Source organism: Pelophylax lessonae (assembly GCF_965119305.1).
Source record: "Pelophylax lessonae genome assembly, chromosome: 6".
In the NCBI taxonomy this organism is placed as follows: Eukaryota; Metazoa; Chordata; class Amphibia; order Anura; family Ranidae; genus Pelophylax; species Pelophylax lessonae.
In genome coordinates, this window is record NC_138773.1 from 75,831,407 (window position 1) to 75,903,495 (window position 72,089).

Consider the following 72,089-nt stretch of genomic DNA (forward strand, 5'->3'; position numbering starts at 1 on the left):
GTCAGTTTTTATTAGGAAAGTGGAGGGACTCCAGGGATTTCAAACAAAGGAAGCAATTCAAAGAGAACAGGATACTTTTTTATACAAAAAATAAATACTTCTGTGCCGCACTCCACCCTTATACAACATACAAAATTTAAATCAAATCAAAATATTTTATGTCCAAAATAGTGTGCACTTTAAACCCAATAAGTACTGAAGTTGTATTTATATACATATACAATGGTGATCGAAAGTTTGGGCACCCCAGGTAAAAATTTGTATTAATGTGCATAAAGAAGCCAAGGAAAGATGGAAAAATCTCCAAAAGGCATCAAATTACAGATTAGACATTATTATAATATGTCAACAAAAGTTAGATTTTATTTCCATCACTGACACTTTCAAAATTACAGAAAACAAAAAAATGGCATCTGAAAAAGTTTGGGCACCCTGCAGAATTTATAGCATGCACTGCCCCCTTTGCAAGGCTGAGACCTGCCAGTGTCATGGATTGTTCTCAATCATCATCTGGGAAGACCAGGTGATGTCAATCTCAAAGGTTTTAAATGCCCGGACTCATCTGACCTTGCCCCAACAATCAGCACCATCGGATCTTCTAAGCAGTTGTCTAGAAAACTGAAACTGAAAATAGTTTACGCTCACAAAGCTGGAGAAGGCTATAAGAAGATAGCAAAGCATTTTCAGATGTCAATATCCTCTGTTCGGAATGTAATTAAGAAATGGCAGTTATCCATAACAGTGGAAGTTAAAGCAAGATCTGGAAGACCAAGAAAAATATCAGACAGAACAGCTCGCAGGATTGTGAGAAAAACAATTCAAAACCCACGTTTGACTGCACGATCCCTCCAGAAAGATCTGGCAGACACTGGAGTTGTGGTACACTATTCCACTATAAAGAGATACTTGTACAAATATGGTCTTCATGGAAGAGTCATCAGAAGAAAACCTCTTCTACGTCCTCAACTCAAAAATCAGCGTTTGAACTTTGCAAATGAACATATACACAAGCCTGATGCATTTTGGAAACAAGTTCCGTGGACCGATGAGGTTAAAATTGAACTTTTTGGCAGGAATGAGCAAAGGTACGTTTGGAGAAGAAGGGGCACAGAATTTAATGAAAAGAACCTCTGCCCAACTGTTAAGCATGGGGGTGGATCAATCATGCTTTGGGGTTGTATTGCAGCCAGTGGCACAGGGAACATCTCACGAGTAGAAGGAAAAATTGATTCAATAAAATTTCAGCAAATTTTGGATGGTAACTTGATGCCATCTGTGAAAAAGCTGAAGTTAAAGAGAGGATGGCTTCTACAAATGGATAATGATCCTAAACACACCTCGAAATCCACGGGGGGGATTACATCAGGAGGCGTAAACTGAAGGTTTTGCCATGGCCTTCACAATCTCCTGACCTCAACATAATTGAAAATCTATGGATAGACTTTAAAAGAGAACGAGTGACAGAAAGCCCAGAAATCTCATAGTTACATAGATAGTGAGGTTGAAAAAAGACATCAGTCCATCCAGTTCAATCTATGATGTGTGTGTGTGTTTGCTGCTAACCGTACATTGTATACCCCTGTATGTTGTGGTCTTTAAGGTGGCCATCTAATAGTTTTTTGAAACTATCGATGCTCCCTGCTGATACCATTGTTTGCGGAAGAGAATTCCACATCCTTACCGCTCTCACAGTAAAGAACCCCCTACGTATTTTAAGGTTAAACCGCCTTTCCTCTAGTTTTAGTGAGTGGCCACGTGTCTTATTGTATTCCCTTTCTCTGAATAGGTTTTTCCATATGCTAGGGTCGCCAGTACAGTATTTGTACATTGATATCATATCCCCCCTCAATCGTCTCTTCTCTAGAGAGAATAGGTCCAGTGCTTGTAGTCTTTCCTCATAGCTGATGTCCTCCATTCCCCTAATTATTTTTGTTGCCCTTCTCTGGACTTTCTCCAGTTCCAGCACATCCTTCCTGAGGACCGGTGCCCAGAACTGGACAGCATACTCCAGATGTGGCCGGACCAGAGTCTTGTAGAGCGGGAGAATAATCTCTTTATTTCTGGAGTCAATCCCCTTTTTTATACATGCCAGTATTCTGTTGGCTTTGCTTGCAGCGGCTTGGCATTGCATGCCACTGCCAAGCCTGTTGTCTACCAGTACCCCCAGGTCCTTTTCCATCCTAGACTCATCCAGAGGTTCCCCCCCTAGTGATTAGCTTGCTTTCTGGTTTCTGGCACCTAAGTGCATTACTTTACATTTTTCAACATTAAACCTCATCTGCCATGTAGTTGCCCACCCCATCTCAAAGAACTGGAAGAGTTTTGTAAGAAAGAATGGGCAAAGATACCTCAAACAAGAATTGAAAGACTCTTGGCTGGCTACAAAAAGCGTTTACTAGCTGTGATACTTGCCAAAGGGGGCAGTACAAGATATTAACTCTGCAGGGTGCCCAAACTTTTGCAGAGATCATTTTTTTGTTTTCTGTAATTTTGAAAGTGTAAATGATGGAAATAAAATCTAACTTTTGTTGACATATTATAAGAATGTCTAATCTGTAATTTGATGCCTTTTGGAGATTTTTTCATCTTTCCTTGGCTTCTTTATGCACATTAATACAAATTTTTACCTGGGGTGCCCAAACTTTCGATCACCACTGTATATATATATATATATATATATATATATATATATATATATATATATATGCGCTCCAAATCGCACCGTTCACCATCAAATGTAGGTATAAATCCTTTCTAGATGTCCTGTGATCAAATCACCGTTCAGTGCTTATGATCCTCTTATTATAAACCCAATATATTGCACAATCCACCATCAAATGGAGATACAAATCTTCTATTGATATCCTGTAATATCACCATTCAGTGCTTGATGGTGGACTGTATATATATATATATATATATATATATAGGGTTTAAAGTGCATATTATTTTGGACATATAATATTTTGATTTGATTTACATTTTTTTATATTGTACAAGGGTGGATCGTGGCACATTATTATTTTTCTAGCATACACAGATACTGTATATGGGAATGTGTTTAGTGCAAGCAGCTCACAAATAGAGTGTAGGTATATAGCAGTTCACACACATATTGGATACTTTTTCATATACTGTAAGTACATTGTACAGCAGGTACATATTAGGAATATAAAATGTTGGGGTAACATATTCATTAAAAAAAAAAAAATGAAGTGGTAAATAACACTACTTTTTTTTTTCAATCACTTTGACATAGAGACTGAATGGGAGGCTTTAACCTCCCTGGCGGTCTGATTATGTCCATATTTCAGTGCTAAAAGTGGTATATTCTTTTGCATGGAAATATGATGTTTTATATTTAAAAACTCACCTTCCCCTGCGATCCCCCGCCGTCCTCCCAGCCGATGTCGGCACCTGTCTTCTGGTTCCCTTCCCTGCGAGCGTTGCGACGCAGGAGGGTGGAACCGGGGGCAATTTAAAAAATGTAAATACATAGATACAAAGCTGTGATCCTAACGGATTACTCTGTATCATGCCGTTTCACCACAGGATGCGTTGCGACGCAGGGGGGGTGGAACCGGCGACAAATTCAAAAGTGTAAATACACTAAATGACATGATACAAAGTTGTTATCCTAACAAATCACACCGTATCATGTCATTTCATCACAGCCTGCCTGTGCTTTTCCAGGTCTTTGTGCCTGGAATATTGAGAACGACCATGGCGCCCAAAAAGCGTTCTTTATGCGCAACAGCGCTTTTAGCTGTCACTGTTTTCCAGTTCATCTAAAAGCGCTTTTGCGCAAAAAGAATGCTTTTTGGACGCCATGGTCGTTCGAAAGTTTCCAGGCACAAAGACCTGGAAAAGCACAGGCAGGGCACTGGGAAAGTCACCAGGTGCAATCCTGTGGTGAAATGACATGATATGGTGTGATCTGTTAGGATAAAACCTTTGTATCATGTCATTTAGTGTATTAACGCTTTTGAATTTACCGCCGGTTCCACCCCCCCTGCGTCGCAACGCTCACAGGGAAGGGAACCGGAAGGCAAGTGCCGGCAATTGACCGTGCACAGAGCGGGGAAAGAGTGTTAGAACGCCGGGGAGGAAGGCGGGGGATCGCAGGGAAGGTGAGTAACATTGCGGGGTAATCCGGAGTGTGGCCTCACCTGTCCCACGATCCAGCGATGCGGCCGGTGGGAGCCTCGGTTCTCTCCGTCTTCTCCCCATTGCGCCGGCATCACTAGTGTGAGCACCTGGCTTTGACTGCTTGCGGCTTCACAGCCGGATGCGTATTGCGCATGCGCGAGTCGCACTGCGTGTCCTGTGACGTGTCCCAGAAGATTGCAGGGAAGGAGGGGGAGAGGAGAACTTCCACTCGAGCCGCCTAGGCGTCCCGAGCGGAAGCGGCACCTGTCAAAACTAGGTACCCACCCCCCCCCCCCACCCAAAAAAAAAAATGTCAGGGGTCCTAAAAAAAAAAAAATGTCAGGGGTCCTAAAAAAAAAAAAAGCCCTACTTTTGGGTAGAACTCTGCTTTAAGAACTTAAACTTTACTGAACAAGGCTTGCAGTTTTTTCCCAGGTGTATCAAAGCTGAAAGTGACTGTGGACCTCATAGGTAGATAGACTCTTCCATTTTTAACCAGCACAGAAAAAATTACACTTTAAAATGTGAACACAACTCACAATTTATTTTCTTCCAAACATTTATTAAATGGAGCCCTGCCTTGAAAAATGAAAAATGGTGGGGTTCTTGCATTGCATCTTTTTTTCCAGTATTGTTACAGTCCATTTTTTATCCACAGTGTCAGCAATGTGTAGTAAATAAGAAAATATGGCTGAACATTTAATACATAAAAAGAAGAAAACTCAAATATCCCTCATATCACTATGCCTCCAGTCAGTTAACAGTGTATCTAGCTAGAAGGTTGTCTTCCATTTATTATGGGTTTACTTAACCCGGGATGTACACTTTTTACTTTTGCAAAACAAAAAAAAAAAACCTTTACTCTTCCAATGGCTTCTCCTCCCCACTGTAAGGGTAAAATACTCCTTGGGTATAATAAATGAGATAATATACAGTATCCTACTTATTCATCCCTCCCCTGGCAGTCAGCACTCCCCTCCACTGTCCAATGCTCCCAGAAGGGCACTCTGCTGGTCCTCATTCTACGGGATGACGTTAGAGAGCTGTGACTAGTCAGGCAGAGAAAGGAAAGAAGTAAAATTTTGGTGCAATGCACCTGTCCCCTGCGCTCTGAGTGGTGCAATCCTCTATCCACCTTGGCTACAAACTTGCAGATGTTTGAGAACTATTGACACGGCAAATCTGGAAAGCTTCGGCCTTGCAGCCCCTTTCAAGACCAGGGTAGTCTGGGACCACTAAAAACAACAAACAAACAAACACAAGGGTGCACCGGCCTAGTGCATTATCCTTAAAAAGTTTATTACAATAATGAAGTAAAAATACTCACAAACGAGTTCTTGATAAAGGCATATCAGACAAAATATAGAGTCCTCAGCATCAAGATCAAGATTGGATCGTCCCCCGAAGCTGTATAGGTATCGAGGTATCGCCTCTTTTTCAGAGCCTATGAAGAAGAGGCGATGCCTCGAAACGCGTAAGCCTATACAGCTTCGGGGGACAATCCAATCTTGATGCTGAGGACTCTATATTTTGTCTGATATGCCTTTATCAAGAACTTGTTTGTGAGTATTTTTATTCCATTATTTTAATAAACTTTTTAAGGATAATGCACTAGGCCGGTGCACCCTTGTGTTTGTTTGTTTGTCGTTTTTAGAGAAAGGAAAGAGGCTTTTGGGGACTGGTCACATAAACTAGAGGTAACCTGCAAGTGAGAGGAATAAGGTAAGTATATGACTTTATTCATCATTCCCTTGGTGAAATAAATAGTTAACCCTTGCAGTGAGAAGAGGACCTATTGCAGATATAAAGACTTTTTGTCCCTGGAGTTTAGCTTTAAAGATGTCAATGGGTAATTAATTCAAAATGAAAATTACTCCCCCGGCTCCTAAGTCTTGCAGTGATGTAGGAAGCTGATTGGAGGAACCACATTGTGCGGTGGTGGAACCAGACAGGCAAGTATGTACTTTCATCTTTTAGAGCAGGGATTCCCAAACTATGGCCCTCCAGCTGTTGCAGAACTACACATCCCATGAGGCATTGTAAAATTCTATGACTAGGCATGATGGCAATTGTAGTTTTTGAACAACTGGAGAACCGTAGTTTGGGAATCCCTGTTTTAGAGGATAGACTTATCTTTATTTTTTTTTAAAAAAAGGGCTCTAGTTTCATTATTTACCTTCAGTCTGATACTGTCCTCAAAGTACCTCTTCACCACAACATGTCCTCAGACATCCGGTTTGAAAAATACCCAGCATCAGTCAACCCACAGACTAAGGAAATACTGAGAGCAGTGGCGGCTGGTGCATTGGGGGCGCAGGGGCGCCACCCCCCCAACCATGCGTCCGGCCCCGTAATCTACATGCCGGGCACTGGACGCATGGAGTTCAATGAGGCTTTTTTTTTTTAACCATGTGATTAGAGCCAGAGCCTCTCACAGGCTAAAAAAAAGGGTGGGCTCGGGGCGCAGAGCTCACCCAGTTGTGTGACAATAGCGAATTAAAATTCACTATTGTCACACGGATCCTCCTCCTGGCCAATCCGGAAGCAGGTTTTGAGACCTGTGTCCCAATTGGCCCAAATAAGAAGCCATGCCATTGGGCATGGAGGAGGAGGGAGGAGACGCAGAAGAAAGGGAAGAAGCTGAAGCCGCCGCCGCCTGCTGCTGCATCCAAGCAGGGTGAATGAGGGGGGGTCCTGTCCTGTCTCGCTGTGGTCCAGGGGGGGTACTGTGTGCGGCGGCCTGGTGTGGTCCGGGGGGGGGGGGTATGGTGCGGTCCATCTGACGCCCCCTCCACACACAGGGAGAGATTTACTAAAACTGGAGAGTGCAAAATCTAGTGCAGCTCTGAATAGAAACCAATAAGCTTCCAGGATTTATTGTCAAAGCATACTTGAACAATCTGAAGTTATAAACTGATTGGCTACCATGCACAGCAGCACCAGATTCTGGGTGCACCAGTTTTAGTAACTCTCCCCCACTTTGTATGGATCCAGAGAGAAGAGCTAATGTCAGTCCTGCTATCTACATCATCCAGGACCACCGTCTGCTGGGAGAAGACCCAGGAGGAAGAGGACCCAGTGTACTTCATAACCAGCCACAATACATAGAAAAAGTTTAAAAATAATAATAATAAAAAAAAAAGTATAAAACACCAAAGGGTGGGTGGCCTTAAATTTGAAGTTTGGGCTATCGCTAACTAATTTCAAAATGGCTTCCATAACACCTATACTAACTAACCTGTAGAAGAAAGATGCATATACTTACCCATTTTTTACCCTGCTCCAGTCCAGTCACATGATCCCCCTGTGTCATCCAGCGCTGGCTACAGGGGAAAACAATCCGACAACGGCTGGAATGTCTAAGCAGGGACATCACCCATAGTCTTACTATGGCCCATCCATTATCAGCACTCCCTCCCCTGAAGCCAGGCCCTGGATGACAAAGGGAGCCAGGCATGTGACCAGACTGAACTGGCATGAATCTGGGTAAGTATATGCATTTTTCTTCTACAGGTTAGTTAGTAAAGGGGGTGGAAGCCTGGGCTTCTACTCTGAGGTGGGGTACTGGCGTGGAGCCTAGAATTTGGTATTAACATAATTGCCCCGTTTTTTTTTTCAGTTTGAGTAGGGAAGGATTAGAACCCCTGCAAGATTTATACTGCTATCCGAGGGTATATTAGAGAAATTTTCTCCCACATCTTTTAATGGTGACAAAGGTTACACAAAACAGGAAGTGAGGGTAAATCGCCAACAGCAATGCAGACATAAATAGAATGCTTTATTTTAGTAGCGTAGGGAAGGCTAGGTTTGTATCTTTGTTATAGAACCCTCCATTACCCATTACCACACAATGTAACCCAAACAACCAATCAGATTTCAGTTTATTACAGTCCAATTACTTGGGATGAAATCTGACTGGCTGTTAATGTGTATGTACAGTGCACCCGGAATGTATTCACAACACTTTTGTTATGTTACAGCCTTATTCCAAAATTGATTCAATTCATTATTTTACATAAAATTCTACAAACATTACCCCATAATAATAAAGTGAAAAAAGTTTGTTTGGAATCTTTGCAAATTTATTAAAAAATCGAAAAAATCCCATGTACATAAGTATTCAGAGTTTGCCAGGACATTCAAAATTTAGCTCAGGTGCATCCTGTTTCCACTGATCATCCTTAAGCTGTTTCTTCAACTTGAATGAAGTCCACCTGTGGTAAATTCAGTTGACTAGACATGATTTGGAAAGGCACACACCTGTCTATATAAGGTCCCACAGTTAACAGTGCATGTCAGAGCACAAACCAGGACATGAAGTCCAAGGAATTCTCTGTAGACCTCCAAGACAGGATTGTATTCAGACACAAATCTGGGGAAGAGTACAGAAAAATGTCTGCAGCATTGAAGGTCCCAATGAGCACCCTGGCCTCCATCATCCGTAAATGGAAGAAGTTTGGAACCACCAGGACACTTCCTAGAGCAGGCCGTACGGCCAAACTGAGCGATCGGTGGAGAGGGAGGTGACCAAGAACCCGATGGTTACTCTGACAGAGCTCCAGTGTCTCTCTGTGGAGAGAGGGAGTGGAGTTTGCCAAAAGGCACCTGAAGGACTTTCAGACCATGAAAAACAAAATTCTCTGGTCTGATGAAACAAAGATTCAACTCTTTGGCCTGAATGGCAAGCGTCCTATCTGGAAGAAACCAGCCACCACTCATCACCTGGCCAATACCATCCTTACAGTGAAACATGGTGGTGGCAGCATCATGTTGTGGGGATGTTTTTCAGCGGCAGGAACTGGGAGACTACTCAGGATTGAGGGAAAGATGAATGCAGCAATGTACAGGGACATCCTTGATGAAAACTTGCTCCAGAGCACTCTGGACCTGGACGGAGGTTCATCTTCCAACAGGACAACAACCCTAAGCACACAGCCAAGATAAGATAGGAGTGGTTACAGGACAACTCACGATGAGAGCACCAACACTCCCCATCCAACCTGATGGAGCTTGAGAGGTCCTGTAAAGAAGAATGGGAGAAACTGCCCAAAAATAGGTGTGCCAAGCTTGTAGCATCATACTCAAAAATATTTGAGGCTGTAACTGGTGCCAAAGGTGCTTCAACAAAGTATTGAGCAAAGGCTGTGAATACTTATGTACATGGGATTTTTTTTGTTTTTTATTTTTTAAAGATTTTCAAAGATTTTAAACAAACTTCTTTTGACCTTGTCATTATGGGGCATTGTTTGTAGAATTTTAAGGAAAATAATGAATTTAATAAATTTTGGAATAAGGCTGTAACATAACAATATGTGGAAAAGGTGAAGCGCTGTAAATACTTTCTGGATGCACTGTAAACCCTAATCATAATCTTCTATTATTTGCTTACTTTGAATATACAGGTCACATACAGTAGATCTTGGTTGAAAAGGAAACTTTTAAAAACTGGACATTGCCCATAGGCACTGCACTTTATGTGCCCAGATTAAACATTCAGTTGACACAATATGATTTAAAAATTACATTTTTTACAACAAATAAAAAAACGTATCCTTTTTTCCTCAATTGAGAACACATCTAATGACCAGCAACAGGACAAGAGAATATAAGAGATAGTAGAGTATGTATAAGTGCCTTAAGCCATAGCAAAATATAGACCTTGGCTTTCACTTTCTAAAAACTGTTGGAGAAGTGTTGAGGTTGTCATTTGATTTAGATTTGGAAACAAAGCATTGTGGGCTTCATGGGTAAAATAAAGTCCCTGAAATTAGTTTTCTAATTACAGTTAAAAAAAACTTGTCATTTTTGAGCTAGAAATAAAATAAAAAATAGTGTTTTTACCTAGAATAGTAGCTGTCATTATATCCACTAGATGAAGTCAATAAGCAACCCCCACTCACTTTGAAAAGACTTCCAGTGTGATATACTTAGAGCGGAACATTACCCATAACAACTTGATAAAAACGGAATTTTTGTAAAATCTTACCTGTAAAATTCCTTTCTCTGAGTCCTCCGACAGTCGCCGCCATCTTCATATTCGTTACGATGGGGTATTAGACTTTGCTCCGTAGGAGTAGCTAGGCAACAGAATATGTTAACATTAAAGCTTTTAACATATCCCACCCCCAGGGGGTGGTCCCCTCAGTCAATACCCTCCTACTTCCTGTATCCATATCTCAGTTTCAGTGGAATAGCAGTAGAGTATACAACCAAACCCCAAAAGAGGGGCGGGGGCGGCGACTGTCGGAGGACTCAGAGAAAGGAATTTTACAGGTAAGATTTTACAAAAATTCCGTTTTCTCTTACGTCCTCCGACAGTCGCCGCCATCTTCATATTCGTCACAATGGGGACGTCCCAAAGCAGTGCAAACATGAGGGGTGGGAAATGCAGCCGCGCCTAAAGGCAACGTAGTCTCCACATCAGAGAAAGGAACCTTACCAAAGGAAGGAACCCAGCTGGGCAACAGGCAAAAAAAAAGTGTGCTCAACAGGAGCAACGACCCAGGAAAACAAATAACCCAGGGATAAAAAACGCATCCCAAACAGCCAGGGGTCCAAAACAATGGACCCTAAGGAACAGCCGCACTAAGAACCTTACGGCCAAAGGAAGCATCTGCCGATGCCTGAACATCCACTCTGTAGATTTTGGTGAAAGTGTGCACGGTCGACCAGGTCGCCGCCTTACACACCTGGGCCACAGAAGCCCCATGACGACAGGCCCAAGACGTACTCAGAGATCTAGTGGAGTGCGCCTTCACAGGCATAGGGGGAACTTTCCCTTTTAAAGCATATGCCTGTTCAATGGTCTGTCTGATCCATTTGGCGATGGTAGAAGCCGACGCCGCCATGCCCTTCCGAGGACCCTCTGGAAGTACAAACAAAGAATCCGTCTTGCGAAAAGACTCAGTCGATTTAAGGTAAACCCTAATCGCCCAAACAACATCCAAAGAGTGTAACCTCACCTCCTTCGGATGTTTAGGCTTCGCGCAAAGCGAAGGTGTGACGGAAGTGTAGGTAAGACAGAACGCACATGGAGAGCAGGAGTGCCAACAAAGCCTTTTATTGAACGGTAGCGGGTATGTTCACAAAGAAAGGGCCAAACAAAGGTGCCCAGGGTCAGACCCAACGTGGGTATGACAGAGTTGCAGATAAACGGGTTAGTCCGTAACAGGGGGCTCCCAATAGAATGGGCAAAGTCCTGGCCAGCGAGGGATTGGGCCACACACGGATCAGGGCAAACAATGAGGTGACAAAGTTCAGGCAGAGTTCTGGTAGGCCCAGTGTTAATCCACTCACCAGCAGGCAGGTACAGGATGAATCCAAAATCCAGGTTGTAGGAAGGGACAGGGTAAATCCAAAATCCAGGTTGTAGGAAGGTTTGAAGAGGCCCGCAGGAACCAGTAGGGGATTCTGTGTTCTCTGGCCGCAGCTCAGAGCCACACAGTCTTCCAAACAGCAGAGATGAACTCCCCCCAGGAGAGACTCTCACTCAGCTAAATATGTTAGGACTTGTGTCCCAGCAGGTGGGCCAGGCAACTCCCAGCCTGGCGTCCAGTTGCCCCAGCAACCAGCCCCGCCCCCCTCTTTTTGAGCCCACACAAGGAATGTGTTCATTGTCCACAGTGAGCATGAAGGCGGAGAAGCAGACATTCAGGCACCTTGCTGGGGAGGGGAGAGGGACAGCACAGTGTGGGGGGGGGGGGGCAGGCAAAGAAGTGAGCAGCCAGGGGGGAGAAAAGAATCCCATGCTGGGGAAGATAGTAAAGTACTGGGGGTGCAGAAGAGAGGAAAAGAAGGGGGGGGAAGTAGGATCCATGACAGAAGGCAAGACAATGTCCTCATTGAGATGAAACTCCGGAACTCGCTTCGGAAGAAAAGAAGGATTAGGTCGCAAGACCACCTTATCCAAGTGAATGATCAGATACGGAGACTTGCAGGACAAGGCCGCCAGCTCCGACACTCTGCGAGCCGAAGTGATCGCCACCAAAAAGGCGACCTTCTTGGACAACATAGCCAACGAGATCTCCCTGAGCTGTTCAAAAGGAGCATGTTGTAACACGGATAGAACGAGATTCAAGTCCCAAGGAGGCAGAGGATCCCTCCTAGGAGGGACCAGATGTCGCACTCCTTGAACAAAAGTGCCAACCAAGGAGTTAGAAGCCACAGGACGTTGAAAAAGAACGGCCAGGGCAGACACCTGACCCTTGACCGTAGCCAGCGCCAAACGCTGGTCGACACCCGTTTGAAGGAAGGACAACACTCTAGAAACTGGACTATGTGCGAGGTGAAAACCCCCTGGACTCACACCAGGCAAAATAGGCCTTCCAAGTACGGTAATAGACCTTCCCCGAGGAAGACTTCCTCGCGTTGATCAAAGTGTGAATGACCTCAGGGGAGAGACCCCTATCCTTCAGGACCTCGGTCTCAACAGCCAGGCCGTCAAAGCCAGCGACTGTAAAGCAGGATGGAATATCGGCCCTTGAGACAGGAGATCGTCTCGAAGAGGCAGACGCCACGGGGCGTCGACTGCCAGATTCACGAGGTCTGCGTACCAGGACTGGCGAGGCCAGTCCGGCGCCACAAGAATCACCGTGCTGCGTTCCGAGTGCAACCTGCGAAGGAACCTGGACAGCAATTGAATCGGTGGAAACGCATACATCAGTCGGTACTGATGCCACGGAGCTACCAACGCGTCTGCCCGAGGATCGCGCGACCTTGCCACGAACCTTTTCACCTTGTTGTTCAGACGAGACGCGAACAGGTCCACATCTGGAAGACCCCACTTCGCGCACAACTTCTGAAAGACATCCGGGTGGAGAGACCATTCCCCCTGGTCCAGGGTCTGGCGGCTCAGATAATCCGCCTGCCAGTTCTCCACCGCCGGAATGTGAACTGCCGATATCGCCAGGACGTGAGTCTCGGCCCAAGACAGAATGTCGGCTACTTCCCGAGCCGCACGGGCACTCCTGGTGCCCCCTTGGTGGTTGATGTAGGCCACCGCCGTGGCATTGTCCGTCTGCACCCGAACCGGACAGCCCTGTAGTTTGTCCGTCCAGTGTTAAAGGCAGAGATTTATTGCACGCAATTCCAGAATGTTGATCGGAAGGGAGGACTCCCCCTCCGACCAAGTCCCCTGGGCGGACAGAACGCCCAGAACACCACCCCAGCCCGACAGGCTGGCATCAGTGGTGATCACCGTCCATGAAAGAGGACGAAAAGACTTGCCCCCCGACACCGTCGGGGACTGGAGCCACCACAGAAGACCCCTTCTGGTGCGACGGCTCAACGAAATCTGAAGATCCAGAGATTGTGGTCGCCCGTCCCACCTGGACAGGATCTCCGCTTGGAGACCCCACGTGTGAAACTGGGCGAAGGGAATCGCCTCGAAAGCCGAGACCATCAACCCCAGACATCTCATGCACGTCCGGAGTGACGAGCACGGAACGTCCTTGAGGGACCTGACTTCTTCCTGAAGAGTCCTGAATTTGTCGTCCGGCAGGAAGACCTTCGCCTGCACCGAGTCCAGGATCATTCCCAGGTTGGGAAGCCGAACCGACGGACCCAGCGTCGACTTCGGAAAATTTATCGTCCACCCAAACTCCTGTAGAGTTTGCAACGTGACGGACAGGTCCTTCTCCAGACCCTGGCTGGTCGTAGACCGAACCAGAATATCGTCCAGATACCCCAGGACAGAGATGCCCTGGGCTCTCAACAAGGCCTGAACCGGTGCAAGCACCTTGGTGAAAACCCGTGGAGCCGAAGCGAGACCAAAAGGTAACGCCACGAATTGGTAGTGATCCTCCGCAATGGCGAATCGAAGGTACCTCTGGTGACCCTCGAAAATCGGGATGTGAAGGTACGCATCCTTCAAGTCGATGGAAGCCATGAATTCCCCCGGAATCAGGGCCGCCACCACCGACCGCAGGGACTCCATGCGGAACTTGCGAACCCGCACAAAGCGGTTCAGAGCCTTTAAGTCCAGAATTGGACGTACCTTGCCCTCCTTCCTGGGCACGGTGAACAGATTGGAATAAAACCCCCGAAATCTGTCCCGATGAGGCACCGGAACCACCACTCCCTGAGCCCTCAGGTCCAGCACCGCCAGGTGCAGATCCCGCAAACGCTCTGGAGACAGTTGAAGATTTGAGGGAAAAAATCTGCTCTCCGGCCGAGAGAGAAACTCGATCTTGTAGCCAGATCGAACGATTTCCTGAACCCACCTGTCCCGAACACGAGTCAGCCATGGTTGAGGAACACCGAGCAAGCGTCCCCCCACCCCAGAACTGGGTGAGGGCGTCCCTTCAGGCCGCATTGTTGTGGGCAGCGGATCCGGACTGGCCGGACTTCTGCTTACCTGTCCACGGCTTCTTTTGGGAGCCCTGACCTTTGAACGGCTTGCCCTTATAGTGCGACCAAAAGGCACGAAAGGACCCCTGAGAGGGCCGAAAGGAAGCATGCTTCTTACCAGGAGCCGCCTTAGCCTTGTGGGATTGGGGCAAGAGCGTGCTCTTACCACCCGTGATCCCCTTTATCAGCGTATCCAAGGATTCGCCAAAAAGGCGAGAACCATCATAGGGCAGATTGGCTAAGGTCTTGCGCGAAGATTGGTCCACCGACCAACACTTCAACCAAACCAGGCGGCGAGACAACACCGCCACACCGTGTACACGTGTGACCAACGGAACCATATCCAAGTCTGCATCACACAAATACATGACACCCTGATGGATTTGATCCACCATATCCAATGTCGCCGGTGGGGCAGAATCAGCCACCAGAACGCGTCTAAGCACCTGCGTCCAACTCGCAACAGCCTGGGCCGCCATAAGCGAAGCAAAAAGAGCCTTCAGCATAGAACCCATAATAGAATAAGTATGACGGGCAAGAGACTCCAACCTCTTGTCCGTGGCATCCCGGAACACCGGGGTATCCTCTGCAGGAATCGCAGTGGACTTATTCAAAACCGCTATCGCGTGATCCACCGGAGGCGGTACACACCAACGCTCATCAGTAGCGGGTGTGAAAGGATAACGCAGCTTGAACCTACTTGGCACAGCAAAAGGCTTGTGTATATTACGCCATTGTTCTTTAACAGCGCGCTGAAAATCATCAGTGCAGGGAAAAACCTGCGATGTCTTGCGTCTTTTCTGCGTCCCATAGGCTGCCAATGCAGCAGGAGGACACGGCTCATCCTGTAATCGCAGTGTTTGCTTAATAGAAGCAACCAATTCATCCATGAGTGCAAGCTCTTCAGACGAGCCCGGGGGAGAATTATCAACCCCTTCAACCTCAGCCTCCACCTCGGACCCTACAAGATCCAGGGAGGAACGGGACCCCGACAAGGAGAACCCAGCCACAGCAGCCCCATCACCATCACCCTCTGAATCAGAGGAAATTGAAACTCTGGGCCTTTTAGTGGATTGAGCAGCCACAAGCATTTGCACCTGAGCAGCAAGGTTAGCCACAACCGCAGCCAAATCCCCCCCTGGGGAGGAAACAGCAGTCCCCTGACTTCCCACCAAAGTGGCAGGAAATTTGCTTTCCTGAGAATCCATGCCCCAAAGTATGCGGAAGAATAAAGGGTTAACTGTCCCTTTAAAAAGCGCGGCGAGCGCAGCCCACCGCACACACACACAAGTACAATGAGACCCCCACAGGGATAAAACTTAACTCAGGCAAGGATATAGGAAGCAGAGAGGATAAAAACCTGGAGAGACCACTGCTGCTGCTGCCGCCTCGATCGGTGCGCCCAGGGAAAAGGAAGTGATGAAACTCAGGGCGCTCTAATAAAGCCTATGGAAGGCTACAAGAAAACGGACGCCCGCAGTGTAAACATGCGGCCGGAGCGAGCGCAGCCAAAATGGCGCCGAAAACGCCGCTCCTCCACTACAGTGAGGACCGCCAGCATAGTAAAAAAACATGGCGGACTGCCGCAGCGATCGCTGTATGTGCCCAAACATGAAACATCATGCCCCACAGCACACAGCCTTTTCACACATCCACAGGCTGACACAGACAGTGCAGCACAGCCCCCCCCCCCCCTTGCAGCCCACAGCATGCAGCCAGAGAGATAGGGAGCTTAACAGTGTGAATAGAGGCAGGTTACACAGTCCCAGACTGACACCCCCCACACAGACAGGTCCCCACACAGAAACACTTACCTCCTAGATGGCGTGGGGAACCCGCACAGGCGAACAAGCCACTGCACATGTGACAGGGAGAGTCGCATTCAGGACGCAGAAAAACTGGGGTTGAGAAACCGCACAGCGTCCAGTGAGGTAGCCACCTCACCATAGCATCCCTGCACCGAACAGGGATGGGTCGTTCAATGTGTCAGGAGCGTTACCTGACTGAACGCTCAATGGCAGACTGGGAAGCCACTGACCCACAACCTGCGACCAGGGGGATCAGCCCGAGACCCAGCCCGCACGAATCCTCTTCATCAGAAGAACTAACTAATGCTGACAAAAAGAACAGCTAAGTAAAGAGAGAGAAAAAACTCAAACAAAAATCAAAAAAGAAGAGAAAGGCTGAGACAAAATGCCCCAGCATAGAGACATCCAGCTACTCCTGACAAGCTAGACATTGAAACTGAGATATGGATACAGGAAGTAGGAGGGTATTGACTGAGGGGACCACCCCCTGGGGGTGGGATATGTTAAAAGCTTTAATGTTAACATATTCTGTTGCCTAGCTACTCCTACGGAGCAAAGTCTAATACCCCATTGTGACGAATATGAAGATGGCGGCGACTGTCGGAGGACGTAAGAGAAAAATATTTTTCTTTAGAAAGGAACTTACATTCTACAATAATAATTATGCTAACTAAATTAGTGTGTGCTGTAAATTCCTTCCAGCATTGCTACAGTTTCTTCTTGCCAGAGGCTGTCATTTTGCTGAAGCCTAGAGCCCCTTAACGGCACTAAATTATAAAGGTAACTAAACTCATCGATTTAACGGTTTAAAAAAAATAAAAATACATTCCTGGAATGCTGGGATTGCAAACTGTCACATTTGCTTGTGTCCTCAACCAAACTGTCAAACAATTAAATGGCTGGTGTCATAACTGATCACATGTGAAATGTGCAATGTATATGTAAAGTGCTGCGTAAATTGACAGCGCTATATAAGTACCTGAAATAAAATAAAATAAATAAAATAATGTGCAGCAACATAGCAGTTGCAGATCAAACAAAAGCAGCTTCTTTGGCTGTTAAAGCGGTGTTCCAGCCTCCCCTCTCCCCTGTCGCCGCCATTGCTGGTGAGGGAACCGGGCAGTGAAGCCTTGCGGCTTCACCGGCGGGACCCTAATGCGCATGTGCGAAGCGCGCTGCACATTTGGATTGGCTTGGTGGCAGGGGAAGGAGGAGGGAGCCAAACTTCTGAGGGACATCGCTGCGGCGCCGTCTCCCAGAAATGGGGAAGGGTACCTGTCAAAAACAGGTATCCGTTCCACCCATCCCCCCTGAAAGGTGCCACTGGAGGGGAGGAGAAAGCAAATGAGAGGAAGTTCTACTTTTAGGTGGAACTCCGCTTTAAGGATAGGAGGGTTTAATTCTACTTTAAGGCTGTTAGCAGATCGGCCTCTAGATATTCAGCAGTGCCTAAAATTGGAGAGCAACTGAGCATGTGCAGAGCAGGGTGAGACAGTGTATTACTGGATTTTACACAGTATAGGCACTTATTTTTTATGTTTTACATACATCAGCTATACCTGCAAAAGGGACAAGTCTGAAGTGATCTAGCAGGACTTTATTTTATGACTAAAGTTACACTTTAAAGCAGAACTAAATCGTCCTTTCTTTTCAGCCAAGGAAGCTGCTATCTTAGCCTCTGTTTGATCTGTAACAGCCATGTTGCTGCACATGTGATCAGTTATGACATCAGCCATTTGATGGTTTGACAGTTTGGTTGAGAGCACTAGCAAATGTGAGTTAATTTTCCTGGCATGCTGGGAATGTAACAGTTTTTTAAATCGTTAGGTTTAGTTCTGCTTTACAGAGATTCTGTCCACAACTTGCAGGTAAAAACTTAAGGCCCCTTTCACATAGGCGGACTGTTCAGATCCGCCTGTCCGTTTTTTTGGCAGATCTGAACGGATGCTCCATGCATCTCAGAGACATGTCTGCTGACATCCGATCCGATGCGATCCATCAAATCTGGATGGATGGAAACCCTATTTTCCATCCGTCCAGCAAATTGGATGAGAATGGACAGACGGTTTGTTCCCATCCGATTCCCCCATAGAGAACAGTGGGACCTGATTGCTCTGTCTCTGCCTCCGCACACAGCGCGGAGACAGAGCTGCCATCCGCCTGCTCAGCGGGGGATTGACGGAGTCCGCGGATGGACTACAGTGTGTGAAAGGGGCCTAAAAGATCAAGTGCTTATTTGCAATGTTTTTTCTTTCCATAAACATTTTTTTAATGAATTGCAAAGTTCCTTTGGATTTCCTAAAGAATTGACGCTGCAGAAAGTGTCAGTTCCCCAGCACAGCCCCCTCCTTCCTTACATTTCATAATACTCCCCTCTAATTGCTGTCTGTGCTGGTCCAGCTCCTCCACCCCCCTTCCCCCTTAACACCCCATATAACCTCTTATGTAGCTGCCAGGCAAAAGGCAAAGAGGAATACCATAGAGTTCCATTTGAGTGACAGCTCCAAGTCAACTGGGTCTGCTAACATCACATCTAAGATGGCAGCACCCAGCAGTAGTCTCAGGGCTTTTGGAGGCCTACACAACAGAGGCTTTTACCAGGAAATAACATGCATAAAATACAATAAATGCACATATAATCTTATAGGTAGAATGTTGTTGAAGAAATGAATGGTCTGATAACAGGGTCTCTCCAAAGGTCAAGTTCAACAGTCAGTAAAAAAAAAAAAAAAGCCCAGCTTTCCTTCCCAAGCACTCTAAACCATATTGACCTGAAATCCCAAGCCATGTGGTTACCTACCATCTCCAACAGGAAAAGCCTCCTGCATTTTGTTAACATCTTGGCTGGCAATATCTAGTGAAGCGTTAACATCCTTTAAGGTGGGTTCACATTGAATTCGGATGCGGCTCAAAGGAGGGTTCCGGTGTATCCCTGTTCTTCGTTTCAGGGATTCATTAGGCCCAAATTTTTGCCTGAATTCTGACCTGAAACAGAGGAAAAGACGCACAGGACCCTTGTGCAATCTGCTCCTCGGCAGCCCCGGAGATGTGTGAACCGGCTCCATTGAGAACCGGTCACACTCTCCGGTCATGTGAATTGGATGGATGCAGAGAAACCTACATACAGCTTGCACAAGTGTGAACCCAGCCTTAGACTTTAATGGATTGCATGTACTGTTTGCCGTTCCATTCAAGTCTCTATGCAGTTCCATTAAAGGTTACTATGCAGACCTGGGAAGTCGCATACTAGATATAGCCGGAGAGGATGTAAACAAAGTAGGAGGTCGCCACCATTGGAGAAGGTAGATAAACACCTGGGTGGGGTTGTCATCTTATGATAATTTAAAGGATAAGAAATGGGAGGGCTGGGAGTGTTTACCTAGAGGCAATCTCGTCCTTTTAAAATAAAAAACCTTTACTATGGACAGAGTAGACAAAGTAACATAGTCTGTTTTGGTAATACTTTCACAACTTTCACAGTACCACCACCACAGTTCACCACTGATGCCCCTCAAAGACGCAGGTATAGGGATCATAGGAACAAGAAAACTAACTCCAGCCAAAACTTTTTGAAAAACCAGTTAAACTACACACTTATAAACCTGGGAAGATTTGAAACTTCCAGTAAGTTTTAGCTTCTGTCTGCCACCCTGCAGGGAAAATTTCACCTCACTTCCTGTTTCTGTGATAGCAGGACAAGAAATCCGATGAGAGGTTATCACTGGGACAGGAATTCACAGATAGGAACAATAACCTGAGATTATAAGTCTACATTCACCCTGCGAATTGTAGCGGCAGGAATCCTCTGATTTCTGTTGCAGCTCCAAGGGTTTCACTGTAATGACAGATTGCTGGTGGCCGCAGGAATTCACGGCTCTCTGCACAGCCAGCGATCACCTCATGTAAATTGCTGGCTGTGCAGAGAGCCGTGAATACCTGCGGCCAACCTGTTATCATAGTGAAAAGGGCTGGTGGCTGCACCTAGCGCCTCAGAGCTGCAGCAGGAATCATAAGATTCCTGCCGCTACATTTCGCACCGGCCTAAATTGCCAAAGGCTTTCAGATCCTGTTGATAACAACTATTTTGATTCAGTCCATGTCACCAGTAGAGAGATTTCTTATCACATCAACCCAATGGGGACACAGACAATAAATACAAAATCAAAATAATAAAAAAGACAGGGTTTCTCTCTTCCCCACTCTGTCAAAAAAAATAAAAAATGGCTAAAGTTGGGCTTTACCTATTCTGGGCAACATCATTTCAAGTAGAATTCCTGCCTACCTACTGTATCATACATGTCATGGTAATCCAATGTGTTACACCGGGCATATTATGGAAAATGGGTGGGGCTTAGTAGAAATAGGTGGAGTTTCATGTCAAATGTGATAAGCAGCACAGTTTCACCATGACCGCTCTTGGCTACTGTAGTGCAGAAGTGCAGGGTGACCCTCTGTAGTGGAAGTGCTGGTTGGAAGACCCAACGTATTCATGAATCTGCCCCTAATTCTTTTCCAGTTTTAAAAGATAAGCCCCCGCGTATTCCAGTTAGGAGGTTAAAGTATGATATTGTATAAACACAGTGTCTCCCATCAGGGGTTGGTTTCATTGTCTGTTTTCAGTTGCAGGAAGCAATGCTCAGCTTGGCTTTAGCTCAGTGATCGTCCCCTTACAGCTCCAATTTGAAATGTCCCAGATCAGGAAGAGAGGCCTCCAGCTCTTGGCTGCCAGTGACTGAGGCACAGTTCTGAGTAATCTTTGCTCCCAGTGTTGCTCCAAGTTGCTGGATTTGGGACAACACCTCCTGGTGGTGACATTGTCTTTGCCTCATTTGTTCTTGTTCCCAACGATTCTGCCTGTCAATCAGAGATTGCATGACTTGTGTCAGTCTGTGGATCTCTCCTCTTATAGAGTCCAGCTGTTCTGTACTGACTTCTGTCCTGGGTGGGGGGAAGGAAGCTGTCTGTGTGGTGGCATCCTTCACCTGAAGAATAGAAATATCCACAATGATTAACCACTTGAAGACCAGGCCTATTGTGACACTTTTTTGTTTAAAGTAAAAAAAAATAGCATTTTCTTGCTGAAAATTACTTCGAACTAGGGATAGACCGATATGGTTTTTTCAGGGCCGATACCGATATTTTGGTCATAATGGATCGGTATCGGCCGATATGGGCTGATATTTTGTATTTAAAGTTTTGAAAAATAGACAATTTTTGACACAAATCTGGTACTGAACATGCTAATTTTTGTTTAATGCTTAATGGCTGGCTTGCTGGCACCCTTTGGTGGGTGGCTGGCTGGCACACTGTGGTGGGTGGCTGGCTGTCTGGCACCCTGTGGTGGGTGGCTGGCACCCTGTGGTGGATGGCTGGCTGGCACCCTGTGGAGGGTGGCTGGCTGGCTGGCACCCTGTGGTAGGTGGCTGGCTGGCACAGGGGCTGTGGGTGGCTGGCACAGGGCCTGTGGGTGGCTGGATGGTACAGGGCTTGTGGGTGGCTGGCTGTCTGGCACCCTGTGGTGGATGGGTGGGTGGGTGGCTGGCACAGGGGCTGTGGGTGGCTGGCTGGTACAGGACCTGTGGGTGGCTGGCTGGTACAGTGCCTGTGGCTGGCAGGTACAGGGCCTGTGGGTGGCTGGCTGGTACAGGACCTGTGGGTGGCTGGCTGGCTCGCTGGTACAGTGCCTGTGGCTGGCTGGCTGGTACAGGGCCTGTGGATGTGGGTGGCTGGCTGGCACCGGGCTGCTGTGGGTGGGTGTATGCCTGTCATACACTCCCGCAAGACTAGTCCCGACTTCAGACGAGGCTGTCCAAGGCGAGGGAGGCGGCCTTAGAAGGTAGAATGACGTCACAAAAATATCGGCAATATCGGGGAAAGTGCATATCTGCCTTGCCGAAAATCGGTCTATCCCTACTTAGAATCCTCGAATATTTTTTTTCAGCAGAGGTCCTGAAAAATAAAATGGTGGTTGTTGCAAATTTTTATGTCACATGGTATTTGCGCAGTGGTTTTTCAAATGCATTTTTTAGGAAAAAATACACTTTAATTTTTAATGCATAAAAACACAATATAGAACCCTATTTTTTGGTCAATTATAAAAGATGATGTTGCGCCGAGTAAATAGATACTTAACTTTTCACCATTCCACAAGTGTAAACTACGATACCTAAAATTTCAAAACTTTTACAGGTTACTAGTTTAGAGCTACAGAGGAAGTCTAGCACTAGAAGTATTGCTCTCACTAAAACATTTGCGGAGATACCTCACATGTATGGTGCGAACACCATTTACATATGTGTGCGCAACCTATTTATTTTAAATTTAAAGATATATATATTTTTACACTGTCCCTTTCATTTTATTTTGGTCATTTTTATTCCTATCACAAGAAATGTAAACATCCCTTGTGATAGAAATAGGGCATGATAGGTCCTCTATAAGGCCACAGCCCACAGAACTCTCCTCTACCCTGGAATGAATGAGATCCCAAAAAAAAAAAAATACATAAAAAAAAAAAAAAAAATGATCTCATGCTGTCCAAAAGAAAAAAAAAAAGGCATCTGACCTAACCGGAAGTGACGTAATGACGTTGCTTCCGCCCTCTTAGACCATTGAGATGGCCGGGGACCTTCCGGTCTCCAGTCAGCTCTCTATGATAACCCGATGACACCACTGGATTCAATACCAACGTCCCCTTCTCCTGCTTGTAAAAGCAATCTAATGCCTAATCAGCCACTAGAATAGCCTTTAGATGAAAGAGCATTGCTGTCTGAAAAAAATAAAATAAATACCAGTGTTATGGCATTCAGCTGATGCCATCACCCTGGTAAAACCACTTAAACACAATCACGTACATGTACATAATTCTGTGGCAAGTGGAGACAATGAACCTGTTGCTGCAAAAAGAAAAATAATAATAAAGCTGAAGTTTAGATACTGTATCACTTTTTTTTTGCATAGTTGCCTTTGACCAATGCAAGAATGCATGTGCAATATCTGTGGAAGCTAGAGTAGCGCTACTACAGTGACCCCTGCTATATTCTGGGTTCTTTGCCAAGCAGGTGCCCCGCTGCTTAGGGTACACAGGAGGTCACTCATGTGGCGCAGGCACCATTCAGAGAACACTGCATTTTCTCAATGAATACAAAGCATTCTCTAACTGGAGAAGGTGTGATAGCAGGGTGGTAACATCCTATAGCAAGGCTGGGAAACATACAACCCCGGTCCTATTGCTCCGCTCACAGCTAATAGGAGCAGTAAACTACCATATTCTTCATGTTCAGTTTCACATTGCCCACCTGGTGGCACATACAATTTGTACTGGGCCTGCTGACCACATGATGTAGAGGCAGTGTTCTGTACCTGAGGATTAGGTGGAGCCTCTGGTCTCAGAGCCTGCTGGTTGGTGGCTGATGCAGTAAGTGGATAGTTTCCTCCATGAATTAAGAGCTGAAGTCCATTTTGGAAGATGACCTGATGAAAACAACCACCATTAGGAGCAAATATCACAAGCTGAGCCACATCATATTTTACTATTTAAGACAGAGGGACTGACAGCAAAACCCAATGTATACCTTCTTCTGTAAGTTGATGGCTCTGTCCACGATCTTCTTGGTGACAAGCAGTGCTGGGTTCTTAAGTGCAGGCAGAGGTGTCCTGGCTCTTCCATTCAGAGGATGGTGAGGTGCTGGTTGAGAAGGGTTGGGTCTGGGTCCATTCACAATGGGATTCTGTGCAGAACGGACAGGGCAGGGTTCTAATTCAGAGAAAAAAAGAAGTGAAAGGCTGAACAAATATCAGAGCCAGACAGCCATTGTCAGACTACAGCTCCTAACATTGCGGATCCTTCTTTTTTTAAAAGAAACTATAATGGCTTTGCATCAATTTGATTTTTTATGTGTATCTCTGCCTGGACTGTGACAAAAAAAAAAAATATAGGCCCAGGCACTTTAGACTGAGCAGCTAATTAGGTTAGGGGTTAGAGGGTGGAACAGTGGGTGACGAGATATTCATGGAGTTAGTCCTCCACATTGTATTGTAAAGGGGCACTGTGATATTAAAGAGGAAGTAAACCCTCCTCTACAACTTGTACCTATAGGTAAGCCTATGATAAGGCTTACCTATAGGTACTGTAAATATCTCCTAAACATGTACCGTTTAGGAGATATTTACCTTACATGCAGCCAGTGACGTCACTGGCGCATGCGCTCTGAAGGATGGGCCGCTCGTGCCGTTCCTTCAGAGTCCCGTGCCGTGACTGTCGGCTCTCGTGCGCGAGAGTGACGTCACCGCGGCTCCGGCCAATCAGATGGCCGGATGCCGCGATCCCGGAAGACGGGCGACTGGACATGTCGCCTGTCATAGAGGTGAGTGAGCAGCACGGCGGGGGCTCGTTCTAAGGTAAGTATTGCATAATGAGCTAGTATGCGATGCATACTAGCTCATTATGTCTTTCTCTTGCAGGGTGAAAAAAAAACAAAAAAAACGAGTTTACAACCTCTTTAAGGAGACTGCACTGTAATGATTACAGAGCTGTCCCCTTTATATCATAGTGCCACTTTACATTACAGTGCCCATAGCAGTCATGCCCTGCCCACCCCCTATGGCCTCTCCAGGGTCTCCTGCCCCGCCAATGATGTTATCCTGTCAGCAGGGCAGGGGGGGGCGGGAGGAGCTGCAGGTCTGGATCATATTAACAAGCAGGTGATTACCTGCTTGTTGACATATGAAAAGACTCCCACTCTCTGTGCAGATCTCCAGCTCTTGATGCCCCCTCGTCTGCTGATAGGAAGACATTGTTGGCTGGTGGGAGAATTGGGAGAGGAGACACAGGTATGGCTGCATAACAGGAGATGAGTGGTGACCGCGGTCTGCGGTAGCCCTGTGTAGACCGCTGTCACCAATTACCCCCCATTATGCAGCCCGGTCATCAACAGGCTGCTGTTAGGACATGCGGGCGCGGCACAACTGGGCAAATGCCTGGTGTGCCCTATAGCCAGTCCAGGCCTGTCTTTAGCCAAAATCCTTTACTTTATGTAGAATAGGACAGCCTTTTTCAACCGGTTTAACAAAGGAAGAACCCTTGCCAATTAGTACCATTTCTACAGCTGACAGGACATTACATTTTTTTAAATCCTGCAAGGTATAGCCATAATGTGCTGGTATGCATTGCATACTAGCACATTATGTGAAACTTACCTTATAAGGAAGGCCTCCAGCAGTGTGCTGTCACCACTTAAGGAGCTTCCATCTTCACGCGGTCTTCCTTCCAGGTTTGTGGAATTCGGCTGTTTGAGTGGCCAGAGCTGCGATGACGTCACTCCCGCGCAGGTATGGGGGAGCTGCCGTTCACAGCACAAGCCTCTGAAGCAACAACACGGTATGCCGTTTCTTTAGAGAGCATGCCCTGGTGACGTCACCGGCTGCATTAAAAGTATCTCCTAAACAGGACACGTTGAGGAGATATTAACTGGACCTATAGGTAAGCCTTAGTATAGGCTTACCTATAGGTAAAGGTCATGCATGGGAGTTTACTCCCACTTTAACAGGATGGTCAGTGAGAAGAATGCTCCCCACATTTGTAGTCAGTGAGAAGAATCCCCTCTTTACACATAGCTAAAAAGATCATTGTCAGTGGTTACCCATCTTCGATGCAGAAACTGCAGATGGCTCAAGGAACCCCTGGCAACCTCTACAGGAACTGTAGGTTCCCGCAGAACTATAGTAGGGAATGGTTAGAAACTCTGTCAGGTTTTTTTTTGTTGTGTCCCATTGGGGCTATTTTGCCCTACTTCCGGTCCAGTAGACACAAAATGTCTACAAAGAGAGATTTAGACATCAAGACAGGTTACACAAAGGAAGATTTCTCTTCCCCTTCCATGACAACAAAAAGTTCTAGTTTCCCATCACTTACTGCCCAAGCAGCAATAGTCACCAGTGCAAATGGAGAGGATAAACCTCCACCACAGGGGACACAGACAGCAATAAAAACCTGTGTCAGCCAAATAGAATTTCCTTTTTTTCTAAATTGCTCTAAAAATAACAGCAATTCAACTGACTGATGAAATGCTTTCAAATTCCATCATCTTTTATCCATGATATTATGACCACTGAGAGCTAAGCAGATATGCATGGAAGGCTTTGCTAATTTCCTAACAAAATTTCACATAGTTCTCGAATTAGACAACTAGGGCTAAAAAAGCCCTTTTCCCAAAGGAACTTACGTGTCTCCTGCACAGTCTGTGGTTGGGGGATACTTCTCAAAGTGCTGACTGGTGGAGCAAGTGACTGGTTTACACTGGAGAGAGACGTCACGTTCACAATTTTGATCTCTGTTTCTTGGCTCTCTTCCTTCACATCACTTGCTGTCTTTCTCTCCTTGGCCACCTGAGGACCTCCCTCCTTTTTCTGCCCACTGCTTTCCTGTAATAAACTGCAGAGCTGAGCCTGTTCCCAGCCCTGTGCTTTCGTAGCGGGGTTCTGAGAGGAACTGGATGACTTTTCTGGTTCAATCTTCTTACGCTTCAAGAACAGGTAGATTGCCTGTGGTGTCACCTTGATATTGTCTAATTCGAGGACCTTCTTGATCTTCCGAAAACTGAGACCAGCTTTCCTCAGTACTACTATCCTGTGCTTTGCGTGGTCATCCAGCCGACCCATCCCTCTAGGAAGTTAGGACTTCGTGTGCTCCTTTTAGAGGAGAGTAAAGGAATATCAGTACATATACACTAAGGCAAATAAATATGTATAAAGCAAGACAAACACAATGGTGTTGACTTTCTAAAACTGGAGAGTGAAAAATCTGGTTCAGCTGTGCATGGTAGTCAATCAGCTTCAAAACTTAAGCTTGTTTAATTAAGGTTTAACAAAAAAAAAAAAAAAAAAACCTGGAAGCTGATTGGTTTCTATGCAGAGCTGCGCCAGATTTTGCACACTCCTGTTTTAGTAAATCAACCCCAATGACTTAGTGGGTAGCACTTTGGCCTTAAAGTAGGAGTAAACTCCCATGCATGACTGGTCCTCTTTATGGAGAGATCTGGGGTAAAAAAAAATCTATTTAAAACAAAAGATTTACTTTTAGCCTGGACTGGAAGTACCGTCATGACATCGCTCTGCTCCTCCAAGGCCATAGAAACTATCAAAGAGTATATACTCTTTGATTGCCTATGGGAGAAGCCAGCCACACCGTCGGATCTTTTCTCGGGTGAACCGGTGGAAACAGTAAGCCCAAGAAACACCGGCTCATGAGCTCCTCAGGCCGCTTTCATTAAAAAGCCAGCCGCAGAAAATTATACCAGGTTTATGGTCGATATCTTTAGCCATAGTCGAGGTAAACCACTAGCAAACTGCAACATAAAAAAAACGTATTGCGGTCAGAAAGTGGTTAATAATAATGTAGGTGAGCGAAGTTTTTAGTATAGGATGTGTGCTACATACATATAATGGGTAGTTGTACCTATGTCCTATAATCTCGAATACAAGACAGAACATTGGGTTGAGGCACTTAGGACTTTCATGGTAAGGTATGAACAACACAATACTTCTGTATTTTTTAAACATATGTTTATTATAATTTCATTAGATTAAAATTCACCTTTACAGATGGAAGACACAGATTAAAAGAATAAATCAAACACATAGATAGCCCACAAGGGCATAACACAATTCTCGCAGAACCTCACTTCCTCTAATATAGATTGAATGATGTTTCCTCAAAACATGGGGGGGGGGGGGGCCTCAATCTATAAAATTCCAATCTCACACTCTACATTTTTCGCTGGGTGCCCGCTTTTTCAGGAGTGGTATTTGTGAGGGATGTGATTTTTGGTAAAATATGAATATGTTATATATATTATTACATTTGTTCAGTTGTGCTCATAAGTTTACATACCCTGGCAGAATTTATGATTTCTTGGCCATTTTTCCAAGAATATGAATGATAACACAAACACTTTTCTTTCACTCATGGTTCGTGTTTGGCTGAAGCCATTTATTATCAATCAACTGTGTTTACTCTTTTTAAATCATAATGACAACAGAAACTACCCAAATGACCCTGATCAAAAGTTTACATACCCTGGTGATTTTGGCCTGATAACATGCACACAAGTTGACACAAAGGGCTTTGAATAGCTATTAAAGGTAACCATCCTCACCTGTGATCTGTTTGCTAGTAATTAGTGTGTGTGTATAAAAGGTCAATGAGTTTCTGGACTCCTGACAGACCCTTGCACCTTTCATCCAGTGCTGCACTGACGTTTCTGGATTCTGAATCATGAGGAAAGCAAAAGGATTGTCAAAGGATCTGTGGGAAAAGGTAGTTGAACTGTATAAAACAGGAAAGGGATATAAAAAGATATCCAAGGAATTGAGAATGCCAATCAGCAGTGTTCAAACTCTAATTAAGAAGTGGACAATGAAGGGTTCTGTTGAAACCAAACCACAGTCAGGTAGACCAACTAAAGTTTCAGCCACAACTGCCAGGAAAATTGTTCAGGTTGCAAAGAAAAACCCCACAAATCACTTCAGGTGAAATACAGGACTCTCTAAAAACATGTGGTCTGGCTGTTTTAGGATGCACAATAAGAAAGCACTTGAAGAAAGATGGGCTGTATGGTCGAGTCGCCAGAAGAAAGCCATTACTACGCAAATGCCACAAAGCATCCCGCTTACAATACGCCAAACAGAACAGAGATAAGCATCAAACCTTCTGACACAAAGTTATTTGGAGTGATGAGACAAAAGTTGAGCTTTCTGTCCACAACCATAAACGCTACATTTGGAGAGGAGTTAACAAGGCCTATGATGAAAGGTACACCATTCCTACTGTGAAACACGGAGGTGGATCGCTGATGTTTTGTTGATGTGTGAGCTACAAATGCACAGGTAATTTGGTCAGAATTGATGGTAAGATGAATGCAGTATGGTTTCAGAAAATACTGGAGGAAAATTTGCATTCATCAGCCCGGAAGCTGCGCATGGGACGTACTTGGACATTCCAAAATGACAATGATCCTAAACACAAGGCCAAGTCGACCTGTCATTGGCTACAGCAGAATAAAGTGAAGGTTCTGGAGTGGCCATCTCAGTCTCCTGACCTCAATATCATTGAGCCACTCTGGAGAGATCTCAAACGTGCGGTTCATGCAAGACAACCCAAGAATTTACAGGAACTGGAGGCTTTTTGCCAGGAAGAATGGGCAGCTTTACCATCTGAGAAGATAAAGAGCCGCATTCACAAATACCACAAAAGACTTCAAGCTGTCATTGATGTTAAAGGAGGCAATATACGGTATTAAGACATGGGGTATGTACATTTTTGATCAGGATCATTTGGGTAGGTTCAGTTGTCATTATGATTTAAAAAGATAAAACACAGTTGATTGATAATAAATGGCTTCAGTCAAACACTAACCATGAGTGAAAGAAAAGTTTTTGTGTTATCATTCATATTCTTGGAAAAATAGCCAAGAAATCATAAATTCTGCCAGGGTATGCAAACTTATGAGCACAACTGTATTATAAGGAGTTTCCTTACAGTATAATACAATATTATGTATCTCTTACCCTTACCAGTACTTACCATTGCTGATTGTTCACCTGGTACCCGCACTGGCCAGGGAGACTGCCATTTGGCGTCGCGGTTCCATCTGTTGTGGATGTGGGCCCTTTGATGAGTATTGCTTTGCCAGTTCCATATGGTGCCTCGGCACAGTTTGAGAATTCCCTAGGGCAGTGATGGGGAACCTTGGACCCCCAGATGTTTTGGAACTACATTTCCCATGATGCTCAGCTATACTGCAGAGTGCATGAGCATCATGGGAAATTTAGTTCCAAATCATCTGAGGTGCCAAGGTTTGCCATCACTGCCCTAGGGTCTATCTTTGCATTTCTGGCTGCTTTTCAGTGATGCGCCAATAGTTTATATGTATGAGTTTTTTGCACTTACAGTCAGGTCCATAAATATTGGGACATCAACACAATTCTAATCTTTTTGGCTCTATACACCACCACTATGGATTTGGAATGAAACAAACAAGATGTGTTTTAACTGCAGAGTTTCAGCTTTAATTTGAGGGTATTTACATCCAAATCAGGTGAAAGGTGTAGGAATTACAACAGTTTGTATATGTGCCTCCCACTTTTTAAGGGACCAAAAGTAATGGGACAACTGGCTGCTCAGCTGTTCCATGGCCAGGTGTGTTTTATTCCCTCATTATCCCATTTACAAGGAGCAGATGAAAGGTCCAGAGTTAATTTCAAGTGTGCTATTTGCATTTGGAATCTGTTGCTGTCAACTCTCAATATGAAGTCCAAAGAGCTGTCACTATCAGTGAAGCAAGCCATCATTAGGCTGAAAAAACAAACCCATCAGAGAGATAGCAAAAACATTAGGTGTGGCCAAATGAACTGTTTGGAACACCCTTAAAAATAAAGAACGCACCGGTGAGCTCAGCAACACCAAAAGACCCGGAAGACCACGGAAAACAACTGTGGTGGATGACCGAAGAATTCTTTCCCTGGTGAAGAAAACACCCTTCACAACAGTTGGCCAGATCAAGAACACTCTCCAGGAGGTAGGTGTATGTGTGTCAAAGTCAACAATCAAGAGAAGACTTCACCAGAGTGAATACAGAGGGTTCACCACAAGATGTAAACCATTGGTGAGCCTCAAAAACAGGAAGGCCAGATTAGAGTTTGCAAAACATCTAAAAAAGCCTTCACAGTTCTGGAACAACATCCTATGGACAGATGAGACCAAGATCAACTAGTACCAGAGTGATGGGAAGAGAAGAGTATGGAGAAGGAAAGCAACTGCTCATGATCCAAAGCATACCACCTCATCAGTGAAGTATGGGGGTAGTAGTGTCATGGCGTGGGCATGTATGGCTGCCAATGGAACTGGTTCTCTTGTATTTATTGATGATGTGACTGCTGACAAAAGCTGCAGGAAAAATTCTGAAGTGTTTCGGGTAGGGCTGAACGATAGTCGATGTGATATCAACTATCGTTCTGCAGGCACGGGCGATATTCATATCGCCGAAGCCACGATATTCAGGCATTAGGCAGAGCGGGAGAAGTCGGGACTGGGGGGGGAGGAGGAGGACTTACAGTGACTGCGTCCGTCCCACACTTCCCTCCCAGCTCTGCCTCTAGTATCCAGCCGACCATTACTCCGCCCTGCTCCGCCCATTGTCTCTCCTGGCTGCATCGGGGGCGGGATCAGGCTGTAATGTTTTTCAATGGAGAGAAAATGGGCGGAGCAGGGCGGAGTAATGGTCGGCTGTTGACTAAGAGGGAGGGCTGGAGTACGGGGCGGATTGCATGGCGGCGGAACAGTGTTTGCAACAGGAGAGGGGGGGAGACGTCCGGAGCATGGCGGAGGAGCACTGCGGGACAAAGGCTGCTACCGACAGCCCGCTTCCTCTACACTCTGGCTCCGACAGAAGGCTCGGGCGGAACAAGTTCTAGGAGTGTGGTGGATCCCCTGGCAGAAAGCTGAGCTCTGCTAACTGATCCCTCCTCCGGAGACTGTCTGGAGAAATATTGCGATATATATCGTTAAAAACAAAATATCGCAATATACTTTTTTGCCCAATATCGCGCAGCCCTAGTTTCGGGGCAATATTATCTGCTCATATTCAGCCAAATGCTTCAGAACTCATTGGACGGCGCTTCACAGTGCAGCTGGACAATGACCCGAAGCATACTGCAAAAGCAACCAAAGAGTTTTTTAAGGGAAAGAAATGGAATGTTATGGAATTGCCAAGTCAAGTCGATTGAGCATGCATTTCACTTGCTGAAGACAAAACTGAAGGGAAAATGCCCCAAGAACAAGCAGGAACTGAAGACAGTTGCAGTAGAGGCCTGGCAGAGCATCACCAGGGATGAAACCCAGCATCTGGTGATGTCTATGCATTCCAGACTTCAGGCTGTAATTGACTGCAAAGGATTTTCAACCAAGTATTTAAAAGTGAAAGTTTGATTTATGATTGTTAATCTGTCCCATTACTTTTGGTCCCTTAAAAAGTGGGAGGCACATATACAAACTGTTGTAATTCCTACACCGTTCACCTGATTTGGATGTAAATACCCTCAAGTTAAAGCTGAAAGTCTGCAGTTAAAGCACATCTTGTTTATTTCATTTCAAAATCCATTGTGGTGGAGTATAGAGCCAAAAAGATTAGAATTGTGTCGATGTCCCAATATTTATGGACCTGACTGTATGTATGACCTTAACATGTTTTTGTTGTCTTTTGTATATTATTGTTGTTTTTATATATTTCCATATCACATTCCTCTGGAATACTACTCCTGAAGAAGCGGGCACCCCACGAATCATGTAGAGTGTGAGATTGGAATTTTATTGATTGAGGCTCCAATGTTTTAGAAGATAACTCATTCATTGCCCAATCTATATTAGAGGAAGTGAGGTTCTGCTAGAATTGTGTTATGCCCTTGTGGGCTATCAATGGGTTTGATCTATTCTTTTAACCACTTCAATACCGGGCACTTTCACCCCCTTCCTGCCCAGGCCAATTTTCAGCTTTTAGCACTGTTGCATTTTGAATGACAATTGCGCGGTTATGCAACACTGTACCTAAACCAAATGTATCTCATTTTTTCCCCACAAATAGAGCTTTCTTTTGGTGGTATTTGATCACTGCAAGTTTTTTTTCTTTTTTGCTAAACAAATAAAAAACATACTGAAAAGTTTGAAAAAAAAAAAAAAGTTTTTTTGTTTAGGTTATAAAATTTTGTAAATAAATATGTTTTTTCCTGCACTGACGAGCACTAATGAGGCAAAACGGACAGGCACTGATGAGGAGACACTGATGGGGTGGCACTAATATGCAGCACTGATATGCAGAACTGATGGGCACGGATATGCAGCATTGACGGGCACTGATGGGCAGCACTGATGAGGAGGGCACTGACAGGCTCCCTGAGCACTGATTGGCATCCCTGGTGGCATGGGTGGGCATCCCTGGTCCATGTGACATGCATAAACACACGGAAAGCAAGCCCACCCTCTGTTCTGCCTGTATGGTGTTAATAATTAGCCGGAATTTGCCAAATTGGTACATAGTGCTCGGGGGAAGGTATATGGAATTGAACGTATGTCTCAGATTTTCAGGGATGGACCCCTTTTGTCTTTTGACCCCCTGAAGCCCCGAATACTTGTTACCTGCTCATATGCAGTTTTATTATCTACAACTAATGGCACTTTTCCACTGCAAGTACAGGCTCGGCTCTACTCGGCCCTGCTTGGCCCGGTTTGCTTTTCCACTGCTGGTACCGCATGGTACGGTGTTGGAACGGTTCGGTACGGTACGGTATAGGTTTGCTTTTCCACTAAAGTAGTACTAAAGTTAAATGGGTGGGATAACAACGGGGTGGGTGGGATTCTCTGACCAATCAGTGGCTAGTAGTGACTGCATGCAAAGGATTGTGGGATATGGTACCGGGTATGGTACCTCTTGGAACCACAATTGAGGTGGTACTGTTTTTGAGAGCCGTACCGTTCGGTTCCATGCAGTGGAAAAGTGCCGCCGTACCGTACCAAACCGTTCCTACACCGTACCACGCGGTGGAAAAGCACAAAAGCGAGCCAAACCGTTCGGTTCCATGCAGTGGAAAAGCGCCATAAGGCATGCAGTCAGAGCACAAGGGAACTCTCAGAAACGGCATCTATCTCCCACCCCTATTTTCAACCTTATACAAATAGCTGAAATCTCGAAAGGTTTTATCCCCCAATGTTATACCATGTTACTCTCTGAATTTCATAAAGGCCACCCTAATAGGGCACCTGAGCTGGGAGAGAGATCTGGGGGCAGATGTCAGGTGACCAATAGGAGCAGGCATATCAGGCTGTGGCTGCTTGCTCTTTAAAGTGATTGTTATTTTTTTTTTTAAAACGAGACTTTACAAACATGTTATATTTACCTGCTTTGTTGCAGTGGATTTGCTCAGGACAGCCCAGATCCTCCTCTTCTCGGCTCCCTCTTTGCAGCTCCTGGCTCCTCCCCTCAGCTGAGTGCCCCCACAGCAAGCAGTGGCCTATGGGGGCACCTGAACCAAGCTGGAGCTTCATCTGTCCATTCAGACACGGAGCTGCCATTTGGGCCCGCCCCCTCTCTCTCCCGATTGGCTGACTGACTTTGATAGACAGCCGCAGAAGCCAATGGCGCTGCAGCTGTGTCTCAGCCATCCAAGAAAGGTTTTGGCTTTTTATATATATTTAAATTATAACTAAAGCAAAACAATTGTTTTTAGTTTTGGATAGTGAAGAAGGGTTAGAACACCTGTCAGGTGTTTTTTGCAGTCTGTGTCTGCATTAGGGAGATTCATCCTCCATATTTCTCCTGCCATCAGTGAAAGAAAATCCTGAATTTTGGGTCGTTACCAGAACTAGAATAGAGGGGAAATCTTCCAACGGGGGACACTAGTTCTGGTGACAACCAGGGATTCAAAACGTTTTCTCCTGCACTTGAATGGTATGTAAGGAGGGGAGTGGTCTTTGTTGACACCACCTAAGGTCTTGCCACCCCCTCAGGACTAAGGGTATCCAAATACACTAAAAAACAACAACATGAGACGGGCGCACCGACCTCGTGCATTAGTTAGCACTAAAAAGATTTATTTACAATTCAAAAACGCAACATGCATTGTATTCACAAACATATGATAGTTGCTCGCATGCAATGACAATGTAACCAATCATCTCCAAGACAGCCAGGATACTCCTACCGTGCTGGGTGACGTAATGGTATCCACATATACCTGGCTGACGCGTTTCGAGGAAGGACCCTCTTCCTCACTGCCAAAAAAATGTATTTTAAATAAACCTTTTAGTGGTAATGCATGCGGTCGGTGTGCCCTTCTCTTGTTGTTGTTTGACAACCAGGGATTCCCTGACTTTGGAGGAATTTCCTCTCACTTCCTGTTTTAGCTACAGGACAGGAAGTGAAAGCAAATCTCCGCAATGGGACACAGGTGGAAAAAAATACAAGTTGACAGAGAAAATAACCCTACCCCCCCCCCCCCTCCTGTATCCCAAATGAAGAAAAAATGTTTTGCTTTTAGTTCTACTTCAAAATAATAATGTAAAATCTTAAAAAAAAAAAAAAAAAGTATAAACCCTAACAGCTGATCCCTGATCATCTAACCTCGTCCATCCTGGTCCTTCTCCAGGGACCTCTCAGTGATGATGACAATGTGAACTCAGGGACATTTAAAGGGACATTCCAATTTAATCAAACATTAAAGGGCCAGTCAAATCTTTACAGTGGGGGACTGCTCCTGGAGACTGGGGGGGGGGTTATCTCACATGTCCCTAGGCTCCCCCAGCAGCCGAGCAGCTCAGTAATGACATTCCAGCATACAGGCAGATTTCCATATCACAGCTCCATAACAATCGCCCATACCTGTGTGATCCCAGCTGTCCTGCCCCCCGCAGCCATGAATCTGTCTTTGTTTGTTTACAGAGGAACAAGGAACCAGCGGAGACTTCTGGGAGAAACTTTCCCAAAGGGCGGAGCCTCTGCAGCTCTTAACCCTTCCTGTACCCATGTTCTCTACCCCGCCATGTGCTGCTGAGGTGCTCTGTCTCTTTAAGGCTGTATAAAGCGCCCTAAACCACGCCCCGTCACCCTGGTGACGTCAACCGCGGGGCGACCGGAGGTTTTCTAGGCGGCAGGATGGCGGCCTCGCGTCACAGCGAACGCGACGGATTGTCTGACCTGAGGAAAGAGAAGCAGAGAAAGGCCGGGAAAATGTAAGTCACCCTCTCCGCCATCCGCCTCCATCCCGAGCGCCGCACCCAGCTGTGTGCCCCGGAGTGGCCGGGCTCTGCGGGCTGGGCGCTGAGGGTTCTTAGGCTGGGGATATTGGGCAGGGACGGCCCGGGAGGGGGCGGTTATGACGGGCTGAACCTGGCTGCGGGCTTCACTAGGCCGCAATCCTCTGTACGTCTACGGGGGCTTGTATAGGGGGACCGGGGGCCTGGCAGTGAGGAGTTCTCGTTCACAGGGCCCCCGCTGAGCCACCCTCTTTACAGAGCCACACTGAGCTGTGTGCATCCACCGGGGGAGAGCAGAGCCCAGTGTGTGCGGGGATCCTCACCTCCCTCTATACATATGGAGGAGATCACTGTGTGTATATAGAGAGAGCTATGGCTGCATGTGTATCCCTGTCCTCTCTACCCTATACACACTATATTACCAAAAGTATTGGGACGCCTGCCTTTACACACACATCATCTTTTCATTGCATCCCAGTCGAAGGTTGTTTCCTTTAGACTTACTGAACATTATAAAATGGGTCAAAACTAAACCGCTTCCAATAGTATCCAGTCAGGCCCTTGCACTACATAGCTTAATGCAGAGATTCCCAAACTACGGCCCTGCAGCTGTTGCAGAACTACACATCCCATGAGGCATTGTAAAACTCTGACATTCACAGACGTCACTAGGCATGATGGGAATTGTAGTTCCTGAACTGGAGGGCTGTAGTTTGGGAATCCCTGGATCTAAAGGAAAATTGAACCTGCATGGCCAACTTTAGTCCATAGGGTTCAATATTGAGTTGGCCCACACTTTGCAGCTATAACAGCTTCAACTCTTCTGGGAAGGCTGTCCACAAGCTTTAGGAGTGTCTATGGGAATGTTTCACCATTCTTCCAGACATGTGAGGTCAGGCACTGATGATTTGTCTATATTCCTATTGCACACGTTCCTGGAATACAAGGCTCATCAATGTAGGGTGCTGTAGCCATTACCAGCTGGAAACCTCAAGCAAGTGTATGTATTTGCCAGCCCACCAAGGATCTACAATCATCGTCTAAAGGTTTTTATTGCAGAGAGATCACATCACAAGGACAAGTGCAACATTCTGGAGTTGTGCAGGACACCTTCGTCAGGCGTGTGATGTTGGATGAGAAGGTCTGGCTCACGGTCTCTGCTCTAATTCATCCCGAAGGTGTTCTGTCAGGTTGAGGTCAGGACTCTGTGCAGGCCAGTCACGTTCCTCCACCCCAAACTCACTTATCCATGTCTTTATGGACCTTGCTTTGAGCACTGGTGTGCAGTCATGTTAGAACAGGAAGGGGTCAACCCCCAACTGTTCCTACAAAGTTGGCAGCATGAAATTGTCCAAAATGTCTTGGTATGCTGACGCCATAGGAGTTCCTGCCACTGGAACTAAGGGGCCAAGCCCAACCCCTGTAAAAAAAAAAAAAAAAACACAACCTAATCCCCCCTCCACCAAATGATTTGGACCAGTGCACAAAGCAAGGTCCATAAAGACATGGATGAGCGAGTTTGGGGTGGAGGAACTTGACTGGCCTGCACAGAATCCTGACCTCAACCCGATAGAACACCTTTGGGATGAATTAGAGCGGATGCGCGCAAGCCAGGCCTTCTCATCCAACATTATCGCCTGATCTCACAAACTTGCTTCTGGAAGAATGGTCAAACATTCCCATAGACACACTCTGAAACCTTGTGGACAGCCTTCCCAGAAGAGTTGAAACTGTTATAGCTGCACAGGGTGGGCCAACTCAATATAGAACCCTACGGACTAAGACTGGAATGCCATTAAAGTTCATGTGTGTAAAGGCAGGTGTCCCAATACTTTTGGTTATAGTGTCTCCTATAGGTAACAAATGAGATAGTTAAATACTTATTTTCCATATATAAAGGGAGACAGTGGTGGCTAAATATATATCTCCAGCTCCCCTTGCTTGTGCACTCTCTATATTTATATTTTTATATATATATATATATATATATATATATATATATATATATATATATAATATATATATATTATACAAAGAGGTTACCATACATGTTACAATCTGACCATACAATCACCTTTTAGATTTACCAAAACTATGCAATATTAGGACCTACCTCATCTATTTAATTTGTATCCAATCATGACCCTGTACTACATAGTAATTGGTAGATCTAAAGGAGGTTGTACAATGAGATTTTAATGTGTGGCTAACCTAAAATTATATATATATTAGCAATCAACCGATTATCGGAGGCCGATATTCAAATTTTTTTTTTTTTAAAAGTATCTATCGGCCACAAACTTGCCGATAGGGCAGATATTGCTTCAAGTGGTTGTACCACCAGATGTAAAAAAAAAATGGCAGTACTCAAAACAGCCAAACTTGGCATTTGGAATGCTTTTATGTCCAGAGGAGAAGGGGTTTGGGGTCTTACAGACTCCTGATCCCTCCATAAAGAGTACCTTACTGTCACAAGGGATGATTACATTGCTTGTGACAGCAATAAAAGTGATCAAAAAAATTAAAAGGACAGTGAAAAAATAAAAACTTTAAATTTGTAGAACATCGGCACCTAATCTATTGGTTTGAAGGGTGGCCTGAAAATCTGTATCAGCCCTGAAAAAGCTATATTGGTCAATTTATTTATACACACACACACAGTGTGCTAGAAATATATCCCTACCCTTGTCCCCCCCTTCTCTCATGTATGTATAAATATACAGGGGAGGGTGACAAACAAGGATAGGGATGCATATCTAGCCATCTATATATATATATATATATATATATATATATATATATATATATATATATATATATATATGATGGATATGTGTACACAAAAAATGGCTAGATCTATCCATATCCTCCCCGTCTCTCTATAATAAAACTATATATATATATATATATTTAAGATAAGATTACTCTATTTCCATATCCTCGTCCCTCCCATCTCTCTCTATGTATATAATCACCAGGCACTCACAGGACATGAAGAAAGTCATTGTTCAGATGTGTACTTTCATTGGGGGGGTCCCATGTTTCTGTGGGGCGCTGCCCACTTTTCTAATGATAATGAATACATTTGCATGATTACTCGCTTCCACTCCTAGGAGCGGCTGCTTTTACTGCATCAGAGTATTGGAAACATCTAAAGCAGCAACCAGGCTTTTCTGTCTGTTATTGTGCAAGTACCATCCCTACATTTTTTGTCTTTAGCCACCTCCTTCCCAAGCTTATTCTGACACTTCACACCTACATGTAAAAATCTTTTTTTTTTTTTTTTTTGATAGAAAATTACCCCGAAACATTATTTATATATATATATATATATATATATATATATATATATATATATATATATATAGCAGAGACCTATATAGAATAACATTTGTGTGTTGCACAATTGTCGCACATTATTTGCGCAGCGGTTTTTCAAATGCAATTTTTTAGGGAAAAATAAACAATGAATTGGAGAGAAAAAAAACAGTAAAGTTAGCCCAGTTTTTTTTTTTTTGTATAATGTGAAAGATGATGTTACACAGAGTAAATGGGTACCTAACATTGGAATGCGCAGCTCAGTTGACAGTCTGGGGATTACTGTGAGCAGACAGGAAGGTGTAGTTTATGCAGAAGCAATGTTGCATGTCTCTTCTGCAATAAAAGGCCTGCCTGGTCACAGTATATAACATGCACTGCAGGCAAAGTTATGTCCTTTGGCACAGCACTCAAAAATGCAGCCATATAGCAGGTGCGTGGCATTCCAAAACACATGGTAACAATTTACCACGCATTTTGGTGTGGCATCATTATTTTAACGTTCTGTTTATTTAGTATTTCAGTGCAAGTACAGAAAACAACAAAAACAAAACTAAAGCCCTGTACACACGTACCGATTGTCGGCCGTAAATATTCGGCCGATGACCGATCGGCCGATTGTAGGATTGTTACAGCGCATTTTCAGCCGAACAGAATCTGTCCTGCAGGCATTAAAATTTTTGTTGGCCAACACCAGAACGGCCGATTGTTCGCCAGTCAGTACAGATTTCGGCCGACAGCAGATTTGCAAGACTGGGCATGCTCAGAAAAGAAAAAAGACAAGGAAAGTTAACCATCACATGACATCACTTCTGCAGTCGGCTGTTGTTGGCCGACAAAATTCGTGTGCAGTCTTTTGCACTTTTCAGCGGATAGGACATCCCTGGACAAAAGACGGCCAATCGGTCGGCCGACGATCGGTACGTGTGTACGAGGCATAAGATGAACAAGATGCCACCCATGCAGGGGAGTAAGGCGGGCCATTTTTCAGAGACATAATACAACAGCCCAGGCACAATAACGATAACATAGCAGTATAGCCTTTTGAAAGTTGTATGGAGCTGCATGCAACACAATAATCCATCATTGAAAAAAAAAAAAGCTGCAAAAAAGACCCAGTCAAAGGCAGGTACTTAGGTAAACACACAATCAGGAGCATTACAGAAGACCAGGATAACTATTAGGGGTGCAATGATCTGACTTTTTCAGTCCCGATACCGATGCCTGGGCTTTGTGTATCTGTGGATACCCGATACTGATCCGATACTATTGTTGAATTCATGATAAACTGTATACCTTCCACCTTTTATCTTCCTTGAAGAGACTAAAGGCACCAGACTTTACTAACTAAATAAAACTAAGACAAAATAACAGATGTATGTAATGTATTGAGTTCTTATTTATTTAAAAAACAATTGTGCATTCAAATCGAAAATATAATGTAATCAGGCTTCTTTAAATAAATGTCAAATAAATAAAATATAGCAGTAGAAACAAAACGGTTTATTGGTCAAATAGTGGTCTGACAGTTACCAAACAATGTAAACATGTAAACCTGGATCGGCCCGTGGATTGGGTCCGATCCCCAATCCAGCTATTTTGTTAGTATCGAGGCCGATACCCGATCCTAATATCGGATCGGTGCATCCCTAATAACTATGCAGTGGATGGTTCTTTCAACCATCTTGACCAAACTCGTCCTATTTGGCAGGACAACCCTTGTATAGTGGCATGTTGTTAATGATCAATTGCTTGAAATATTGGGGGGGGCGGGGCTGTTTTTCCCATTGTAGCGTTATGGCCTTCCTGGCATAAAATAAGACTGGCTAAAGTTTTCTCCACTTCTCTTGGAATGAAATGTTCCACTAGACCAAGTAGGATGTGGCATAGTTTTTAAAAAAGGTCAGGAATTTCTTTTGCAATTTACTCATGCAGGGAAGCCCATTGAATTGAGTGAACTGCCCTTTACTTAACACCATGCACAAAAACATGCACCCTCGTACATAGTGTGGACAGAGCCTTAGAGATTCACTCTCTATTTATCATCTGTTGCTACCAAGAGTAAAATAAAACCCGCAAAATCTTCCAATAAGAACACTAGTTATGGTGACTCTGGCAGCAACCAGGGATTCCCTCACATTGAAGGGATTTTCTATTACTTTTTGTTTGGACTATGGAACAGGAAGTAACGTGATCTTTACAGGTACCCGCTCTCATTCCCGCTCTGATCACCTAGGCCAGGAATTCCCAAACTACGGCCCTGCAGCTGTTGCAGAACTACACATCCCATGAGGCATTGTAAAACTCTGACATTCACATACATGACTAGGCATGATGGGAATTGTAGTTCCTGAACTGGAGGGCCGTAGTTTGGGAATCCCTGACCTAGGCGATTGGAAGCTGAAGTTCTCCTCCCCTCCCTCAAGAAGTCTTCTGGGATACATGACCGGTCCCAGAAGACTGCGGGACCAGTCACAAAGCGCAGCCCTGCTTCGGCATGCGCAGTGGGCACCCGGCTGTGAAGCCGCAACCTGTCACAGCCAGGTGGGCATAGTAAAGATGACGGCAAGGAAAGACACAGAGAAAACGGCTGGCGTGGGCACACTGCTGAATCGTTGGACAAGTGAGTGACTGTTTATTAAACATCAGCAACTTCAGTTTTTGTAGCTGCTGGCTGTTTTCATTTAAGAGACTAGAGCTCCTTTTTAACATTCTCTTCAGTGTTGATTGTTTAGAGCAGCCTTTCTCAACCAAATACATTTCTGGAACCCCTGCTAAAAATGAAAAATCTACAACTCATGACACATTAGTGTGACAGTCAGAGGGAAGAATGCCCCTTACAGATGGCTAAAAGGAACAATGGTGTCATTGGGAACTTACCTGAGAGGCAGACATTGCCCATTGCTCAAGGAACCCCCAGCAACCTCAGGAGGAACCCTAGTTGAGAAACCCTGGTTTAGAGGCAAGGGGAGACATGATAATTCTTCCTCAAAACAAGCTCAGCCAGAGTGTTTTGAGCAAAGCTTAGTTATACAAAATTTTGTAAGTAATTGGCCAATCAGGAAAACTATTCTGGCTTGTTCACACTATGTGCGGGACTTGTTTTTTTTCTGTACTTGGAAAAATGCTGGTCCTTGCAAGGGAGCACCAAAAACCCTGCCCTGCGCACACTGCGATGGAGTTTAGAGGTAGGGGAAAATGCAGCATGTGCCCATTTTTCTGCATCACACCAGTGCTCTTATGAAATGTCTGTCCATGCGTCAGGTACATGTGATGGAAAAGAGTTCTTTATACAGGATCTCCCTCCTTCAAAAGAAACCTTGTATTTGGTTTCTAATGAAGGTACAGACAGATCATGACATCTGTCCACCCCAGCCACCAGAAGTATACCTTGTGTGTGCATTGAAAAAAGGCTGTTCCTGAATGACGGGAGATACTGTATAATCAACTCTTTGCTGTTGCTCATCCCCAGCAGCCAGTCCATTCTGCCTTGAATCAAGAGTTGAATTCTGGTTTGAAGTTCACCTCCAAGCAAACATCTGTAAATTCAGATGAAATGCATATATAAGCTGTTTTACCTGCCAGGTATGTGCAATTCTGTCCATCAGTCCTGGGATTTTTTAAACGTCTAATACAGGGCTTGACAAATTTTCCTGAAATCTAGGAGCCAGCTAAAAAAGTTAGGAGCCAGTTTTTTTTTTTTTTAAACTAACAACCAAGCTTTATTTAATAAAACGGATACTAAATTTACACATAAATACGACTAGAACCCCACTCTATAGCACAATTGGATGAAAACAGACTGTCTGTCTCTTTCCATCCGATGCCATCTGATCCGATCCACGGGATGGATAGAAAATAGAACCACCTTCAGTCTGCTTTTGGTGGACAGGATCAGATGGCGGCAGATTACTGCTTCATAGAGGAGAATCAAGGGTCTGATCAGGTCTGCCTGAAAAACTGACAGGCGGACCTGATCAGACAGCCCGTGTGAAAGGGGCCTTCGGCTGTGGCATGGCGATGAGGGAAAAAAAAGGAGATAGATAGATATAGATAGATAGATATATATTTATATATATATATTTTTTTTTAATAATTAAAAAAAAAAAGAAAAAAATATTATTTATTTATTTTTTTACATTTAAAAAATAAATTAAATAATAATAACCACACTCCCTGTCAAAGGTAACTAACTGGACAGGGAGATGGTAATGAATGAATTGAGAACAAAAAGGCAGTGGAAACAGTCATTACAACAGTCATTACTCCCGGCCTCCACAAGAGGGCGCCAGTTCCCCATTGGAAGCCTCTCATCTTAAGTAGGCCGAAAAGACGGTGTTCCGTGAGAATTACCTACCCGTGAGAAAAACCTACCCCTCGTCACTTCCGGTACTCCGCACTGTATGTAACGCAGCGGTTACATTAAAACAGCTGTGCTGAAATACGAGTGATCTCCGCTCCTGTCCCTGTCACTTCCCTGATCTCGGATAGTAAATATAAAAGCGGCGGCGGGTCTATGAAAACATAAATCACTGAGCCGAAAGCCGCTTTTATATTTACTTGCCGAGAGCAGGGAAGTGACCGGGACAGGAGCGGGGATGACTCGTATGTCAGCACAGCTGTTTTAGGTAAGTGCCGCGTCGGTAGGTTTTTTTCACGGTACACCGTGATCGTTTTATACTAGTGCGCATGCGCACTAGTAAGCTCCTCTGTTCTGCCATTAGGTATCCGGCGCTCTGAGCATGCGCACTGCTGCGCTGCTCAGATGCTTCTGGCCGGAAGTGACGAGGGGTAGGTAATTCTCACAGGGTAGGTAATTCTCACGGAACACCGGGGCCTCAATTTTCGGACGGCCCGGAAGTCCGTGCACTCCGTGCGCGGAAGTCCGGGCAAAAATGACAGGACACCTTCTGCAGGGCACCCCCAGGCGCCAGGTCGCTAATTCTAGTCGCAAATGCGACCTGGCGCCCGGGGATTGTCGAGCCCTGGATTAGATATCAAAGACTGGTTGGTTACCTAATATTTCTCTGCCACAGTTAGTGACCCTTTGAGGAGGGTAAAACAATTGCAGAAAGCAGTGTTCTACTTGTCTGTTTAGTTTGCAGAGTTGTCACTCCGTAGCAGAGCTCCAGGTGCCGACCCTGCTCCACACTCCACAGGTGTGTGCACAAGCTTGTCCCCTACTAGCCAATGACCCCTACATCACCATTGTGTCCTGCAGTGATTAGGGGTCAGCAGCAGCAGGAACCACAGTGTGTATGACTCGTTATTCGATCAGCCCGAGGGGTAGAATAGGATCTGCATTGGGGGCTCTGCTGCAGAGCAATCTTTCTGAAAATGGACCCATTGGAAAGGTAAGTATGAAATGTTTTATTCACAGGGTAATGCTTTTGCTATTTTTCGAACCCCCTGACAAGGTCAATTTAAGCTTTATGGCCTGGTCATCTTGCTACCCTCGGCTAGCTAATTGTGCGATGAAACAGACTTATGAAGACATCCATTGGGTTACTCTGCTCTCACTTGTTTCTTGTCAGAAAATGTACATGCAGCTCACCTGATTGGCTCCCAGTGCTGCCTCTCCCAGTCTGGGTGTTCTTCTACTGGGGGATTACAAAAGCCTGATACAAAGTCCTATCCAGGTCCTTGCCCTCCCTAACCTTTTAAAAATGCATTTAATTGACTTTCTAATGACTACATGCTGTACTATTTGGAGCTTTATATATCTGCTTGTAGTTGAAGAACGACACGTTATTTGGCCCTTAAAGGGTCACTGTACCCGATACTTTTAGGGCCGGGTTCACACTAGTACATCGAGCTGTGTTTTCACTGTCCCTTTCACACTGTAGGGTAAAGGGGTGTGGAAAACTACAAAATGTCTGCATTTTTCCTCACCACTTCACAGCAGTCTGTTCTATGCATGGCAGATGAGCTGAAAAAAAGGGAGAAACAGTGCCTTGGGTTGTAAAAATACAAGACATCCTCCCCCAGCTGTAATACCTGCAGAGAAAAAATGTGGTCTGAACTGCGCATGTATGGCTCCGATCACATTACCGGCTGACAGGTGAGGGATTTATGACAGAGGGAGGTCTCTTCTGCTCTCAAAATTCTGCCTGTCAGCAGATTTTGTATTGCCTCAGTTTACTTTAAGTTAGGGGGACTGCAACAGTGAGCACCAATAATGGAGACAAGCCAATCTCTAGCAGACATATCTCATCACTGATGCTCCCCAAAAAATAAGCAAGTGGGTGAATCATCTTGTCTGTCAGAATCTATCCATTATCAAATGAAGGGCGAGTTAACACTTCCCACATAGAAAAACTCTTCTGTTAAAACTGCTCTGCATGCCACAGCGATGTGACTCCCGTGCACATGTGCAGACGGACTGTGGAAATTTAGCATTTCATTTGGAAATCAGAGTCTGGAAGAAGAGTGAAGAGGCACAGAATCCAAGTTGCATGAGGTTCCAGTGTCAGGTTTCCACAGTCAGTGATGATTTGGGGAGCCATGTCACCTGCTGCTGATGGCCCACTGTGTTTTATTAAGTCCAAAGTCAGTACAGCCCTCTACCAGGAAATTCTAGAGCACTTCATGCTTCCCTCTGCTGACCAGCTTTATGGAGATGCTGATTTCATTTTCCAGCAGGACTTGGCACTTGTCCACACTGCCAAAACTACCAATACCTGATTTAATGGTAACACTGCTTGATTGACCCTATAGAGAATCTGTGGGGTATTGTGAAGAGGAAGGTGAGACACCAGACCCAACAATGCAGAACAGTTGAAGGCTGCTATCAAATCAACCTGGGCTTCCATAATACCTCAGCAATGCCACAGGCTGATCGCCTCCATGCTATACCGCATTGATGCAGTGAATCATGCAAAAGGAGCCCGACCATGTTTTCAGTGCATACTATACTGTACATGGACATACCTTTCAGCCAACATTAAAAATCCTTTTTTTTTTTTTGGTCTTATGTAATATTCTAGTTTTCTGATATACACATAATTTTGGGTTTTCACTAGCTGTAAGCCATAATCATTAAAATTAAAAGCAAGAAATGCTTTAAATATATCGCTCTGTGTGTAATGCTTCTATGTAAATTATATGTTTCACTTTTTGATCTAATTTTGAGATGCACCTGTACGTACTGGAGCATACAACTTCAGGATCATGGCAGATTCGGTGTATCTGTCCTGACATCTTCCCTTTCATAAAAGAATCAAGAGCCATCTGAGAGCAGATGGATCCTTGGAAAATATATATATATATGATGTATTAACCTGCATATATCTATGCATACCTGATTATTTAATATTATACTACTGGCTTAAATTTTGATTGAAGTTTTTGATCAGCAAGCAAATCATTTCAGGAAAACAATGCAGTTTGTTTCCAAACTCTGACATTATTTGAACTGATAGTCAATATAATAGAAGTGTATGTAGGCTTTATTTGTAGAATGTAATTCCATTCAAAACTTGCGGGGACCCTGAAGCAGTCAGAGGTACCTCTAGCATACTTATCACATTACCAGAATGATTTACTAAAAAGGATGGCTCAGTCCATGGAGGTGATGCGAAATCCAAAATGTTTGTTTTGTTTAGAACAAGGCTTGAGGAAATCTTCCATGGGGGGGCGCGACACTTGTCTAACAGACGCCAAAAAATTATAATTTTAATGAATGTCTATTCTTTCCAAATTGAAATATATAACTATTGGTCAAAGAATAACTTTATTAGCCAAATCTAATTTCCTTGAAAGGATAAATCCAATCAAAAACTAACGCTAAACCTGCTCTTTGCCGCATTCTAAGACTTTTCTATCTAACCCTGTAATGCTAAAAACACTGTACTTACCTTTTCTACACCCGGTCCGGTCTTCAGCTGCGGAAAGTCTGTGCAGGAGAGGACAGACAACTGCTGTGAAATTAATGGGAAGTGACGTCACTCATAGACTTGCTATGGGACTTCCGTTGTCAAGTGCGTCTCCTGCACCCGCCTCCACGCTGAAGCCGCTGCTGACAGTTCAGTGTAGGTCCGGATCGGGTGTAGAAAAGGTAAGTAAAGTGATTTTTGCTTTACAGGGTTAGATGGAAAAGTCTTAGAATGTGGCAAGCGCAGGTTTAGAGTTTGTTTTTGACTGGACTTATCCTTTAATGTGCTAGTTCAAAATGTGTGCATATTGCATAACATTTGCTTTGTAGTGTATGAGGCTACATAATAGCTCTGGACTTTTCTCTTTTGTAGGGCTCCCTCTCCTAGCAAGCGTAAGGAGCGGTCAGAGGACAGGTCTAAGGATCGGACTAAAGAAAAGGCTCCAGGAAAAGAAACGGCAGAGAAAGATCGCGGACGAGACAAGACAAGAAAGAGACGAAGCGCCTCCAGTGGCAGTAGTAGTAGCAGGTACGTGGCATGGCAGACAGTTAAAAAAAAAAAAAAAAAACATACACCAATGGCAAAGCTGCTTTCTACTCTTGCTGCTGCACCCTGAACATTAGTTGGTATAAAGCTAAATTTGCAGGCTTTAAAACAAGTTGTGTTCTGCCAGTCTCCTAGGTTAATTAGCTGATGTTGATTAACCTCAAAAGCATGTACATATTGTGTGTGTACCAACAATTCACTGACTACAACATGCAGCTAATCAGAAATAGTCAAAACAAAGTATTCCTGACAATCGTCACAGGAGCTCAAGGCAAATGCAACAAACAAGCATAATAAAATACATACCTATTGCCAGTATGCATGTACCATAGAGTATGGCAGCAGTGCACTCAATCATGTGGGGATAATGACTCATTCTTTCCTAATCGGACACCTTCTATGCTCAAACCTTAGTTCTGCTTTGACCAGCTGCTAGTTCTACTTGGTTTATTGATGAATACGCTAACTCCTTTGTTCCAGAAGCTCCCGCTCCAGTTCCTCATCAAGTTCATCATCCGGGTCTAGCTCAGGATCTAGTTCAGGCTCCAGCTCCTCATCTGCATCCAGCCGCTCCGGAAGTTCCAGCTCATCCCGCAGCTCAAGCTCTAGCAGCTCGTCTGGTTCTCCCAGTCCTTCTCGCCGTAGACATGACAACCGAAGGCGCTCACGTTCCAAGTATGTTACCTTTTTTTAAAAATCTAGAAGGCTCTTGCCTTTAGATAGTAAGAAGAAATCGTAAGAAGGTATATAGTTTAAGCTATAGAGATCCTTAGGTTGTTTAAAAAAAGAAAAATAAATGCATTTTTGTCTTCTGGCAGCATGTTACATTACTATGTAGTACGTAAACTAGGAGGTATGCTATTTTAGTTCATCAAGTAGAGCATTTGTGGCACATTTTTAACTTGCTTGCCACTGGCTTCGTGTTCCATAGTAAATTTTTTCATTTGACATTGTTCCTTTATTAGCTTCTTAACCCCTTGCCGACCAGCTGGATTGCTGTTGTAAACCCAGCAGACCGTTGTTCTCTCAGGACTCAATACAGAGCTCCAGTGTTCCTCCTATTTAGGAACACAAGTCTGTGTTGATTCCATAATAAGCCCATCCCTTTGATCACCCCTTCCCTGCCAGTGTCATTATTGCAGTAACAGTGCATATTTTTTAGCACTGATCACATTAGTAATGTCACCGGTCCCCCCAAAAGTGTCAAAAATGTCAGGGGTCCGATCTGTCCGCCGCGATGTTGCAGTCTCGCTAAAAATTGCTGATTGCCGCCATTACTATTAAAAAAAATAAAAAAACGACCTAAATCTTTCCCCTAGTTTGTAGACGCAAAAAACGTTTGCGCAAACCAATCAAAATATACTTTTGGTATTTTTTTTACCAAAAATATGTAGCAGAATACAAATTGGCCTAAAAGGATGAAAACAATTTGATTTTTAATTTTTTTTATTTATTTTATTTTTTATTGGGAATGTTATATAGCCGAAAGTGAAAATAATTGTTTTTTTTTCTTTCCCCCAGAATTGTCGCTTTTTTTTTTTTTTTGTCTATAGCGCAAAAAAAGGTAACATCAGTGAAAGTAATGCAGTGCTGTGTATTGCAAAAAATGGCCTGGTCATTTAGGGGGGAAATCTTCTGGTCCAGAAGTGGTTAATATAGGCCAATCTGAGCTACAGCAGTATGTATTGAATGAGGAGTGGTAAATACTTTAAACCTGTTATGAGATGAATGTGCAGGCTGCCATTGCTGACCTCTTCTTTTGAAAATGCCAGTTGTCTGGCCTTCATGCCTACCCTATTGCATACTTGTTTGGAGTTATTGACTCATGTTGGCTAGAAAGAAGTTATCAGCAATTTCAGCCCCTGTATTTCTCTAATAGGTTTACATGAAACAGTTTTAATACAGCCTTTCTGATTAAGAGCCCACATGACAACTGCTGTTTGTATAGCACTGCTAGTACTTTAAAGATTTCTATATGCATGCCATATCAGTAGAGTAACACTTTTTTCATTTCTTGCAGATCCAAACAGCCAAAACGTGATGAGAAGGAGAGAAAAAGGCGAAGTCCAAGCCCGCAGCCCACTAAAGTTCACGTTGGGAGGCTGACACGAAATGTTACCAAGGTTAGCTTTGTTTTATAATGTTCTGGCCATTAGGCTTGAGTTGTTGAACACCTTCAGTAAGGCTGAACAAACCTGTCGTAAATACAGAAACCGATTTACGTAGATTTGCTGAGTGTTGCATCAATGAAACTTTTGCCTCATGGGGAAAAAAGCTTTATTTGGTTCATTGGTCCTTTAACCAGTTCCAAACCGGCCTATAGCAGGATGATGGCCAGGCGAGGCTTTCATCCATCCAAGTGTACATCATATTATGTTGTCCTGGATTGCGCTGTGTGCTTGGCCGCTGAGCCGTGCTGCGGCGCGATCTGTCTCTGGCTGTGTCCATTGGAAACAGCCGATGAACAGTGTAGCAGCCCGCTTCCAGTACCATGTGACCAATGACAGCAGATCAGATGACCATTGCAAATAATATATGGCTTCCTTTCATGCCATCCATTGTATACAATTGTGTTGCTAGCTGTTATTTGGTCACAGTGATCACATGGTACAGACAGGGCCAATCACATCCCATCTGTACAATGTCATTACCTGGGGCTAATGACAACAAAACACACTGAATGAATGTTTCAGTAAAATTGGTTGCTTATACCAGTGAAATTCACTGATATAAACAATCATAATGTGTAAAAAAAAAAACCCGATCCCTTTCCCAGTGTTACCATGGTGACACTGTATTGTTCTGGTCAGTGTGTACAGAAAAAAAAAAAAAAAACATTTAATGAAGAAAAAAATAATTGTCTACTTTGCAAAAGGGGTCTTTGTACTGTCCCAGAGTTTTCGGGACTCAAGAAATGACAGGCCAGGACATCAGTATTGATTGGTTTTTGATGGTATATATACCATAATTTGTGGACTCTGACTTTCCTACAGACTAAACACTAATTTGGGTTATTTTCACCAAAAAACTAGCAAAATACATTGTGGCTTAAATTTATAATGATTATTTGCAATATTATATAACCGAAACGAAGAAAAACTGTTTGTTTTTTTTTTGTTTTTTAATTATATATTTACATTTTTGACCTTTTTTTTGTTTTTGGCAAAAACATTAAAAAAAATGTGATTTAATACCACTAAAAGAAATCTCTATTTGTGTGCAAAAAAAGATAAAAATTTCATACAGGTGCGGTGCTGCATGACTGCACAATTATAAATTGTGACTGCTCTGAAAGCTAAAAATTGACCTGGGCAGGAAGAGGGTGAAAGTGCCCTGTGTTAAATAAAGTGAACACCTGCTTTACCATACTTGCCTTCACTTTACTCCCTGCTCCCTTTAAGAAACAAGGAGGGGTGTCCTATGCAAGTGCCATTTTGCAATTTGGAGCTTTCTCAGCTCTTGATGACCATTTCCTCATCCCAACACACCTTGCTAACAGCTATGCAATGCAGCACACCACAGCATGGCAATGCACTACTGTTTGTTGTGGGGCACTGTTAAAAAAAAAGTTATGTGCATTTTTTTAATATGATTTGATGCAGTAGACGGCCCATTAAAATTAATGAGCTGTCTTAACATAATGCAAGTTAATACTTGTGAAAACACGCATTACTGCCCACAAGAGTGTAAACCTAGCGCCTTAGCCAGTAGAACCCTGGGAAAGTCTCTTTGCTTCCCTTGCAGTGCAGAAGAGACAACCCTTGCAGCTGCTTATGAAATGAACTTGTTTTTCCCTAAATGGGCAAAAAGCATAGGCTAACTTTTTAAGTAGAAATCTGTGTACTGATCTGATGCTGTCTGATTGTCATATTTTACAGCTATTATGCATTGCATTATGCTTGCCATGTCTGTTTTCCCAGGACCACATTCTAGAGATCTTTTCCACCTATGGGAAGATTAAAATGATCGACATGCCAGTAGACCGCTGTCAACCGCACCTTAATAAGGGTTATGCCTATGTGGAGTTTGAGGCAGCAGGTGAAGCAGACAAAGCCCTAAAACACATGGATGGAGGTAAACAAGCAAATCAGTTTGTTGTTTTGGACATACAGTAAACACTAGTTGTGAACATTATGGCAAGATGAAATGGTCCCCATTGCAAGTAGCAGTGGAATATTAAAGCGGTATTAAACCTAAAAACAAAAATATTATTTGTAACTCGCCAGTTCTTGGATGCGGTGGCTGCATTCATTTTCATTTTTGGCTTTTTTCCTTTTTAGAAGTCTGTTATTTTTCAACTTGCTTTAACAGACCTTGCTGTGCACACAAAGCAGCAGTTAGAGTTGGGACAAATCATTTACCACTGATGGGGTGCTTACAGTGGTCTGCTTTTATTCATTTATGTAAAACTGTAGCTGCTTAAAAAGTGTTTAGCTTCAATTTGTTCGTCAAGCCCTAATCTAAATCTGTTAGTCTAAAGCCCCGTACACACGTACCGATGGTCGGCTTACAAATGTTCCTCTTTTCTCCCCGGGATGTCGGTGTCTGCTGAAAAGTGCAAAGACAGCACAAGGACAGCACAAGAATTTTGTCCGCCGACTGCAGAAGTGATGTCATGTAATGGTTAACTTTCCCTGTGTTTTCCATTTTCTGAGCATGCCCAGTCTTGCAAATCTGCGGTCTGTCGGCCGAATTGTGTACTGACAGGCGAACAATCGTCCGTTCTGGTGTCGGCATACAAATATTTTCATGTTTGCACGAAAGACTTTTGTCCGTGGATTGTGCGCAGACATCTGTCGGAGGCACCATACTAACACGCGTACAATCGGCAGATCCTTCGTCCACCGACGTTTGTATGCCGACGATCGGTACGTGTGTACGGGCCTTTACACTATCCTCTCCCAGACTGACAATGCTGCTGCCCAAAAGAGTCTGCTTTATACTAATTCATTCTGAATGCGGACACCCTAAGGCAGGGAGTGTTACTTGCTGGATCACCAGGTGTAAATAAAGGTAAAAAGTTTAAAAAAAAAAATGTACTGCTTTTATGTTCTTTAAAATGTGTCCTTTGAGGCAGTTCTGTGATCTTTGTACTTGAAGAAACTTTCAAGATCTGTTATCTGAATTCTTGCTTGCTTGGTTTGCATAGAATACAGTTACTGAATGCTTTGCACTCAGAATGTTTTTGCGAATGAGCGTAAAATGATCAAAACACTTACATAGTTACATAGTGAGGTTGAAAAAAGACATCAGTCCATCCAGTTCAACCTATGATGTGTGTGTTTGCTGTTAACCGTACATTGTATACCCCTGTATGTTGCAAAATGTGCTTGCGAAATGCACTGGAAATAAACTTAGATTCCCTTTCAGGTCTATAAAGAAATCAAAATGTCAGTTCCCTTCAATAGAAGAGGTAGCATAATCACTCTTCCAGTGGTCCATGGCTTCCTGCCTTCCCTCTCTTCCAGGGCTGCAGTTTGGAAGTGTTTGCTTGTGTCCCTTGCTGAGCGCTGTGGTTCCTCCTCTTACCCTTTCATCCCTACAGGTCTTGGCAGTGATTTAGGAGTGCAACTACAGCACACAGAGGAGGACACTTCAAGAAGTGTCTAATACTGGAGACTGAGGGAGGCTGCAGTGCTGGGACGCAAGGGAGGTATAAGACATAGGTCACTGGAGAGGTAAGTATAATAGCTATTCAATTGCAGGGACGTGTTTGATTTCTTTAAAGACCTGACGGTAAATTTAAAGGCTCCTGTGTGTCTAAAAAAAACCCGCAGGCCATAGTTCCATATAATCTCACATTTCTAAGTTTGTCACTGTTATAAAGGCCCTATATTTTGGATAGGGATGTGTTTTAATGCAGAAGTTTTTCTAAAATTGGGACATTTATCATAGACAAGTTTATAGGTAAATTTGCTGGTTACCGGTTTATATTTGATGCTACTTTTTATTTTTTGTAAATTCTTTTTATTGAGTTTTAGAAAAGGTAAAGTATACAACACAAAGCCTATTGGGCATGCCTAGGCTTAATAAAAGGAGCACACAAACTAAATGGCAACCAAAGCAAAAGATAACCTCACACGATACTTCTGGTATGCTTCAAGCATATGACAGGAAAAAACTCTCCCACAGTATACTGAATGAATTAGCATAGGATAATAAGAAGCAGGTTAGTACTAATCATGGGGGCTTTGCATTTGAGGTGACCGTATCCCTGGACTCCATCCAGATGTCCAATACTATAGAGGAGTTATTGGGGCATCCTCTAGATTCATATGTAAACTTGTAAAATGGTATCCTTTTATTAACAACAAACTTTAGAAGTCTAAGGAAGGGGCCTGTGGAGTATAGACTTGCAAGCTTAAAATATTAACAATCAAAATTCTCATGGCCCTGAAGAGGTAGCTAATAAATGTACCAGACCTAATATGCAAACATCTCAATGCTACTTTTAAATAGGAGTAAACATTTACTACTTCCCTCCAGTTACACACATTAAAAAACTTGTGTTTTTGTATTGACCTTCCAGGACAGATTGATGGGCAGGAGATCACAGCTTCAGCAGTCCTTACCCCTCTACGCATGAGGCCAGGACCCCGAAGATTCAGCCCTCCTCGTCGGATGTTACCACCTCCCCCTATGTGGCGTCGGTCTCCCCCGCGGATGAGGAGGAGGTAGTGCATATTTTCTGCAGGCTCTGAGAACTAACAGCAATCTACACCCCTGTGGATATTTCTGACTGTCCTAACTGTTTCCAATCTGCCTTCTTTGCTTTCCTTTCACTGCTTCAGGATAACTGGAATTTTATAGGTCCAGTCTGTTGATCAACCCTCAGCTTTTTTATGACAATGTCTTCCTGATGTCTTTCCTTAATGCTGTCTCTGTGTAGGGCTGTGGATCTGCAAATCTTGGCTGAACGTAACCCTGGCAAAAGCACTTTACTAACCATTGCTATGAAACCGCATTCTGTATTCTTGTGTCCTGTCTGTTCTGTATTTCTGCCTTTTTCCTTATAGATTCATAACTTTCTCCTTATAATTCATAACCTTGTAATACAATACATGTAAAGGTGGTGTTCTGCAGTCCAGGGTTTGGAGTAAAATCAGTTACTATTACCAGCTAAAAAAGTGTGTAGTTGTATTATGGTTTCACTGAACAATAGTGTACATAGCTTAAATTAAAGGAACGATGAAACTGCAATGTTGAAACACTGTTGCTACAAAAAAAAAAAAAAAAAAATGCCAAAACCTGCTGAGGTATAACACTTACCGCAGGTGGGGGGTTGTCTTTAAAAGCTTTGGGAGCTGAAGGATGTTCTGCATGGCTAGTCCCCTGGTGCACCACCCTCTGGGTCCATCTACTAGAATCTACGTCATTACTGTAGTTATGCATGCGCTGGTTAACCACTTCCGGACCGCCCATCATGTGGCTACTTTGTTAATATATGTTACATACCAGGGTTATGGCAGCAGATAGCTGACATTACCCCGTTTTTTTTTTTTTACACAGTGGCGGTTCACATTAACATAAAAGTGGTCCCAGCGGCAGATTCGCCATGGGATCACTTTTATGGGCCGCTGGAAAGGTGCTTCCCGGTTGTTTTCCCCGTTTACCAAAGCCATCGGTAGCGGGAAAAACTATCCCCTCTGATGGGCAGGAAGTTGAGTGAGGGCAAGATGGCCCCCACTCAGCTCTATGCCTTTGGAGGACCGGACCGACGTCAAACGTCACTTCCACCCAACGGCCTTAAAGAGTCTTTTTTTTTTTTTTAAATTGATTTTAAGTGTAAATGTGAGATCTGAGGTCTTTTTGACCCCAGACCTCACATTAAAGAGGACCTGTTTTGCCTATTTCTATTACAAGGGATGTTTACATTCATTGTAATTGGAATACAAGTGATCAAAAAGTTTTTTTTTTTTTTTAAAGGGACAGTGAAAATAAAGTAAAATAAGTAAAAAGTTTTTAAAGCGCCCGTCCCTCCAAGCTTGTACGCAGAAGTGAGCGCATACCCAAGTCGCTCCCACATATGTAAATGGTGTTCCCAACCACACATGTGAGGTATCGACATGATCGTTACAGCGAGAGCAATAATTCTAGCACTAGACCTGCTCTGTGACTCTAAACTGGTAGCAGCAGGGAGCTGTCCCTGCTGGGAGAAAACGGAGATTATTGCTAGTGGCTATAGCCGCTGAAATAATCGCATAAAAAATCAGACATGCTGGTTGTACCCCAATTGATCCGATCAGCCTTACCTATACATGGGTCGAATCTCAGCTGGCCCCTGCTGAACCAGCTGATATTCGAACAGTCTATGGCCGGCTTTAGTATCCTTTTCTGTGTATTCTGGACAGCAAATTAGCAAGTTAATCTTCCAGTTCCCTTTCCATCCACTACTTTCATTTGTGGAACGGTTTATGGCTAGTAGTAAGTATACATTAGCAGATCTGGACGAAAAAAGAAACAAGTTTTATGTAACCTCATATGAGGATTCTATGGATTTTATTTTACATTAGGGTGTGCTTTGTATCATTAATGCCCTTGCATGCGCAGGATTTACATTATTTCATGCCGGTCAATCAAGACGCCCAAACAATCCTAGAAGAGGATGCAACATCTGCAATCTCGCCAACAAGGATACTTGTGGGTTTATTTGTGGACTTTAGCCCCATTTCACACTAAAACCTGCATGTGTATCGCACAGAAATCGCACTACATTCCTGTGCGATTTGAGCCCATTCATTTTGAATAGGCTCAAATCACACCAAAGAAGCTCAGGCCCCTTTTTTGTACCATGCGATCCGGTGCGGGCAAACTGCACTGCATTTGCGATCATTTTGAGGTGTATTGTATTGACACCCGGAGTGGATCGCATGCACAATGCAATGCGGTGTGGGAAACACGCAGGGATCGCTGCATTTCCCACACCACGTGTATGAACCTAGGCTTAGTCCCACTTTAACAGTGTTGACAGAGAATAGGCAACAAAAGGTTGTTGCATGTACTTTTCAAATATGAACAGTACTCATTGGAAATCATGAAGTATGACTTGTCATGCGACTTTGCAGTCCCAAGTCGCACAAGTGTGAAAGGGGCCTAATCAACTTACCAGCGGCTTGATTGCTAAACAGAGCACACTCCCTGGTTCTACAATCCTGACCCCCTTATTGGCTAAAACATTACAAAATCTCCCGCACCATTAAGATAGCGATGGAGATACAGCTTGCTGGTCTGACCAGCACGGGAGCGACTCAGTAGTAGCAGGTCACTGGTTCTTGACCTAGCGATCTTGGTAGTGAAGAGTTGCCACGAGGCAGAATTGCTTGTGTGCCATAGACCCTAAGGAGGCATGTGGCGGAAAGCATGCTCTAAACTAGGGATCAACCGATTATCAGCAAAGCCGATATATTGAGGGCCGATATTCTTTTTCCGATCTATCGGAATCGGCCCCAGGGGTTACAGATATTGCAGATATTTCGGGAAAGTGCTTGTACCGGAGTGATGTCTGCAGCTAGAGGCATCACCCGGTACCGGCGTCCATAGGCGATGGTCGGCTGTTTTGTAATGACAACCAATACAGATGAGAAGCCGCTCGGCTGTCGTTACAAGGGACGGGACGCAGCTCGCCCAGGTCTCCCGTCCCAACGGGAGACTCGGGCAACCAGCCTGCATGGCTGCGGAAGACCTGATCAAAGCCGCATTCTGATCTGATCTGGTCTCCATGCAAAAACCCGGAAGTGATGTCATGAGTGACATCACTTCTGGGTACTGTCTGGCACCAGATTAAAAAAAATGACAGCATTCAAAACAGCCAAACTTTGCGTTTTGAATGCTTTTAAGTGCAGAGGCGGGGTATGGGGTCTTTTAGACCCCAGATTCTGCTGCCACAAAAGTACTTGTCAAAAAAAATAAAAAACATTTTTTTTTTTTTTAAATGTACAAAAATATCGGCCGATACCGATATGCATTGGCCAAAATATTGGTATCGGTCGATCACTACTCTAAACCAAAAATCTTCAAACTACGGCCCTCCAGCTGTTGCAGAACTACACGTCCCATGTGGCTTTGTAAAACTCTGAGATTCACAGACATGACTGGGCATGATGGGAATTGTAATTCCTGACAACTGGAGGGCCATAGTTTGAAGACCCCTGCTCTAAACCATGTTTTGAGGGAACAGAAGGGGCCGGTTTACACCATAGAAACCAATTCCGATGTGTTTCTACATATGCGTTTTTGATGCATTTTTGTCCATTTTTTTTTCCCCCTCTTTTTCTTTACCTTAAATGGGAACATGCATTTTTGGTATGTTTACATGCGTTCCAGTGTGTTTTTTTATATGTTTTACTGTGTTCCAGTACAGTTCAGTGCAGAAAAAATGCAGCATGTTTTTTTTTTTTTTTTGTGTGGAACGCACTGCTGTGTAACCATATAACCTGCTATCCATGCATTACTAATACAGAAAAAAAAAACCGTATTGGACATGTGGTGTAACCAGCCCTTAATGCTCTTTTTTTAGGTCCCTTTACCAATCTTTATTAAATATGACTCGTATAGGAGCGAGGACATGTGATTTATCAGCTCATAATAGAAGTTGTAGAGACGTAGGAGGACTGGAATTATGGCTCTGCTCCAAATGTTGCCTGCTGTCAGCTGTAATAGTTACAGTGGCACAGTCCTCTGCAAAACCACATTCACTCTGAGACTAGCTACACAGTATATCCAGAAGAGCTAGCCTTTTAGCTTTTTATGGTGGTTCTTTTAAAGAATAGTTTAGGGTATAAATACGTGAACCCATCTATTCTCCTTCACCCTCCTGATGACAAAGTGAGTAAACAGAATTTCGCAAGAGATGTTTGGGGCTTTTCACTGCTGTGAAATGTGTAGAGCCGAGCTGCATCTTTAGCCTTCTAGTAGGAAGCAGGGATTCAGGCAGACACATGTACCTCCCAGCTCTTAGTATATGAAGATGGTGCCGTGCACAAGCCAGAGCACATAAAAGCCTCTGGGCATCTAATTTGAGGTCTGTGTTTAGATATATCTTTGGAGTAGGCTGGTAAGGGATCTTATGGGTCTGTTTTTTAGATTTGCAGTTATCTCCTAATGCTCTAATTTGCCCAAATTTATTGAAAAGGCTTTGTTTTAACTTTGGATTGTATGTCTGTGGTCATGTCACCGTCTCTCCCCATTTATCTACTTTTTGGGAAACTTGTACGTATTTTTGTGGTTCAGCCGATAACACTGTGTTCCCTCCGCAGGTCCCGTTCCCCCCGTCGCCGTTCCCCTGTCCGCCGACGTTCGCGATCCCCTGCACGGCGCCGTCACCGCAGTCGTTCCAGTTCCAATTCATCACGGTGAAGCATCATCTCCCTCTGTCACAGCTCCATCCCCACTGGACTGCCACAACAAGATGTGGACCATGCTCTTTGCATCCTTGAGAACTCTTATAGGGCAACACAACCATAGAACGTTTTCTAGGACTTGTAAAGGCTTTTCTGAAATGGATTGGACTAAAGAACTTGGCAGCATGCTTAATTTACTGCAAAAGAAGCCTAAAATTGTCCTTGAAACCTGATTATGTGAAACTTGTTGTAAAGGTAAACCCATTACCAAGATTTGTCCTATTGTTGTCGGTCTTGCAAAACTATGTACAGCCTGTGAAAAGGGTTAATTTTTAAATACTATTTAAAATGGGTTTGGTTTCAATTTGCCCGCGACCTTGTGGGTATTATCACTAGAATGAAAAGTACTGGTAAGCAGACCCCAATGCAATGATCCTTGAGAAAGGAATGCATACAGCTTTGTCCAAAAAACAGGGCTTCTGGGAGGAGCCACAATTACATGGTTGACCTGTAAGTGAATTAATTTAAAGAACTGTTGTATGAAAATGGCTTTGCCTGGAAGGTTTTCGTTTTTGGAGTGGGTATGCAAACATGTGGATTGAAGAAAAAAAAAACACCAGATCAGGATCAGTTTTCAACTTTAAGCTCCTGGAAAGCTTTGAACACTGTTTAGAGAGGGATAATTATTCATTGCCACTACTCAACTCATTAACTAAACTTCCTTTGCAGATTGCGAAGTGCTAACTGCTTTTTGAGAGACAAGGGCTGCTATGAATGCTTACTTATTGGGTGCCTGTGGCAGCACATTCAATTACAAGTCCATCTTTTTGGCAGCTAATTTCAGATAAGGGCTCTGACCTGATGCAACCTTCTGTTGGTGTTGCGGGGAATACTACAAATAAGGCAGCATCTGATTTAATTATCCTTTAATTGGGGCTATCACATGTATATGATCTCACCTTCGGAGTCCCTTGAGTCCTGGTTCACACTGATGTGGGAAACCCACATGTGATTCAGACAGGAATCGCACTGCATTCCTGTTCAAATCATATGCGATTCTTTGCAGTTCGATTTGAGCCTATTATTTTTGTATAGCTCAAATGGCACCGCACTGGCACAAAAAAGGTGCATGCGTCTTATTTTTGCCACACTGGAACTGGATCGCATGCGTCTTCACACCCATGCGTTCCAAATCAGCCAGTCGCACTACGTTTTGCAAACTGTATTTGGAGTGTTTAACATTGACACCCGCATTGGTTCGCATAAACAAAGTGCGATTGTGATGAGGTACAGGAATGGCTGTGAATCCCGCACCGTATCAGTGTGAACCAGGACTTAAAATCCGTAGACCTCCAGACTGCTGTTATTTGAAGTGACATGCAGTTGGTTTCGTACAGAACTGTCCCTGCAACCCCTTGTTACCCCATTACCAAATTTCACCAACAGATGGTGGTGACTTTTTAAAGTGCAGCTGTCTGTTTTGGAATTTGGGGTGCTTTGGGGAGGGGAATTGCTTTTACCACATGGAGGTATTCCATATGCTTAAGCTTTTCACGTATTTAAGGAGAATGGTACATTGTGAAATAAAGATGAATATTAATGTATGACAGATGTACTGTCTAGGTGCATTACTACCAATATTAAACCCCCTGTTGGCACTCCCCAGACACACACAGAGTGCTAATTTTCAACCAAACCATGCAGCATTCCCATGCAGGGTGGCTTGTGATTCCTTGTGTGTCCTCCAGGGGGGTGCACCATTTTGTGGGCTCATCAGACAGCCAGGGACACCATCCTGACTTTGCACTGCACCACTTTTAAAAGGGTCTTATGAAATGATAAAACAATGATGCCTCTCATAGGAGCAATGATACTAAGCTTTCTTTGCATTACTTTCCCTAGGAACACTAAAAAAAAGCAAACTCCCTTAACCTGACTGGAAGTTTGAGTTGTGCAGTGTGGTTACTGTAATAAGTAAATCCCTTAAAACGGAACCAGTACTTTGGGTAGAGTGATTATTGTCCCCCCCCCCATTTGTGAGATTTCCCATCATGTCCTTTTCTGGTGACCACCTATTAACCAGGACAGAAAATGAAGAAAAATCTCCCAACCAGGACACAGAAAATAGTTTTTTTTTTTTTTGAGAGGTTTACCATCCTGTCTCTGACCAGAACAAGAAGAGAAGGGAAACCTCCCCTCCCAATGTCTACTCCAGACAATAGGAGACCTATCGGAGTTTCTATCCTTTCCCCACTCTACAATGCAAAACAAGTTTTGGCTGGAATGCAAAATTAGGATCACACATTCTTGTAGTTTTACTATTTCTGCAACTGGATTAAATTTCAATTAGTAACCCCTCCACAAACCTATTAACCTTGTGGAGAAGCCTTGTTTTTATTTTGTTTTATTCAGAGAAACCCAGAGCAGCAAAGAAGTCCATCCCTGGAAAGTTCCCAAGGGACTCAAGCCTGGATTCTGACAAGTCCCATTATAGTGCTAGTACTTGGAAGGGGGCTACACCAGAAAAGTCCCCCTTAGGGCCCTTTCATACTGCTCTGTAGCAAAATCGCGGTAAAAATGCGTATGCGTTTTTAACACGATTTTGGTGTTATATTAATTTCTGGTGCGTTTTTTGGGTTGCCTCTGAGAAATGGACATGTGCTGCGATTTCCATTCATTTCGATGGGAAGCTGCCTTTTGGTGCGATTTTCAACACCACACCAAAGATGCAGCATGCACAACTTTTCTAAACGCACCGCACCCACAGCGCAGTGGTGTAAAATGTCCCATAGGATTTAAAACGAAACCTTTTTCTTGCAGAGTAAAAACACAGGAAAAACATATCCATGTGAAAGGGGTCTAAACCTGGGTGTGTTGTCTGTCATGTGTTCAGTCTGTACTGTACATAGTGTACATGGCAGCAAATGGGTGAATCGTTTCATTGTGTCCAGAATTTCCTATAGATTTGACACATGAAAATGTACAGTTGATGATATTTTACATTTGTTTTTATTTTTATTTCCTAGCATTTAAGGATTTTTTAATTTGTTTAAGGATGTCTGTTCCATACCTGTAAACTACAAACTGTGGATTAAACGGACAACATTTACTGAGTGTTTAATTTTTTGTTTATGGCTCATTAGGCATTCCCAGTTTGTATTTCTAAAAGGAACATTAGACTTAAATGTCTAAGCGCTGCCATTGCTGACTTGTCATGAGACCGGTGTGTAGCCTGTGATTTCTGATATCTCCTTTTGGGAATAATCATTCCTTGTGAGTCTTGCTGATGGTTTGGCTTGAATATTTTCCAAGTCCATGGATCTGTACCAAGAATAGATATAGGGAAAGCTGATGCTTATTTACAGCATATGCATTCTTTAGGTGTGACTGAAATAATACAACACTCATTTTTAGGAGGTCAGCAGTGGCAGCCTCCACTGAATTCTCTCATGATAGCAAGTGTAGTGGAGAGACAAATATCCAATGTGTTTCTGGGTCTTCACTGATCTCCCTTCCATCAGGGATTGTAAAGGCTGAAAGATAATTGGACCAAGCATTGGCATCCTGGACCGTCAGGATGTAATGGGATTTCTCTCTAATGAGGGTGGAGACTACAACAAAAAGTACACCTATTTTGTACAGTGAAGATGTTAAGTGCATCTAATCCCAAAAATGTAAAAAAAAAATTTTATCTACCTTTTTTCCTTTTTATCCCAGTAACCCAAAAAACATGTCTGCATTTTTTTTTCTCCACCCTATCTATGGAGGGGAACCATTGTTTTCACACAGGTGAGACTTCAAATGTGTCTACCATTTTGTTTATTTCTGTTACATGGGAGAATGATAGGAATAGTAGTTTACACAATAAAGAAAAACAGCTCTTAACTTTAAAAGATTTCAGAGAAATATTGCTGACCACCTTCTTCATGGAAATGCTTTCCCCTTATTCATACAACTTTCACCCAGGATTAATATTTTCTACTTGAATATAATTTTGAAACTGTGAAGGCTGTGTAGATCTGTGAAAACCTGGACACCTTTAAAGTTTTAAAAAAATGTAAGCAGACAGGTATGTTCGTTCCTTCTGCCAAAAAAAAAAAACTTTCTGCAAAATTTTTATTTTTTTTAATTGTATAATGTGGTGTATGTGCACATCAGTGTACAATTCACCATCTGTAAGAAGTAACTCCTATGTGCATACATAATCTGTGGGCAGCATCAGTCGCTGTTTAAGAGGACGCTGTACCAAGGCCAACTAGGAGAATATGGCAAAGGCTGGTTATACTTGCACAGCCAAAGGGAAGGCAATCTAGGAGGCAAGTCTGCTGTTCTGTCCATGAATGCTAAGCGTACATTCACATTATGGCAAGAGCGCTGAAGACCTGTCACAGATTTAGTGCCAGTTCACACTAATGCGATCAGACATTGCATATGATTCAGAGCGCACTACTCCTAAAATCACATGCGATGTCTGTGCGATACGAATTCGGCCATACAGTTTGTATAGCTGAATTCGCACCGCAATCGCAGTATACTCGCCCAGGACCCTTTTCTTTTTTTTGGTCCGCAGCAGAATCGGATCGCATGGTGGGTCACACTAGTGCGATCCGATTCCTGTGCGAACTGTCAGATCGCACTGCAATATGCGATCTGATATGGGGGTGTCGTTAACTTTGAATTGACACCCCCAGCGTATTGCATATGGCAGTGTGAGCTGCCTGTGCTGCAGATGCGATGCAGGAACACGCAGTATATTCGCAGTGTTCCCGCATCGCAATAGTGTGAACTGGCACTCAATTCAGCTTTTAAACTAACCACAGGTTTTAGTAAACTTTAATAGGTGAATTCCCCTTCATGTCATCTTCTACTGGATCCTTGGACAAGTAAATATCCTTTGTATTAAAAGTCAGCAGTTGCAGGATATGTAGCTTCTAAATTCAACTTTTTTTTTTTTTTAGGTTGATTAACTTCTTTGAATAGTTTGAACCAAGCCTCCAAACAAACTATTTTCTTCATGACCACATGCAGCGGTTGTGCTTGCTCTATAAACTGTATTGTCAGCACCATTTTTCGGTAGTGGGATGGGAAATTCGTGTCCCGTTCCAGGAACAAACTTGAGATAGGCTAAGCACTGTACAGCAATTCACCAGGAAGCCTTGTATTTTATGAATGAATACAAGCCTTCCTCTGTTTGGCTGAGGTTGAAAGGCGGGCAGATCTTCACTTCAGCCAATCAGAGGAAGCCTTGTATTTATAAAATACTAGGCTTCCTGTGAATACCTAAGCAGTGCACAGGCAAGCTCTGGTATCTTCCAAGAGTGGGACAGGAAGTGCCCTTCCTGCGGGCACAGCGAGCTGTATGCATAGTGTGTGTACAGCATACGCATTTGCTACATCTTTTAGTGAAGAAATAGTTTGTTTGGACCAGCTTGGTCTAAATGAAACTATTCAATGTTCACTAAAACCTGGAGTTAAGTTTTAAAGTCCAGTTCAACCCTCAGTCTTAATCTGCTAAATACATTGCAGGTGCATCAAAACGAAAGGCCCCGAAGGCCTGGGGGTGTGTTGGGATTGTGGCCGAATCGCTGTGATTCTGCCCGCGGTCTGAAAAGGCACTACGATCGCAAAATGCAGGTTCAGGTGCCATTACTTTTCAAAAACGCGGTGCGGTTTTGTTGCAATTTACATGCAGAGCTGGAGCTTCTTTTAGTCGGCAAGCTTCATGCGATGTGATGGCCGTGCAATAAAATCGTGTGACAATCGCAGCACAACTGCACCTCAAAAAAAAAAATGGCACCTGAACCTGTGCGTTTTGAGAAATCTGTGATTCTGCCGTGATCCCAAAACACCCAGGTGTGAATGGGGCCTTAGTGCTGATCCAAATCCTACCTCTGGATGCAGCAGCATTCTGCGCTGTGCTTGTGTGTATGGACAGAATTGCCATCCTTGGACACAAAATGACATCCATGGCTGGTCGGTCCCTAATTGCTTGTAACTACTCAGGGCAGGGTATTTTTTTTTTGCAATTTTTTTATTTATAAACAAAGAACATACAATTGGCATACAAATTCAATGATAATGTGAGAACAGAACCCAAACATAGGAGTACAGTACCATATAATTACATTCTCTTTGCCTGATGATAACCAGTATTTATCAAGACTAGTAGGGGGGTCACACAGGGATATTTTTGCTTGTCTAAATCTTCAAGGCAGTGTATTTAGGGTTTCATGGACATGTGTGGTTTGGCCCATGTCTGTCAAATCATAGGATTTGTGGGCACCTCGGAGGTACAGGTGCAGCAGTCTGTCATACTCGGTGGCTGTATGGAGTGGTACTTGTATTAAGGGCCATATGCCTGGAACGTAGGAATTCCTAGATTTTGACAGGATGCTGGTAATGACAGGACGCTGTACCTGTACCTCCTGGGTACTCTTGGAGAAAACTGAGATTTCATAGACGGGCCAAACTGCCCATATGCATGTAGCCTAAGATTTACTTTTTGTATAGTATCAAACACATGATTAGCACCACACAATAATAAAAACAAAATTATTTTAATATAGATCATTTGTTAAAATCCATAACAGTCTTGTATTAACTATCCTGAGAAATTAGAACACCCTATTCCCAGCCACAACATAGCAAATCCCTTCTTTGCAGTTAAAAGGTAAATGCTTAATTCAAGAATGGCAAGACTCAGGTTCCATTTCAAAAATCTTTACAGACTCTGTATTTCATCAAAATGCAATCCACAAGTACTTTTCTGCATTTTGATGTTTCATGCATTTCTTTGTATTACATAATTATTGTCATTTTATACACTGCTCAAAAAAAATTAAAGGAACACTTTTTAATCAGAGTATATAGTATCAAGTCAATTAAACTCTGAGAATATTGATCTCGTCAGTTAATCAGTTTCAGCTGCATTAGTGTTAATTAAATTAACAGGTGCACTAGATGGGCAACAATAAGACAACCTCCAAAACAGGATTTGGTTTACAGGTGGAGACCACTGATGTTTTTTCCCCTACTCCTCTTGTCTGACTATTTTTCACTAGTTTTGCATTTGGCTAGGGTCACTACTGGTAGCATAAGGGGGTTCCTGAACCCTATAGAGGTTGCACAGGCAGTCCACACTCCTCTAGGATGGCACATCAATATGTGCCATTGCCAGGTTTGCTGTGTCTCCCAGCACAGTCTCAAGAGCACGGAGAAGATTCCAGGAGACAGACGGGAGAGCTGGATAGGGCCGTAGAAGGACCTTAACCCATGAGCAGGACCGGTATCTGCTCCTTTGTGCAAGGAGGAACAGGATGAGCACTGCCAGAGCCCTACAAAATGACCTCCAGCAGGCCACTGGCGTGAATGTCTCTGACCAAACAATCAGAAACAGACTTCATGTGGGTGACCTGAGGGCCCAACGTCTTCTAGTGGACCCTGTGCTCACTACGGCACTGTGGATCTTGATTGGCATTTGCCATTGAACACCAGAATTGGCAGGTCTGCCACTGGCACCCTGTGCTTTTCACAGATGAGAGCAGGTTCACCCTCAGCCAATGTGACAGATGTGAAAGGGTCTGGAGAAACCGTGGAGAACATTATGCTGCCTGTAACATCGTTCAGCATGACTGGTTTGGTGGTGGGTCAGTGATGGTCTGGGGAGGCATATCCATGGAGAGATGCACAGAGCTCCTACAGGTTAGACAATGGCAGCCTGACTGCCATTAGATATCGGAATTAAATCCTTGGACCCATTGTCAGACCCTACGCTGGTGCAGTGGGTCCTGGGTTCCTCCTGGTGCACAACCATGCCTGGCCCTTATTTGGCGAGAGTATGCAACTAGTACCTAGAGGATGAAGGAATTGATACCATTGAATGACCCCCACACTCGCCTGACCTTAATCCAATCCAGAACACTTCTGGGACATTATGTTTTGGTCCATCCAACGCCACCAGGTTGCATCTCAGTCTGTTCAGGAGCTCTGTGATGCCCTGGTTTAGATCTGGGAGGAAATACCCCAGGACACCATCTGTCGTCTCATTAGGAGCATGCCCTGACGTCTGGCATACATACAAGCACCTGGGGGCCATAAAAAAACTACTGAGTACCATTCTGAGTTGCTGCAATGAAATTTCAGCAAAATGGGCTAGCCTGCTGCATCATGTTTTTACTTTGATTTTTGGGGTGTCTTTGAATTCAGCCCTCTGTAGGTTCATAATTTTCATTTCCATCAAACAATGTGGCATCCTTCCATTCCTAACACATTACCCAGTCCATATCAGTATACATATCCAGCATGAGATGTTTTCCCATTGATATCTGATGTGTTTTCAAAGTGTTCCTTTAAATATTTTGAGCAGGGTATATAAAAAAAAAGATCAATATTCTATCAACATAAAGAAAAAACAAACATCAAAAGGGATAATCTAACATTAAAGCCTCTATTGATCAGTACATGCCACATAAAGAATTTGTGTGTCAAATGTGATACAGCATGCATCATTGCTCCATGAATGGACTAGCTATAAAGACCAGTGATCGACCGATTATCGAGGGCCGATATGCACTTTTCCCGATATATCGGAATCGGCCTTTTGATTTACAGATATTGCCAATATTTCGGGAAAGTGCTTGTACCGGGGTGATGCCTGCAGCTAGAGGCATCACCCCGGTACCAGTGTCTATAGCCGACGGTCGGCTGTCTTGTAATGACAACCGATGCGGCTGAGAAGCCGCTCGGCTGTCATTCTAAGGAACGGGAGGGGACGCCCGCCGCCTTCCGCGGCTCACCCGGGTCTCCTGTCCCACCGGGAGACCCAGGCATCCTACCTTCGCCGCCGCTATCTGACCGGGTCTCCATCTGCACCACCGCCGTTTGACCGGGTCTCCATTTCTTTGAATTCGGCGCCGCCAAGTACCTGGAAGTGATGTCATCACATGACATCACTTCCGGGTACTGGCGGCGCCAAATTAAAAAAACTTACAGCATTCAAAACAGCCAAACTTGACATTTTGAATGCTTTTAAGTACAGAGGAGGGTTTTGGGGTCTTTTAGACCCCCAGATCCCTCCACAATAGTACCTGTAGACATTAAAAAAAAAAAATACATTTTAATGTCCGAAAATAGCGGCCAATATTGTCTGTCTGAATACTCCCAATAGTATTTGTAATTGGCTCCCTTTGATCTGTCAGTCAAAGTTTTTTGAGCTGACCGGGCACCTATGGCTTGAATATCAGCTGACTCGCTGAAATTTGAGCCATGTATAGCCAGCTTTACCCTTGAGGCTCCATTTACACAAAGTGGTTTTTCATGCTTTTTGCAGAAACGCAGGACGTGCTTTTTAAAATGGGTTCCTATGGAACACGTTCATATCAATGCATTTTTGGAAAGGGTCTGGGACTTTTTAAAATGCAAAATGCATTTTTTTTTTGGTTCAATAGACTTCAATTGAGACGCTGCAGAAAAGCATGTAGTGCATTTTTAGCACATTTTTCATTAATAAATCTGCCCAACAACTAATTGGCCAAATAAAAAGAAAAGAAATCATAAAAACACGTCAAACGCATCAAAAACATGTGTTCGAAAGTGCGTAAAGCACAGCAAAAAGCAGAAATGCTCAAAAGTGGTGGAGTGGAGTGGAGCCTAAGTGCCCCTTCACACCACATTCAGTGCAGTGCTTTTTATCTGCATCAAAAATGCATGGAAAGTAGGTTTTATGGGTTCCAATGGCATAGTTCACACCAGTGCAGTGCATTCCAGAAAAAAAAGTGCGAGCCAGAAAAAAAAGTACAACATACTGCTTTTTTTCTGCACAAAACTGTACTTGAAGGTGGTAAAAAGCATCAAAAATGCACCGGACCCCAGTACAGTGGAAGAAAAATCAGGAAAAAGAAAAAAAGCATCTGGAATGCATCCAGAAATGCAACAAAAATATACAAGAATATGTTAAAAACGTGCATGCGGAAACGCATCTGGAACAGACCTGGAGGATGTTTTTGCCACTAATGGCAATTGTTTTTTGTTTTAGGTACAGGTTTCATGAGTTTTATGCGCTTGTATTGCCAAACCTGTACTGCCGTTACTGACTTCCCCCTACTGAAAACAGTATTAAACCCAAAAGCAAGCATTTATTTAACATGATCATTCATTTACCAATTCTTTGATGTGATGTCTGCTTCAAATTTCTTTTTTAGGCTTTCTTCTATTTTCATCTGCTGATCCAGCCAGTAAGTCTGTTGTTTGTTAAAAGAACAAGCTCTCTAGCAGAATATATCAGTTACAGGGATGAGACAAACCATTTAACACTGAAAGTGGTGCGTATAATAATGCACTTTTCTTTAATTATGTAAAACCTTTATCCCAAAAGGAAAAAAAAACAGTTTGGTGTAATTGCTTATAAAGTACTAGCTGGAGTTTGGCTTCAGTTTGTTTGTGTATTTAAATCTGAGAGTACATCTAACACACCTCTCCCGCAGACTGACAATTCTGCTGCCAAAGGTGTCTCTGTTGCCCCCTTCATCCAGAGTGAGGTATTTAGAAGATGAATTTTACAACACGCATACAGTATATACTACATGTTATCCTAGCAGAGGGGCTGGTAGTGATTGGGAGCACCGCCTTAACAAACCCCTTTAGGCTGCAATATATTATAGTTTTGGTTTTCATGAATCGCAGATACAAAACAAGTATGCAGCTAGTGAAGTTTCAGCCTTATCGCAATGGCAATTTTGTAGCAGTGATTTATCGCTTCTACAAATCACATAAGGACATCATAGTTATTTTCATAGTATAGAGTCTATGAAATCACAAACTCAAACATTTTACACTGAGTTTGTGCAGCATATCATGTTGGCTAGCAAAGCATTCACATTTATGGCTTAGCTACAAGCTGTAAAGAAGAGCATTAACTGATACGATAAGTGCAGAATTCAGCCCTATATCATCCTAAAGACAAAAGTCACATAAAGACGAGTCAGACGCTGCATAGAGAAAATTCTCCCTCCTAGATAAAGGAGTATAACTGAACTCCGGGGAAAAGTATAAATTACCTTTCCTCAACCCACACTGCAAGGGTTAAATGCTCGTTTTTGTCTCAGGGTTCCTTATATGCAGTTTTACTTACCTTTTCCCTTTCATCTGCCAGCTTCCCCCTCTCCATGCAACCAGTCCCCCAAAGCCACTTCTCTTCAGAGCTCCATCAGTTGCAGGCCCACTTACATCATCACATACAATGCAGGGCCAGTGCTCCACATTATAAGGGAGGATACCGAGGGTACCCCACAACTCAGAGAATAGGAAAGAAGGAGAGAGTACCGACTGTTGGGGGAGCATAGAATAAGGTAAGTGAAGCTACTTTTAATGGGACCTTGGACATAAACAAGCATGTAACCCTTTGCAGTGCAGGGGGGGGGGGGCACCCCACTTCATGGGTAAATTAAATTTTTCCCCCAGAGGTCACCTTTAAATCAAACAGGTTCCAAAGTTTGTATATGCATATTTGAAGCTGAACTTCAGGTATGATATTAATTGCATACTTCCATTGGTCCAGCTTAGACAAGTGTAAGTATGCACATCATACCTGAGGAGCCAATGTGGTAGCAGCCAATCACTGCTACTGTAATAGCCAATCACCACTGTCGCCTTCATTTTCAATGTGTCGCCTTCATTTTCGATGAATGCAAGGTGTTCTCTGAATAGATGAGGTGGGGATTGTGACATCACCGTCCCACCTCCCCATGTCATTCAGTCAGAGACTGTCTTGTATTCATTGAAAAAAGTACAAGGTCTGTGAATGGGTAATGAGCAGTGCCAAGTGAGTGACGCCCTGTGGTCAGTGTGCATTGGGGCAGCTGCTTGGCCATGGACCCAGAAGAGAGCGGCGATCACTGTAGTAGCGCCATCTTCCACAGCAGACCCTCAGTATGAGATATGCATACCTACATTCATCCAATATAGATCAATGTAAGTATACAAATTAAATGATACCTGGAGTTCAGGTTTAAATACACAAAACCTGTTTTGCACCAGCCAGAAAGTAGGGTACCCCTTTAACTCTTTATCTTTACCCAAGCGCCATCATCCACATAGAAAGCAGCATGCAGGGACTCGGTAAAGGTCGCCTTGAAAGTATGCAGATGCAGGATGGTATCACACAGCTGATAGAAGGACAAGTGTCCGGACTTGTAATCCAAGTATACAGCATATCTCATACAGGGAGATGTACGAGGAACTTGCTGTGTGCATGAATCATGTACAGCTAAATATTTATTTGTTGTGAGTCGTAAGCCCCAGGACTTGTTGTTTTCTCCAATACCAGACTCTTCTTGATGCCTTTCCATGCTGGGGTAGCACACCCCAAATTCACGCACTCCAAAGTCACTGGTTTCTATCTCCCAGAAATGTCGCCCTGAAGAGAAGCTCTTGGTGCTCAACACTTGGCTCCAGTATGTGAATCTCTCCGCACATTCTGATCTATCCTGAGGTGTGGTGTAGAATGATGCTGTCTTCAGGTCATGTGATAAAGCCACGTTCATATGGGCAGACTTGATATCCAGAAACATGTCAGAAGCCTCTTTTACATGGGAAGAAACGTTCAAGTTTGCATTGTTCATAAAATCAGTAATGGATTTGTGCAAAGTCAGCACCATCAACACCTCATCCAGATCAGGGATGACCAGATCTCTCTCAGCTTTTACATCTTGGCCCTCAAAAGCTTCATCTACATTTGGTTGCTCTTCTTGCAGAAGAGCTATTGGATCAGTCATGTCACTCAGCTTTTTAATTTCCCGTATCTTTTTGGACAACTTGGTCTTTTGTGATTCCACCTCCTTGATCACATTGGAGACTTTGAGCAAAACATGTCCTTCCATTTTGGAGATGTCATTCAGAACTTTTTTCTCTT

At 43.9% G+C, this 72,089-nt stretch overlaps 3 protein-coding genes across 5 annotated transcripts in view; 1 reads left to right on the forward strand and 2 right to left on the reverse strand.

Moving 5' to 3' along the window:
- Window positions 1-20,515: 20,515 nt before the first annotated feature.
- Window positions 20,516-35,827, reverse strand: LOC309558321 (uncharacterized protein). 2 transcript variants are annotated; one of them, XM_082261377.1, is made up of 5 exons: window positions 35,732-35,827; window positions 26,528-26,993; window positions 23,879-24,060; window positions 23,667-23,777; window positions 20,516-21,286 (listed from the first exon to the last, which is right to left on the reverse strand). In XM_082261377.1, the coding sequence occupies exons 2-5, from the start codon at window positions 26,961-26,963 to the stop codon at window positions 20,972-20,974; spliced, it is 1,044 nt and encodes a 347-aa protein (XP_082117503.1). In that variant the 5' UTR covers window positions 26,964-26,993; window positions 35,732-35,827; the 3' UTR covers window positions 20,516-20,971. The 2 variants fall into 2 exon arrangements, with proteins under 2 accessions (XP_082117503.1, XP_082117504.1); XM_082261378.1 differs by having other exon boundaries at window positions 26,528-26,990; window positions 35,732-35,823.
- A 135-nt stretch (window positions 35,828-35,962) lies between these two features.
- Window positions 35,963-59,519, forward strand: RNPS1 (RNA binding protein with serine rich domain 1). Of its 2 annotated transcripts, none has more exons than XM_082260262.1 (7): window positions 35,963-36,081; window positions 47,670-47,825; window positions 48,324-48,518; window positions 49,864-49,966; window positions 51,764-51,917; window positions 54,373-54,517; window positions 59,099-59,519. In XM_082260262.1, the coding sequence occupies exons 1-7, from the start codon at window positions 36,005-36,007 to the stop codon at window positions 59,196-59,198; spliced, it is 930 nt and encodes a 309-aa protein (XP_082116388.1). In that variant the 5' UTR covers window positions 35,963-36,004; the 3' UTR covers window positions 59,199-59,519. The 2 variants fall into 2 exon arrangements, with proteins under 2 accessions (XP_082116388.1, XP_082116389.1); XM_082260263.1 differs by having other exon boundaries at window positions 48,327-48,518.
- An 11,716-nt stretch (window positions 59,520-71,235) lies between these two features.
- LOC309558616 (E3 ubiquitin/ISG15 ligase TRIM25-like) overlaps window positions 71,236-72,089 on the reverse strand; it is a gene marked incomplete at both ends in the record, with an annotated part of 1,563 nt that continues 709 nt past the window's right edge. Inside the window, one exon of the mRNA XM_082261683.1 lies at window positions 71,236-72,089. This exon is cut by the window's right edge and continues 709 nt beyond it. Coding sequence (XP_082117809.1) covers window positions 71,236-72,089 — 854 coding nt within the window.

Bases quoted from the DNA above. Each gene is read 5' to 3' on its own strand.
- RNPS1 (XM_082260262.1), top strand. From the start codon at position 36,005: ATGGCGGCCTCGCGTCACAGCGAACGCGACGGATTGTCTGACCTGAGG. The intron at 36,082-47,669 runs GTAAGTCACCCT...TCTCTTTTGTAG, and splicing joins CAGAGAAAGGCCGGGAAAAT to GGCTCCCTCTCCTAGCAAGC. The intron at 49,967-51,763 runs GTTAGCTTTGTT...CTGTTTTCCCAG, and splicing joins TGACACGAAATGTTACCAAG to GACCACATTCTAGAGATCTT.
- LOC309558321 (XM_082261377.1), bottom strand. From the start codon at position 26,963: ATGGGTCGGCTGGATGACCACGCAAAGCACAGGATAGTAGTACTGAGG. The intron at 24,061-26,527 runs GTAAGTTCCTTT...TCTCTGAATTAG, and splicing joins ACAGACTGTGCAGGAGACAC to AACCCTGCCCTGTCCGTTCT. The intron at 21,287-23,666 runs GTACAGAACACT...TCTATTCTTCAG, and splicing joins AGGCTCCACCTAATCCTCAG to GTGAAGGATGCCACCACACA.